We start from the raw sequence: 72,089 nt of genomic DNA on the forward strand, positions 1-72,089 counted from the left end.
AGCTCAGAAGGGTTTCATGAGTGATGGGGTCAACATCCATCTATGCTTTGTTGACGTTGAGTAGACTTACCGCTTCACTCAGTTGGTCAATTGTACACTGAGAAGAAGAAGAAACTAACTCACGTGTACAAGTAAGATCAGCAGTCAGCTTGGCGAAGCATTCTTGCAACTCGGCAGATGTGGCAGATTCAGGATTTCCCGTAGACCGTAGATGGGTCATCTCTGCAGTCAGCTTAGCAAAGTGTTGGGTTAACTCAGCTGAAGTGACATATCCTGGATTGACCACAGAGAGAGTGTTGATTTTTCCTTCAAGCGAATCCATGTGATTTACCATGAGAAGTAGCAGCTCGGTCAGCTTCGCAATTTGGTCTTGCTTGGGCTGCTGTGTTTGAACTGATGTCATAACACTTATAAGATCCTTGAGCCCCTTGATTTCATTAAGAAGTTGAGCGATGGATGAGATGTTAGATGACTCAGGATGAACAGACCCAGTAGCATCAGAAGTGTTGAACTCCTGGAGAAGGGATTGAGCAGTTTCTACGATGCGACGGCCAGATTGAGTTGCACTTAGATAAGCAAATTGACCAGCTAGATTTGACTCAGAAGCAGGTATGGAAGTTGAGCTGGATGGTGGTGGAGTTGGCTGCTTATCAGCTTGAGTTGAGTGATCAACAGTTGGTCCTTGAGGTAATTCAGTAGCAGGAGCTGAGTGTTCTTTATGAGGTGGAAATTGAGCAGGTGGATTCATGGTTTGATCTCCTTTTTTAGTAGTTATGACTTCGAGTTCTTGCTCGGTAGATTTTGGATCCTCTGGAGTCTTGGCTTGTTCCTCAATATGAGTAACAGAGGCTTGATTTTTGGCCGGTTCTTTAGGAGGAGACTCTACGGTGTGGGAGAAGTATTCAAACTGAATATCAGACAGATCGGTGATTGGGTCTAGAGGCGGAGAATCTATGAGTAGATCAATAACTGGTCCCTTGAAGGCCTTCTTCTTGAGCCTTTTGAATGACTTAGCTTTAGGAGGAGACGGGTCAGCTTGAATATCATCTGGACTTTCATGTTGTGTGAGCCTCTCCTCTTGCTGATCATCTCCTTCTTGTTCAGTATCTTTCGCTTGATGTTGCTCAACATCATCTGACTCAGTATGAACTTCTTCCACAACATCAGGCTGATTGACATCCTGTCGCCGTTCTTCCTCTTCTTCTGTTTGCTCAACTGGAGTTTTCTCCATGTCAATTCCAAGACCTTGAGCGTAGTGTGACTTGGGTGGCACAACCTAATCAATGGGATCAGCTTCAACAATATTCAAGCCAGAACTTCGACGCTTCTTCTTTAGAGGTTGTTCTGGGGTGTCATCACTTTCTTCTTCGGGCTCAACTTGCCCTTTTCTTTTCTCTGCTGACCTAGGTGTAACCTGAGGTTGGTCAGTATCAACGTTCTTGCCCTTAGCCATGGCCCGCTTCTTCTTTGGGACGACAGAGATGTCCTTTGTGCATGTTTCAAGTGCTTTCCTCTTCTTCGTTGCCTTTGGTGACTCAGCAGGGACTTCCTTCCCTTTCTTAGGTTCAACTTCTGGCTCAGCATCGTTTTCTTCCTCATCTTCCTCAGCACCTTCAATTCCCTTTAAAGGTTGGTTGAATAACAACCCAAACAGCAGAGCCGCGGTTATTTCTGTCCCCAAACTCTTAGTCTCAGTGATTGTCTCTATTTTGTGATCTTCAAGGATTTTGGTGATTAGAGAACCTAGTCTAAGTTTCTTACCTCCACGTTGAAGTGCACCAACCAGAAACACAGGCATATTGAGTGGGCTGTAGGTCAGCATGTGCCATATAAAGCACTGCTCGAAGTTGGAGGCTGACGAGGCTGAGCTGAGTTTAGGGAAGATGAAGTTGGTCAGTATGTAGTGTGCCATCTTCTGGTTTTATCCCATACAGGTACTGGGTATCTCTCCTTTGTGGTTTTTGGGTTTGCATAATCCCTTAACATGATCAAGCTTTTCCTTTGTTGTTCTAAACTCAGTCCCTTCTTCTGGCAGATTTAGCAGAGTTGCCAAGTAGGATGGTGTGATTGTTATCTTGTGGCCCTTGACATGGGTTTCCAAGTAGTCCGCATCGTCTTCATCCACAACCAGACCGGAGTAAAATTCCCTAACCAGGCGAGGATAGGTAGTTCCGGGGAGAGAGAAAAGGCCTGCCCAATCGTTTTTCTCAATCCACTCACAGAATGGTTTCTCGGCGGTGATGAAGCTGGGAGAAAACCACCGGCATTTTAGGACTTCGAGATTGTTGACTTTCTTGTGAACCTTTACCATGGTTCTAGCCTTGGGTTTTTGTTGTTTCGAGGAGCTTGTTGGGTCAGCTTGAGGCTTTTTGTTAAGAACATGGGATTTGGGATTTTCATCGGAGTGATGTTTGCCGGAATCACCACCGGAGACATTTTGAGGGTTCGACATTTTCTTTCTCAGAGATTCTTAGGAATTTTGAATTTTAGAGAGAGTGGGGTTAGAATGCCAAAAGATTCAAGTGTAAAGAGGGTTAAGTGGGAAATCTTCCACTATTTAAAGAGATTGAAATCGATCCTATTCGTTGAACTAGCCGTTTCACCTTGGGACATTCAATCGATAGAGATTCTGTCATTTATGACACATTCGGCGCATGGGTTTTCCCATTATTGCTTGAGTTATCCTGGGTGCTATTTATTACACGTGTTAGCGTTTAATGGTGCAAGTGGGTTTTAACTCAGCTTTGCTAGAATTCGAAACATTTGTGATACTGAGTACCTAGTTCTATGTAAATGAAGTTCTTCTCTTAGTAACTTAGCATGGGATAATCACTTCAACATGTGTATCTACTCAGCATAGGGTGATTACTCAGCATGTGTATCTACTCAGGATAATCACTTAACATGTATACTAACTCAGTACGTAGTAGTTACTAATTTTGAATTAACTCAGCATGGCAATCACTCAACGTTCAAATTTTCACATAGAATTTACAGAAGAGGATTAGACATACCGATAGCTTCCCTTAGTATGTTGAATTGTTCACGAGCCAATGGCTTGGTGAAGATATCTGCAAGCTGTTCATCTGTTGGCACATAGGTCAGCTTGATCTCACCTTTTAGTACGTGATCTCTGATGAAGTGGTGCCTTATGCTGACATGCTTCATCCTGCTGTGTTGGATTGGATTCTTGGACAGATCAATGGCACTTTTGTTGTCACATTTGATCTCTATTGTTTCAGTTTTTACTCCATAATCCTCAAGCTGCTGCTTAATCCATAAAACTTGTGCAACACAGCTTCCAGCAGCTAAGTACTCAGCTTCATTTGTAGACAAGGCTACTGATGACTGCTTCTTGCTGAACCAAGATACTAGACAGCTTCCAAAAAAATGACATCCTCCTGAAGTACTTTTACGTTCTAGCTTATCTCGTCCATAGTCAGCATCAGTATATCCAATGAGTGTGAAGTCATTTGAGGTTGGATACCATAAACCTGCATCAACTGAGCTTTGCAAATATTTAAAAAATTCTTTTTACAGCAACTAGGTGAGATTCCCTGGGGTCAGCTTGATATCTTGCACAATAACATACTGAGTACTGTATATCAGGTCTACTAGCCGTGAGATAAAGTAAGGAGCCTATCATACCTCGATAAAGTTTACTATCTATTGACTTACTCTTCTCATCTTTGCATAGGACAGTATCAGTACCCATTGGGGTTGATATGGGTTTGCAGTCTTCCATATCGAATTTCTTTAACATTTCTTTGGTGTACTTGGATTGACTTATGAAGATGCCATTCTTACCTTGCCTAATTTGAAGTCCAAGGAAGAAGTTGAGTTCACCCATCATGGACATCTCGAACTCAGTTTGCATCTGTTTGCTAAATTCTTTACACAAAGATTCGTCAGTAGCACCAAATATTATATCATCTACATATATTTGTGCAAGTAGGGTATGTTTACCCTTTTTCTTAATAAACAAGGTTGTGTCAGCTTTTCCCCTGACATAGTTCCTGGTCAGCAGGAAGTTGGTCAACCTCTCATACCAAGCTCTTGGAGCTTGCTTTAGGCCGTACAAGGCCTTTTTGAGTTTATAAACGTGGTTTGGAAATTTTGGATCTTCAAATCCAAGAAGTTGATTAACATATACCTCTTCGTTTATGAAACCATTAAGAAATGCACTTTTAACATCCATTTGGTATAACTTAAAGTTCATGAAACTAGCATAAGCACACAATATACGTATTGCTTCCAACCTAGCAACTGGTGCAAAAGTTTCTCCATAGTCAATACACTCTTGCTGACTATATCCTTGGGCTACAAGTCGAGCCTTGTTTCTTATTACGTTTCCGTGCTCATCTAGTTTATTTCTAAATACCCACTTGGTTCCTATAGGCTTTTGATTCCTAGGTTTAGGTACTAAATCCCATACCTCATTCCTGGTGAATTGATCAAGTTCTTCTTGCATAGCATTGATCCAATATTCATCGTGCTCAGCATCAGCAAAGTTCTTTGGCTCATGCATTGAGACGAATGCTACGTTGCTGAGGAACTTCCTAAGCTGATCTCTAGTCATCAACTTGTTGTCAGCAGCATCAAGAATAGACTTTTCTGAGTGTCCTCTTGGGATTTTTATTTCCTTAGGTAGTGTTGAGTTGTTTGGAACAGGTGTTTCTACAATCTCTACAGGAATAGACTGGTCAGCAAATGTAATTTCAACTTCTTGCTCACCTTTGGTCAGTCCTTGTATTGATGATTCAGAGGCTCCATTTTGATCAACAGAAGCTGAGTTTGGTTCATCTTTAGTGAGCTGAGTTGACTTTCCTACAGGGTCAGCTTCATCGAACTCAACATGGACAGACTCTTCTACAACCTGAGTTCGTTTATTATAGACTCTATATGCTTTACTGTTTGTTGAGTACCCTAAGAAGATTGCTTCGTCAGCTTTAGCATCAAATTTTGCAAGATTGTCCTTTGTATTGAGTATAAAGCATTTACACCCAAAGGCACGAAAGTACCCAATGTTGGGCTTTTGTCCTTTCCAAAGTTCATATGGGGTTTTCTTAAGTATAGGTCTAACTAGAGCCCTATTAAGTATGTAGCATGCTGTGTGGACAGCTTCACCCCAGAAGTACTTTGGGAGCCTGTTTTCACTTAGCATGGTTCTAAAAATTTCGACAATAGTTCTATTCTTCCTTTCAACAACCCCATTCTGTTGAGGTGTTCTAGGAGCAGAGAAATTATGGTCAATACCACTGGTTTCACAGAATTCGTCAAACTGTTGGTTTTTGAATTATCCACCATTGTCACTTCTAATATGAGCTACTTTTAGGTCTTTATCAATTTCAAGCTTTTTAATCAATGTGGTGAACATCTCAAATGTTTCATCCTTGCTACTCAGCAAGATGATCCAAGTGTACCGAGAGAAATCGTCTACAATGACTAAGGAAAATTTCTTACCTCCCAAGCTGAGTGGCTGGATAGGTCCGAAAAGATCCAAGTGTAGTAATTCCAGTGGTCTCTTGGTTGAGACAATATTTTTACTATGAAATGACTTTTTAGTTTGTTTGCCTTGCTGACAAGCTTTACACAGTTGATCTTTTTCAAATTTTAATTTGGGTAATCCCTCAACTAATTGCTTTCTAGCTAATTTGGCAAGAAGGTCCATGCTGACATGCCCAAGTCTTCTATGTCATAGCCAGGAGTTATCCTCTTTAGACACCAAGCATATGTTTTTGGAAAACTGTTTTTCTAAATTTAGCATGTACACATTTTCTACACGAGGGGCAGTTAAAATTAATTCATTTGTATTTCCCTCGAGTATTTGACACTTGGTATTATCAAATACAACCTTTCTACCACTTTTGCAAAGCTGAGCTACACTTAGTAGATTGTATTTGAGACCTTTGACTAAGGAGACAGACTCAATAGTTGGGTTACCTCCGATAGTACCTGAGTCGACTATCTTACCCTTCTTATTGTCTCCGAAGCTTACACTTCCTCCTCGTTTAAGCTCTAGTGTGATGAATTGTGTTTCATCACCTGTCATGTGTCTTGAGCATGCGCTGTCTATATACCAAAGTTTTGACTTCTCCACGCATGTCAAGCTGACCTGCATTTTAAACTATTCATCTTTAGGTACCCAATTCTTTTTGGGTCCTTTCTTGTTAGTATAAACAGGTGCAAAGTCATATTTCAGTTTGTGACGACATACTTTTATAGTGTGGCCATTTTTACCACAAAAGTCACAATAACTTACTCTTTGAGGGTGATGCTGAGTGTGGTCAGCATTGTTATGTTGAGCGTGCCAACATACCTTAGTGGTATGTCCTTTTCTTCCGTAGAAGTCACATTGGACATTCCGCTTATTGAACCAACACACATCTTTTGTGTGTCCCCTTTTCCCGCAACAGTCACACTGGGTGAACTGTTTATGCTGACTAGTACTTCAGTACTCAGCATGGGATTTATGTTTATTTGAGCCTTTTACTTGACTCTGTAGGGTTGTAACGTCCTTTCTAAGTTTCTTTGACTCAGATTGAACCTCCGTGACAAACTTATGCATTATTTGAATGTTGCTATGTAAGTCTGCATTGTCTTGGAGGAGATATCTGAGGTCACTCAACTTGACCTCTTCAATCTCGTCACACCGCCTGCTGAGTGATTTGATTTTCTTGTTACACTTTTTAGTTAGTGTATATAAATCACTCAAGGCATTTACCATTTTGTTTCTAAGCAAAAGTAGGGATGTTACCTCATTGTTGTGTTCCTCCTGGTCAGTTTCATCAGAGAGATCAGCTTGCTCAGATTGAGAGTGATCAACATCATCGGCCATGAAGCATATGTTTGCCGTTTCATTTGCATCAGCTTCAGATGATGTTGACTCATCACTGTCACTCCATGTTGCTACCATTGCCTTCTTGTTTCCCTTTTTATCCCTTTTTAGGTTTGGGCAGCTTGACTTGATGTGCCCAGTTTGGTGGCACTCAAAACATGTGACAGACTTGGAGCTGTCCTTCTTATATTTGTCACTGGACTCAGCTTTGTACCTATCACCTCTCTTGTATGGCCGTTTGCTGTTTCTGTCATTTCTTCTGAACAACTTCTTCATCTTTCTAGTAAACATAGCCATTTCCTCATCATCAGTTGACTCAGCTTCTGTGGAGTCAGCTTTCATCACTAGTGATTTCTGTTTCTTATCTTTGGACTTTTCTTTAGCTTCAAAGTTTTTCATAGAGATTTCATGGGTCAGCAAGGATCCGATCAGCTCATTATATTTGTAGGTAGTCAAGTCCTGAGCTTCTTCTACAGCTCTTTTCTTTGCTTGCCAGCTCTTAGGTAGACTTCTCAGAATTTTCTTCACCTGTTCCTCTTCAGTGAAGTTCTTTCCAAGTCTTTTGAGCTCATTTATGATGTTGGTGAATCTTGAGTTCATTTCTGAGATGTCTTCGTTCTCATTCATCTCGAACAGCTCGTAGAGTGTCATATGCTGATTGACTTTGGACTCCTGAACCTTACTTGTGCCTTCATAAGTCACTTCCAACTTCTTCCAAATCTCCTGTGCTGACTCACATCCTGAAATCTTATTGTATTCTGCAGCATCTAAAGCACAGTGAAGCATATTTATAGCAGAAGCATTATTTTGTAATTTTCTGAGGTCATCCTCTGTCCACTCAGCTTCGCTTTTAACAATTTTCTCATTGTTAACAGTTTTATATGGCACATGTGGACCTTGGACAATTGCAATCCATGCACTCATGTTTGTGGCTTGAATAAAGTTTTTCATCCTATTCTTCTAGAATGTATAATTAGATCCAAAGAATAGGGGAGGTCTAGTGATTGATAATCCCTCAGGGAGTATCTGTGTTGTTTGGTTCCCTGGAAGGAAACGAGTGCTATTCTCAGCCATTTATGGGGATCCGCTCAAGATAGTTATATCTTTGAGTAGTGAGCTTAGTCTATGATACCACTTGTTGGTCCTATGTGATTAGTTCCAAAGGGGGGTTAGGAACTAATATAACTTTTTTTCGTTTTAATTAATGTGTTGACTTAGTTATTTGGTGAGTTTGTCAACTCAGCTTTTGGTCAGCTTGGCCAGATATGTTTCAAGACAGCTTTGGCCGGATATTGACTAATGCTGTTTTACTTGTAAGTTAGATATTGACACTCTTGGAGGTCAGCTTCTAACTCAGCACTTGAAATTACTCAGAGTCAACTTTAAACAATTTTATATGCTGAGTAAACTTCACACACAACACATGCAAATATATATATTGAGAGAGGGTTAGAGATTACTCAGTATCACTTATCCTGGTTCGGCCTCTCCGCCTACGTCCAGTCCCCAGAGTCCTCTGGGCTTTTAGAATTCAATACTGAGTTCTTTAAAGGTAGAGCACAAACCGATTACAAGGCAGTTGAATATGCAAGAGTACCTTCCTCTATCCGTCTACTCAACTCCTACTAAGTGCTACAACCCAGCACCTAGATTTCTCTACCACTGAATGTTTACAACCAAACACTCAGCACAACGCTCTCAATGTTACAATTGATAAACACTTGTTCCTTTTCAAATAAAGAACACTTTAGAAGATTACAAGTAATCACTCTAGCATTTACACAAAGAATGGAAGATGGGTGTAAGATCTCTTTTTGTATCTAAGTGCTTTTGTATCTTTTCTCTCTTGTACTTTTTGTTTTTGTCAATCGGCAATGATCCAAGGATTTTGATTGTCCTTATATAGGAGAAAATCCGGAATCGGATTATTTTGAAATGATGTAGCCGTTAATGTTAAAACGACTCTTTTAGGAGACAGCCTCTGGTCAGCTTCAGAATTCTCAGGCCAATCCTTTTCCTCTGATTTCTTCAGATGCCAGGTTCGTCATTATCTTGCAGACTTGTCTTTTTGTGCCAGTTGTCCTTTACCAATAATCCATTGACCCATACATCTCGGAATGTGTCTTTTACGTATTTCAAAGGTTTCAATTATTGGCGCAGAGGGTCGGCAATCTTTGTCGTCTTGCAAGCAACTCTTTCATGCTGTCCTGAGGATTCACTCAGCTTTGTTCATTGTCTTTGGCAACTTCTATGCTGAGTTATGTTTTAGTTAGCTCATCTTCGTAAGACAGTTGTTAAGACGGCTTCTCATGCTGAGTTCTATCTCACTTAGTTCTGTTGGATTTTAAGCCTCAATCTTTTGATGCTGGGTTCGTTTCCACTCAGCTTGATCATGAGACTTCTATACTGAGTATTATTCCGCTTAGCTTGTTCTGTCATCTCATGCTGACTTTGTCCTGTTTTACTTTTATATCTATTTATATTTATACTCAACATTGAACAAACGGATTAGTACAATTAAAATAAAGCACTTAAATTTAATTGTCTCTTAATCATGGATGATTTTGTCAAATCAAAATCTTGTGGAAAGGTGTTTCAACAATGGCTAGTATCAATTACTACCATACAGTCATCGAATATACAAGTCCATGGTCCTAATCATTCCCATGATAGAATAGACTTGGGATATGGTTTTACGATTATGAATCAATGGATTCTCTATTCATATTATAGCACAAGATGTAAATGAACTAGATTAATGCCTTTATTAATGTAACACAAATAGTGCATCTATGCAAGAATAATCAAAAAGCATAATACAATATACATGAACCAATGCCTAAGAACTAGGGCACACCAACAGAAAAGTTGTTGGTGCATTACATAGACCAAAAGGCATTCTCCTATATGCAAAGGTTCCATAAGGACATGTGAAGGTTGTTTTATCTTGGTCATCCGGGTAAATATATATTTGAAAGAATCTGGAATAACCATCGAGAAAACAATAAAATGCATGACCGGCTATCCTTTCGATCATTTGATCAATGAAAGGTAGAGAAAAATGATCTTTCCTGGTTGCTTTGTTTAGGTTCCTAAAATCTATACAAACCCTCCAACCGGTGGTGGTTCGCGTAGGTATTAATTCACCTTCGTCATTCCTTACTACAGTTATGCCTCCCTTTTTAGGTACACAATGGATTGGACTAACCCATTCACTATCCAAGATAGGGTAAATGATTCCATTGTCTAGAAGTTTAGTAATCTCATTTTTTACTCCTTCCTTCATGTTCGGATTTAGGCGTCTTTGCCTATCCGCTTTAGGTGGCTTATCTTCTTCTAAGTGAATTCTGCGCATTACAATACTAGGATTAATTCCTTTTAAGTCTGAAATTTGCCATCCCATACTTCCTATCCTATTTCTAACAACTTCTTTTAATTTCTCTTCTTGATCTTTAGTTAACTTGTTAGAGATTATTATAGGAAGAGTATCGCCTTCGCCTAGGAAAGCGTACCTTAAATGGTTTGGTAACTCTTTAAGTTCTAACTTAGGGGGTTCTACAATTGAAGGCGGAACTGGTCCATCTTCTCGAATCAAAGGCTCTGGGTACTTATCTTATAATTCTTCTCCCACAATGGGTTCTATTATTTCTTCTCTTTGAACAATATCATTGACACATTCTTCGACCAAATCAAGTTTCATACAAACGAATTCTTCTATAGGATACTTCAACGATTTGTTCATATTCAACTCAATCTTCTCTTCACCTATTCTCAAAACGAATTTTCCTTCTGATACATCGACTAATGCACGTCCCGTATTCATAAACGGTCTACCAAAAATTAGTGGACAATTAACGTCATATGCAAAGTCTAATATAACGAAATCAGTAGGAAAAATAAACTTATCAACTTTAACTAAAACATCCTTAATTATACCATATGGTTTCTTAGTGGTTTGATCCGCTAATTGCAAAACCATGTTGGTACGCTTGATATCTTCTTCTAAACCTAATTTCTTAAAAATAGACAATGGCATTAAGTTGATGCTTGCTCCTAAATCACAAAGACAACTTGGGAATTCAATGTCTCCCAACTTACACGGGATGGTGAAACATCCAGGATCCTTGAGTTTAGTGGGCAAATTCCTCGACACTATTGAACTACAGTCTTCTGTTAACGATATGGATGAAATTCCTTCCCAACTGATTTTCTTAGAAATCAAATCTTTTAAAAACTTACCATAGTTAGGAATTGCGTTATCGTATCCATAAACGTTAAATTTATATGCAAATTTTTAAGTTTGTCCAAAAACGTTAAAAGTTGGTTGTCATAGTCCTTATTTCGGACTTTATGTGGAAAAAGTGGTTTGGGTACAAAAGTTTTTGTACTTGCATCTAGTAGAATCTCCGGGCATTTCCGGACCTAAGTAATTTTTTCCTGAACGAATAGTGATAACCTTTACATGCTCTTTCGGATTTTCTTCCGTATGGCTGGGAAGACTTCCCTCTTTTCAGGATGGAATTGATTTAGCAATTTGTCCTATTTGAACCTCCAAATTATGGATGCTAGACGAGTGGTTTTTAATTAATTGATCGAATTTAGTCTCGATGCGTTTAAAACCATCATCGTGGCTACTTACTTTACCACTGATAGCGTCTATAAATTTGTCGATTTTAAAAGATAAAGTGCTAATCGTATCTCTTGACTGATTTTGATAATTATTAGTACGATTTTGATTAGCACTGGTATTGTTATTGTCTTTCCAATTAAAGTTAGGATGATCCCTCCATCCAGAATTATAAGTACTAGAATAAGGATTATTAGTTTGGTTTTGCCCTTGGACAAATTTACCTGTTCAATCTCATCCATACCTTCGTAATCCACATCCGTTGGGATTGGATTACCATTAGTATCGCACGGTGCCATAAACCTTTCAATTTTGTGCGATAAGGCAGACAATTGGGCTTGTAACATCGCGACTGGATCGAGATTCACTATACCTTTAACTGGTGATGTGGTTGAGGATGATGGTTTCTCCATTGGTATGTGTCCACATTCTTCGGGCCACATACTACTATTGATTGCCATTTCCTCCAAAAGTTCTCTCGTTTGGGCGGATGTCTTCTTCATAAATAACCCTCCCCACATAGAATCTAATGAACCTCTAGTTGTAGGATTTATTCCATTATAAAATATTTTCATTAAAAGTGCATCAAGCAATTGGTGATGTGGGCATAAACGTTGAAGTTCCTTAAAACGTTCCCAAGCCTCATAAAGAGTTTCATTATCATTTTGTGTAAAAGATGTTAACTCTTTTATGACTCTTGCTGTTTTTGCTAAAGGGAAATTTTTTGATAAAAACGCTTGGGCTAATTGGTCCCAAGTTCCGAATGTTGCGGCTGGCATAGAAGTTAACCAAACTTTGGCTCTATCCTTCAAAGTGAAAGGAAAGAGTCGAAGTTTAATCGCTTCGGCTGGCACATCGGTCATTTTGAAATTTTCACAAATTTCTAAGAAATTTGTCAAATGGGTGTTTCGGTTTTCGTTAGGTAGTCCATAAAATGTCACATTGTTTTGTAACATATTAAGCAAAGCTGGCTTAATTTCAAATTGGTGTGCTACTATTTGGGTTCTAACTATGCTACTGGTTACACCGACCACTCCTGGCCTAGCGTAATCCATGAGTGTGGGTGGATCTGCCATATTTTCTGGCTGTGAATTTTGTTTTTCTTTTTGTTTCTTGTTTTTCTTTTTCTTCTTAATTGTCTTTTCAATTTCTGGATCTAATGGGTTTGGTGGAATGCCCGAACTTCGAGAACTGCGCTTGAACTTGAAATTTTTGCATGAACCGAAACTACCTTCAAAACAGAATTGAAAAATAAATATGTAAGTAAATTAAAATAAATAAAATATAAAAGTTAAAGTAAGTATGTATAAACCTAGATTCGAAATAAAACACGAAAAATCTAAATTTTTGTAAAAAAATTTGGCGTTCCCCGGCAACGGCGCCAAAAACTTGTTGAGCGATTTCCGCAAGTGCACGGTTTCGCTTGTAGTAATAAAAAGATATCGATCCAATATGGAACGTTTTTTCACAAAAACTTATTTTGATATAGTTTAAATACGTCTTTAGGTTTATTTAATAGAAAATCGTTAATTGAATTTGGGTTTTGAGATTGAATTAATAAGAATCAGATTAGAATTATAAGTCAGAATGTTAGAAATCAATTCTGTCTTGAGATTAAATTACAAGACAGAAACATTTAGCGTTTAAAAATAAGAGAAGAGTTGTACTCGTTTGCATTAAGCAAAGATACCAACTTTAAACTTTGTAAAAATTATAAGTGTGTAATAAATGTAAATTCTTTCAATTAGAAGGCTTTGAACCGTAGAGAATCCCCCTAATGTTGAGTAGATTTCTAACTTAACCAAGTTTATACTTATTTCCGATAAGCCGACCCAACGATCATATCATCCATAGATACTAACTTGTTCAAGTGTTCAACAAAGTTTCCTTGTAAAGATATGAATTAAACTCGTTTTAATGAAAACACCAGAACCTTACTTCGGATCGATTACCAAAGTAACTACATAAAAATATATTGAATTGCATGAACTTTTGTTAGATGAATTGTGAATTGATACAAGTTCACAGAAAACAAAAGGCATGGAAGCATTCAAAACGACATTCGAGTTCTAGGTCGTCAATCCTTTCCTCAAACCTCGTTAGAGTTTGTTAGGCTCCGGGGTCGAATCCGCTACTTGATCTTCTCGCTGAATCTTCGGAATAGAGATGATATTTCTTCTACCGAAATGTAAACTGGTCTTCGAACAGATCTTAATCTAAATCTAATTGCTACTGTGTTTCTAAGTAATCTAAGAACAATTTGTGTACATCAGATTGCTTTTACAAGAATGAAGTCTAACTCTGAATCGTTTTGACTCAGAATTTCTGGATAAATTCTGCACTAATCTTAATTAATCTAACTCTCTTTGAACTCTGAAATCAACTCTTTATTTATAGATGTTGAAGAGTCGTGTTTAAGGGTCGTGTCCGCTGCGAAGAGACGTTTCTATCCACCCGAACAGACACGATTCTTTGAATAAAAACATGTGAAAATGATGTTGGAAGAATCTCTGATGCTACCGAGATTAGGGAGCAGATTTTTGGTCTTCGAAACGCAAGGGAAAATGCCAGGAAAAGGCGTGTCGCGACCGAGATTAGGGAATCATGGTCGCGACACGAGATTTATTTCCCGGGTCCGGCTTTGTTCCCGTACTTCGTGTTGGTGCGCTGATTTTCCTCGTCTTTTGGCTCGTAACTTAGGGGTTTTCCTTCGTTTTTGATCTGTTTTCGTTCCTATTTGGATTTTACCAAATATTTAGGTACCTTGCATGAAAGAAACATATTCGGACGTAAAAGTACTCTAAATAGATATAAACAGCATGATTTCATAGCAAAACTGATGTAAATATTAATGATATTTTAGGTATATTTTGGGCTTAACGTTGTCATCTTCTCGATTACAACTACCTTCTCCTAATTTGGCATTAAAGATTGTTGGTGCAACTATTGGGGATGCATCAGTTGCCATCCCGTTGGAGATAATTTTCTCCATTCGATCAAGCTTCTGCCTCATTTTCTCCTCAGATTATTTAGCTCCCCTTGATACATCTCATGCAACTTATTCATTTCTTCATCATGTTTCTTTTGTATCTCTTCCTACCATTTTTCCCTTTCTTTTGCAAGTAATGCTTGCAACTCCTCAGCTTGCTTCCGTGTCCCCTCTTCTAATCCGGTAGCTTGAAGAATACTACCGGCTTCACTGCACCTACTCCTCTAACTCTGCCACTATGCTCTGGATTTCCCAATACTTCAGTTAGCACATCATTACTTCCTTTTGCTTTAAACACACCTCCAGCGTCCTCCTTTTCCAGCTTCAACTATGCAAACAATGAAGATACATTAGTTAAATATACGTTATTGCATGTTGTTGTGTATTTGAATACATGCTAACTTATAATTTTTTGAACAACCTCCTCTACTTCAGATCCTTATACTTCCTATGTTTGTCTTGCCTTGTTTTTATCCAGTATGTGTGCCTACTAATTTTTTCCACTTCGTATATTGACAAAGCTGAAGTCTGCAACATAGTATAAATGACTATAATCAATAGTCGTGTGTGTATATATATATATATATATATATATATATATATATATATATAGGTATGAAATGGGAAGTATACCATACCATTTCAACCTGAATTCCTCGGTAACCCCTGCGAGACAGCTGGTGATTATACTTGTTCTTTTGCCGTTTGGATATTTGCACTTGTCGAACTTCCTAAACAATAAAATTAGGTGTGAGAATGACTCGAATCAAAACCTAACAAATTCAGTATAAATCATATACGTAAAACAAATGGCAAACCATATGCTCATTTGTTAGCTGGTCAGATACAAACTGATGTTATTCTTCCAGCTTCAAAAACCGGTAATCATCAAGAACCTTTTGCAAAACATCAACCTTATCCTTATAAGGCATGATGTACTTGGATGTCAATAGAGACTTGAAGTTTCTCCATTTTGTGGCAGCCGAAACCAGCACCTCATTCTTCTTACTCGGTGCTATCATAAATATTTTCTAAAGAACAACATACTATTAACAACAATATAATCAAGTTAACAATAATAGAGCAAATTATGCGAGCAGGAGTATACTGTTATAGAACCCTAAAGTTTTTCTTTTTCATCATTTGGCACTTGTCTCTAGTCTTTGTACGAGATAGATATACTCATGCGTGCCAATACTCCAATATACGATTGCAACCACCCAAACTCTTTACTTATCGGATCTCCATGTTTATTATACTTAATGTCCATATGCTTCCCGTTGATTATGGTATTGGTCAGCCATCCCATTGTCACAGTCTCATGTTTCAGTAATTTCAACCCACCAGTCATATTTGTGATTTTAGGTTCATCGTCCATAATTGACGGGTCAGAGTCATGTGATGTGGTTTGATACTTACTGATGGTTGTGATTGTTGTCTCCTTATTGGCTGGTGACTCCTTAAGTTTTCTCCCATGCCCATTTTTTTTACTCTTTGGTTCGAATGACCTCTAAGCTTCCTTTATGCATTTTGCAATAAGTTGTGCAAGCTTTATTCCTACTGCTCCTTTTGTATTAGAAGGGGGTGCCATGATATTCCCGAAATTCCATAGCATGATGGATGGTTGGTGTCAATTCACATTTAGCAAAAACAATTAAAAATACAAGAGGATCAGCATGAAGAAAACTTGTAGGAACATGAAATTAAACTCAAATAAATCACATTATAACAAAGCAATTAAACATACATGCAAACAATACATCATCAGATTATAACAAACACACAATAACTCAAATAAATCACATTTATTCCAATAAGTGTACAAAGTATGAAATAAATATGAGAAATACAGGGTATTGAAGAATAACCACATAGTCAACTTAATAATACTTTCACTTATCAATCCATCTTGCTTTATCTCCTAACATATGAAATTGTACAATCAGCGTCAACGTCAGCATAACTAGACACATTCAATGGTTGTTCATCAAATATTCTGGTGTTCTCATCATCATAATAATCATCATCAACCACATTAGTTTCATCTTCGTCATCACATTTGAAATATTTATCCAAGCACATCATAACAACGGACCATTCATGATCCAATGGGTCCTCAATCTAAAATATTTGCTTTACATGGGTAGCTAACACGAATGGATCATTTAAATGTCCAATTCTATCTAGTTTGACCAAAGTGAAGCCTAGATTGTCTACTTTTAGCTGACTCAACCCAATCACACAGGAATATTGAAATCCTAAAGTGGTAGTAGTCCACCTCCCAAATCGCACTGATACAGCTATAAAAATTCATGTCCATAGTTTTAGGATTTTTATCCTTTGCGCTTACAAACTGCATTGCATCGGCAACTAGAAAAACACCACTGTTTTGAATTGATCTAGTACTGTCTCGTGCTTTTGTGTTGAAATCAATGCCATTGATATGATAACCCTGGTAGGTAGGAACATGACTATTCAGTCCAGCATCAAGCCACCTCAAGTTGTCAGAAACGACAGACTTGTTAGCTCCAATTTCATTTGAAATCTGATAAATGAAATCATTTCAAGTTAGTACACAATAAAACTTTACTTTAATAGGAGATGCATACTAAATATCAGCAATTGAATTCATATAAAACTTACCCTGTTTTTAAGCCAATCGGGAAATGTCTTATTTTGTTTATCTCTCATCCACTTAGGAATATTTTTTTGGCCGGGATAACTCAACTCTAAGAACTTCATATGCTCCATTTAATTCATAAATATTTCATAATTAAGCAATAGTTACTTATTATTAAAAAAAAATAAAGTGAACACGGTATACACGATAGTACTTATAGAAAATAAGGTTGTAAATCTTCACAGTTTTGCAAAATTGTTAAATGAGCCATATGCAGTTGTGCTGTGTCTATCATGACAATAGTAGGAGTCGATAAAGACTTGCATCCATTTACTAGTCCTTTCATATTTCTTTTGGGAAGCTCCACAGTTGCAACATCTCTATTACTCATACTATTGAACAAATTTTATGACTTCTTCAACAATGTAGCACCTTACAATGCAACCATCAGGAAATTATGGATCATGAACCATTCATTTAAACACTTTCATATACCTCTCAAAGGGGTACATCCATCTATAAAAAAACGAGCCGCACAACTCGACTTCTCTTACAAGGTGTAGGGTTAAATGAATCATTATGTCAAAAAAGGAGGGTGGGAAAAACTTTTAAAGTAGACAAAGGGTATTGATAAGGTCAGTTTGGACTTTATGAAGGACTAAAATATCGATTACTTTAGTGCAAACAAATTTAAAGAATAAGCAGAATCGAATGATGGTAATTCTAACAGGTTTGTCCAACACTGAACGCAATGCAATTGTTGGGGTTTAGTGTCCTATAGACAATTGTTCTAGGATACAAACTTAATGTAAATGAATTGTTCTTTATATCATTTGTTTTAATGAGATATATGTTTTATAACTATATAAAGGCAATCCCTTTTAAGCACTAAATAAAGTCTAATAAAAGGAAATCCGTAAGTTTATTTAAAGTGACTATAAAGTGTTCATACAAGCATGAAGTGAGATAAAACTTTATAATAAACTAATAAACTTAAAACCACCTCAAGTCAAGTGATATGTTTAGGATTGATATATCACTGTTGAGACTTGTATGTAACAATGTCTTCTGTCCGACAGAAAGCTGATTTCATAAGCTTCATATATACAGATATCTGGACAGTTACATAGATCCGATGAAAAGTTGTTCATTAGGATTGGGGATCCGATTTGAGATAACAGGATGGGTAGATTCATCCTTGTCACATGTTCATCTCATTGGTATTAATAGGTATAACTAATCCTCAGACTCAAAGGAATATTAATTGGTATTCTTGATTACGGAATGTGACGCTTTGACTCTGGTGTAACAAGATCCTTAACAGAGATGACTCTGGGGTGTGAACAGTAGACGTTGGGTATCACAGGAAGTGATTGCGGATCGTTATATATTGGATTGAGCATTTATCACTCCCGATAAATGGGAGATACATCCATGGATCGCTTATGGAAGACTCGACTCTAAATCCTTGCAAGGTGATAGCTTAAGAGTTGAAATACAGATTTCACTTAACCTATCTTTTTGAGTTGACTCGGCCTGTACAAGTAAAACGAACGTCTCGCTATATGTGACTTGACATCACCCATAGTCATAAAATTTAGTTCAAGGATGTAGTTGATAAATGATCGAATTATACTGTAACTAATACGGAAAGGTTAACGACAGAATCAACCTGTCTTCTTATAGCTCTGGGGGAATGATTACGGACTTGCTAATCACATACTCTGTACATCATTCCGTTATGCAAAGATTAAATAATTCTTTGAAAATTATTTAATAACGTTGCATACGGCTAGAAGCAATAAGAACCTAATGGGTCACACATAAGACTTGGAATCTAAAAGAGAGATAGATGTTAATTAATTGATGGAAGCCCAATTGAGCCCAATAAGGCCCATGGACCAAGGGGGGGGGTCGAAATTCATGTAGTGATATACATGAATAATTAATTTGATTTTGTTAATCCTAATTAGATTAGGATTATGAATTAAATTAATTAAGAGATAAATAAGTTAGGAGTTTTAATTAGATTAAAATACTCCTATTATTATCCAATAAGGTTATTATTATTATCCTTAATATATTAGATATATAGTGAGATAATAATTAGGAATTCTATTCCGAATTGAATTCCTATTCAGTAACCTAATTCTATCTAACTAGGGATTAGATACAAGAGATTATAAATACTCATCCCCCTTGAGATTTTCGAAATCTAACAAGATATTCCTCTATTTGAGATTTTCGAAATCCACCTAGTGAAAGAGAGAGAAAATTCGACACCCCTAGTTCGAGGACGAGATTTCTCTACGGCTTCCATTGATCAATTGATTTCATCTATTTCTTTTATCCTTGATCTTGTGTTGATTAGTTAGAGGCAATCTACTTTGGTTGCTATTCAACGGTTGATTCTAAATTAATCTTTCCGTGTTTTATTTCGTGTTTGGAAACTCGGAGAAGAGTTGTGGGCACTTCATTAACAACGGTAGATTGATCATCAAGAGGTAATTCTTCTTATCCCTCTTTATATGAAATAACGGTTAACGGATCTTGTGGTTTATGGAAATAGGTTAAATTTTTTATATTTCCGCTGTTATACCTTAGCCTAATTTCCAACAGTGGTATCAGAGCCATCGTTAAATCCGTTATTTCATATATGAAAATTTAGAAGTTTTTCAATAGGATTGTCTAAATATTTATAGTTAGGATTAATTAACAAATTGTTTGATTAATTAATTCTAAGGATAAATATTAATTAATTGTTAATTAAAATTGATTATGCGTATGTTCCTAATTATTTTGGTTGATAATCATCATAAAAAAATCTATTAGTTTTATAGTTAGATTGATAAAATCAGTTTTATTAATTCTAAGGATAAAACGGAAATCTATAGTAGTTTTTCCTATTTTCTGAAAATCGTTTTAAAACCGTTTTAGAACTGATATATATATATATATATATAATTATTATATATAAAAAAAATACGATAGTAGCCCGAGTCGCGCCTCGTGGCGCGACTGGCCGCTGTCGTGCGGCTGCTGCCTCGCGGCAGCAGCCGCGTGCGGCGCCTGGCCGCCGCTGCTGCAAGGCAGCGGCGGTTCAGCCGCGCTAGGGCTGCTGCCAATCGGCAGCAGCCCACTCTCGGGCCAGGCCCGAGATCCACTTGATTTTAAATTGTTTAAAATCGGTTTTATATTTAAATATATATATGTTTCAGAAATTGATAGTTTTCTGTTTTGATTATCGAATGAAAATTTGTTTAAAAGTTTGTTTTACCAATTTGTAAATCAAAATGTTAAATGAATTAAAATCAAAATAATTAGAACGTGCATAATTAAAGTTTTGTATAGTTATATTAATTTAAAGATTAATATAAAAGATACGAAACTATTAGAAGTAAAATTGGATGAAAGTTAATTTGATAAGTTAATGTGATTAACATAAATGTTACATAAGATAGTTATGTAATCAACCAATTAAATTTATTTAATTGAGTCTATGCATGTTTGGAGTTATGGACATATTTGGACCCTCTTTTAGTCTTTTGGTATTTTTGAAATAGGGCTTGCGAGTCCTGCCTTTCTACTATCTATTGTAATTTCTCCTCTCATCTGATTCCCTTCAATTCAATTGAAGTTTTCTTTAGTAGTATAGAAATTAATATGTAATTTCAAGGCGCCATGGAGAAGACGGAGGACCTAAAGAGAAATATGTAATAGTTAGTATTTCCTTAGGTTTGCCCTTTTATTCCGTCTCTGGCTCGACAGAATAATTTAGATGATATGTCCATAACGCAAATGTATGTGAATGTATGTGTCTGATGTATGCTAAAGCAAATCAAGACTAAGTTAGATTATGAGACCTAAAATAAAATCCCTCATCAAAAAGTTAAGTAAATAAATAAGTTATTAAAATCGGTTGCCCCTCCCTAATATTATAATTCAGCCGGCAGTGCTGAGGGCTTTTGGGTTGTTGAGCAAACTCAAGCTCGGGGTCCTTTCGGTAACACCTGAATTATCGAAAATTACTTTTCATGAATATGGGGTAATACTTAAATTAGATTATGATAATTGGATGAGCAAACTCATGTTGTCATAAACTAATGGGCAAGATGGTTGGGATTAATGTGAATAGCATATTAGTTACTAATGTGGTTAGTAACCCAATAACCTAGGAATCACATTAAAGATGTGATTGATTACATGAATCTACCTAACGAATGAGACTAGCTTGTTGAGCAAACTCAAGGTGAAATATCAGGAGTTAGGATCCTAGCTCACTAAAGGATTTGTGAAATTCTTCGAATTAATATGGAGGGCTATTAATTTGGCAAAATAGTGGGAGCAATCTAAAATAAAATAAAAGGCCTATAATTTTAGATTGATATACTTTAAGCAAATGAATGACATACGTTTACTCTTTCTCACTCCCAGGTTTAATTAAACACACTCTTAAAATCATGACTAAAACCAATCTGCAAAACATTCTTACCGATAACAAATTGAATGGTTCAAAATTCACCGACTGGTTTCGTATCCTCAAAATTGTTTTGAAGTTTGATAAGATAGGGTATGTACTTGATACAACGATACCCCCTATCCCTGTTGATGATGCTCCCATTGAGGAAATTGATGCTTACCAGAAGCACAAGGCTGATGATGATCATGCCGGATGCATCATACTTGCATCGATGACACCGGAATTACAAAGGCAACATGAGGAAATGGATGCATATTCCATCATCATGCACCTAAAGGAATTGTTTGGGAAACAAACCAGGTGCGAACGCTACGAGATATCCAAGTTGCTATATCGTTGTAGGATGCAAGAGGGCACATCTGTCATGACACATTGTGTCAAGATGATTGACTACATTACCAAACTTTCTAGTATTGGATTTGCGATGGATAACGAATTAAGCATAGACTTAATTCTTCAATCCCTCCTAGAGAGTTATTCACAGTTCATTATGAACTATCAGATGAATGACTTGCAAACCTCTCTTGAAGAGCTTGCAAATATGCTCAAGTTAGTTGAGCCCAATATGAAGAAAGACAAAGCCATACCGGCTCGTGTCATTGAGGGATCAAAGAAGAGGAAAGGGAATTATCCCAATCCTAAATATCCTAAGAAAGGTAAGAAAGCCGTACCCAACAAAACTAAGGGAAAGGAAGTGAAGAAGCCCAAAGGAGAGTGCCACTTCTGTGGTAAAGATGGGCATTGGAAAAGAAACTGTTGGTGTACCTAGCCTTCCTCAAAAGGGGAAGAAGCTGGGACTTCAACATTTGGTATGTTTTATATTGAAATTTCATAGTCTGAATCTTTTGGTACTTGATATCGGATGCAGTCTGAGGATATTCCAGGAATATCTAGAAATATTATTTCTATTAGCCGCCTTGTTGACGACGGTTTTCATATTTCAATAAAAAAACAAGAGTTGCAATTTTTATAAAGATTCGATCTTTTATTTTTCAGGAATATCACAAAATGGGATTTATGTGTTAGATGTCAAAATTCCTGTTTTTGCAATTGATACCAAAAGACATAAGCTATATAATTCAACTTACTTGTCGCATTGTCGTTTAGGCCATATAAACAAGAGACGCATGCTAAAGCTACATTCAGATGGGCTTATAGATCCAATCGATCCCGAATCATTGGAAACATGTGAATCATGTTTAAAAGGTAAAATGACAAAGACACCCTTTAGAAATAAAGGTGAGCGTGTATCAGACACTCTAGGACTCATTCATTCAGATGTATGCGGTCCTATGTCAGTCCAAGCAAGAGGAGGATTCAGATTCTTCATAAGCTTTATAGATGACCATACCCGATACGGTTACATCTACTTGATGAAGCACAAATCAGAAGCTTTTGAGAAATTCAAATGCTTCAAGAATGAAGTAGAAAATCAATTAGGAAAGAAAATAAAGACACTTCGATATGATCGAGGTGGCGAATATCTTTCAGATGATTTTCTGAATTATCTAACTAAATGTGGGATATGCTCACAATGGACACATCCCTATACACCACAACACAATGGTGTATCCGAGAGGAGAAACCGTACCCTACTAGATATGGTACGATCCATGATGAGCGTGGCCTTACTTCCAAAGACATTCTGGGGCTATGCCTTAGAAACTGCCCTCTTCACCCTAAATCGAGTACCAACTAAATCCGCTAGTTCCACACCATATGAATTGTTCGTTGGTAGGAAACCCGTGTTCTCATTCATGAGAGTATGGGGTTGTTCAGCATTTGTCAAGCGCATTGCGTCCGACAAACTAGATTCGAAATCTGATAAATGTTTCTTCATTGGATACCTTAAGGAAACTGTGGGATATTACTTCTATCATCCAGATGATCAGAAAGTGATAGTATCCAAACATGCAACCTTCTTAGAGAAAGAGTTTCTCGAAGAAACACAAAAGGGAAGCATGATTGAACTTGATGAAGTTCAAGAAGAAGAAACATCGACTGAAACAACAGAGGCGGTTGAGGTACCCAAAGGAGTCCCATTAGATGAGACTCCAGTTCCACCTATTCGTAGATCACAAAGAGTTCGTGAACTCCCAGTTAGATATGGTTTTCTAGTGGGAGATGATAATGAGGTTCCCGTGTTAGACGACGAACCCGAAAACTACGAAGAGGCTCTTACTAGTCCAGATTCTAAAGCATGGCTTGAGGCCATGGATTCTGAAATGGATTCCATGTATACTAACCAAGTGTGGACTTTGGTTGATCCACCCGAAGGGATAATACCCATTGGGTGCAGGTGGATCTTCAAAAAGAAGACAGACATGGATGGAAAGGTTAGCACCTACAAAGCTAGGTTAGTAGCGAAAGGATATCGTCAAAAGCAAGGAATTGATTATGACGAAACTTTCTCTCATGTGGCTATATCCAAATCAATCAGAATCATGCTTGCAATTGCCGCTCATTTCGATTATGAGATTTGGCAAATGGATGTGAAAACAGCTTTCCTAAACGGAAACCTGCTTGAGGATGTATATATGATGCAGCCTGAAGGTTTCATATCAAAGGATGCAAATAAAGTTTGCAAACTTCAGAGATCCATTTATGGACTCAAGCAAGCATCAAGAAGCTGGAATAAGCATTTTGACGAAACCATAAAACAATTTGGTTTCGAACAAAATTGCGAAGAAGCTTGCATTTACAAGAAAGCAAGTGGGAGCTCTATAACATTTCTCATACTATATGTGGACGATATATTATTAATGGGAAATGACATTGCTCTACTACATTCGGTAAAAGTATGGTTATCTGGTAACTTCTCAATGAAAGACCTTGGTGAAGCAGCTTATATACTTGGTATAAAGATCTACAGAGATAGATCAAGAAGACTGCTTGGTCTTTCACAGGCTACATACATTGAAAAGGTGCTAAATCGGTTTAGCATGCTTGAATCGAAACGAGGTAACTTACCCATGCTACATGGAGTAAAGTTAAACAATTATCAATGTCCTAAAACCGATGATGACAAAAGACGCATGGCTGTAGTCCCGTACGCCAGCGCAATCGGTTCGATTATGTATGCTATGCTATGCACTAGACCTGACGTAGCATTCGCGTTATCTGTAATGAGTCGTTACCAAGGGAATCCGGGAGATGAGCATTGGATTGCCGTCAAGAACATTCTTAAGTACTTGAGAAGAACTAAAGATATGTTCCTAGTGTACGGAGAAGGTGATCTGAAAATAGAAGGATTTTCAGACGTAAGTCATCTCACAGATGGGAATGATTTTAAATCCTAATCAGGATACCTGTTTACCTTGAATGGGGGCGTGGTCAGTTGGAAGAGTTCCAAGCAGGGAAGCGTAGCTTTCTCTACGACCGAGTCAGAGTATATCGCAGCTGCGGAAGCAGCAAAGGAAGCGGTTTCGATAAGAAAGTTCATTACAGAACTTGGTGTGGTGCCTGACATTGTAAATCCCATTACACTGTATTGTGATAACAATGGAGCCATTGCGCAAGCAAAGGAACCACGGTCTCATAATGCGTCCAAGCATTACCTTAAGCGATACCACATCATAAGAGAGATTGTGGATAGAGGAGATGTGAGAATAGAAAGAGTACCTACAGAGGACAACGTTGCAGATCCGTTGACAAAGCCTTTAACCCAGAGAGTACATGATCGTCATTTAACTTCTACTAGGATAAGTTTTAGAAACAATTGCCTTTAGTCCAAGTGGGAGTATGTTGGGGTTTAGTGTCCTATAGACAATTGTTCTAGGATACAAACTTAATGTAAATGAATTGTTTTTTATATCATTTGTTTTAATGAGATATATGTTTTATAACTATATAAAGGCAATCCCTTTTAAGCACTAAATAAAGTCTAATAAAAAGAAATCCGTAAGTTTATTTAAAGTGATTATAAAGTGTTCATACAAGCATGAAGTGAGACAAAACTTTATAATAAACTAATAAACTTAAAACCACCCCAAGTCAAGTGATATGTTTAGGATTGATATATCACTGTTGAGACTTGTATGTAACAATGTCTTCTGTCCGACAGAAAGCTGATCTCACAAGCTTCATATATACAGATATCTGGACAGTTACATAGATCCGATGAAAAGTTGTTCATTAGGATTGGGCATCCGATTTGAGATAACAGGATGGGTAGATTCATCCTTGTCACCTGTTCATCTCATTGGTATTAATAGGTATAACTAATCCTCAGACTCAAAGGAATATTAATTGGTATTCTGGATTACGGAATGTGACGCTTTGACTCTGGTGTAACATGATCCTTAACAGAGATGACTCTGGGGTGTGAACAGTAGACGTTGGGTATCACAGGAAGTGATTGCGGGATCGTTATATATTAGATTGAGCATTTATCACTCCCGATAAATGGGAGATACATCCATGGATCGCTTGTGGAAGACTCGACTCTAAATCCTTGCAAGGTGATAACTTAAGAGTTGAAATACAGATTTCACTTAACCTATCTTTTTGAGTTGACTCGGCCTGTACAAGTAAAATGAGCGTCTCGCTATATGTGACTTGACATCACCCATAGTCATAAGATTCAGTTCAAGGATGTAGTTGATAAAGGATCGAATTATACTGTAACTAATACAGAAAGGTTAACGACAGAATCAACCTGTCTTCTTATAGCTCTGGGGGAATGATTACGGACTTGCTAATCACATACTCTGTACATCATTCCGTTATGCAAAGATTAAATAATTCTGTGAAAATTATTTAATAACGTTGCATACGGCTAGAAGCAATAAGAACCTAATGGGTCACACATAAGACTTGGAACCTAAAAGAGAGATAGATGTTAATTAATTGATGGAAGCCCAATTGAGCCCAATAAGGCCCATGGACCAAGGGGGGGTCGAAATTCATGTAGTAATATACATGAATAATTAATTTGATTTTGTTAATCCTAATTAGGTTAGGATTATGAATTAAATTAATTAAGAGATAAATAAGTTAGGAGTTTTAATTAGATTAAAATACTCTTATTATTATCCAATAAGGTTATTATTATCATCCTTAATATATTAGATATATAGTGAGATAATAATTAGGAATTCTATTCCGAATTGAATTCCTATTCAGTAACCTAATTCTATCTAACTAGGGATTAGATACAAGAGATTATAAATACTCCCCCCCTTGAGATTTTCGAAATCTAACAAGCTATTCCCCTATTTGAGATTTTCGAAATCCACCTAGTGAAAGAGAGAGAAAATTCGACACCCCTAGTTCGAGGACGAGATTTCTCTACGGCTTCCATTGATCAATTGATTTCATCTATTTCTTTTATCCTTGATCTTGTGTTGATTAGTTAGAGGCAATCTACTTTGGTTGCTATTCAACGGTTGATTCTAAATTAATCTTCCCGTGTTTTATTTCGTGTTTGGGAACTCGGAGAAGAGTTGTGGGCACTTCATTAACAACGGTAGATTGATCATCAAGAGGTAATTCTTCTTATCCCTCTTTATATGAAATAACGGTTAACGGATCTTGTGGTTTATGGAAATAGGTTAAATTTTTTATATTTCCGCTGCTATACCTTAGCCTAATTTCCAACAGCAATAGGCAAGAGCAATTGCATTATAACATGGCAATCATGAGATTTTAAATTCCCTATTCTAGAATCTTTTAACGAAACTAGGTTCCATACATTAGAGGAAACGCGAGAGAGAGTCTTCATATTGAAAAATGAATACAATCAATCTTTTGTTCTTCCATATAAAAATTGATCTGACTCATAGGCAGCTTGTTTATCTTTTCATCAGGTGTGGGTCTCAAGTCAGTATGGATTCCTATATCAATCATATCATTTCTAGCTGCAACGCCATCCTTTGTTTTACCCGGTATGTTCAATAGTGTCCTAAAAATAGACTCCTAATAATTTCTTTTCAATATGCATTACATCTAGATTATGTCTGATTGTATAAAATTTCCAATATTCTAGTGAATTCATAAAATACAGACTTCTTCTTCCAGCATGGTCTACACTCAGGGTCATTCTTATACAGAACATATTTCTCTCCCTTCCCACTAGCTTTGGGCAAGAATTGAACTCTTTTATATAACTGCTCTCATGTTAATGGTTTAGGAGGATCATCCTTTTCTACAGTGTTATCAAAAGCTGAAGCTTGCGTTCTGTAAGGATGATTCCTTGCAGTCCACCTACGAGTCCTTATATAAGCCATCTTTTTATAATACCTCAACTTTATCGGTTTGGTCTGGTCAATATATATAGGACATGCATTGCACCCTTTAACAATGCTCCTTGATAAGTTCCCATATGAAGGAAAATCGTTAATAGTTCATAACAAGACCCCTCTCAACCTAAAGTATTCTCCTCCCACTGAATCATACACCCAATCAATTTCATCATTCCACAAGACTTTTAGGTCATCAATTAAAGGCTGCCAGTACACATCAATATCTTTTCCAGGCTGGTTGGGCCCGGATATTAACAACGTTAACATCATGTACTTTAGTTTCATGCATAGCCATAACATAAGGTTATAAACAACCATGATAACTGGCCAACATGAGTATGTGCTGCTAAGAGTGCAAAATGGGTTAAACCCATTTGAAGATAGTCCTATTCTAAGGTTCCTAGGTTCGCTACCAAATTTTGGTCACTTTGTGTCAATTATTTGCCAAGTTGGGAATCAGATGGATGTCTCATCAATCCATCTTTTTTCCTACCAGTCGAGTGCCAAGTAAGTTCCTTAGCGGTAAGTGTAGACTGAAACATTCTTCTAAACTTTGGGATTAGTGAAAAATACCATAAAGTCTTAGCTGCTACCCCTACTTTCTCTGTATTATCCCTAACCAGTTTCCACCTAGAGGCATTACAAGTTAGACATCATGTAATGCTCTCATTAACATCTCTATACAAAATGCGGTCATTAGGACATGCATCAATCTTCTCATATTTTATCCCTAAAGCATGAAGAGTTTTTTTGCTTCATTGGCAGACATTGAAATTTCATTCCTATCAGGCAAAAGGGTGTGAAACAACAATAAAATGTCGGTATAATAAGACTCGGCCAGATCATGTTTGGCTTTTAGATTAAAGGTTCGTATCAAACCATTCATCTTGGTTGATTTAGTACAATAGGGATACAAAGGCTTGTCTCCATCATGTACGAAGTGCATAAATTCAACTGACTCTACTGAGCACCCATCTTCTTCTAAATCTCCCCCTAAGTCATGGTTCATTTCAATTGTTTCAGAACCCTCACTAATATGATTTGAGCATGTAATAGAACACTCACCGTGCCATATCCAAATTGTATATGTTTTCATAATTCCATTACAGATTATATGATCCTTAATAAACTCAATACTACCACTTATGAGGTTACAATATTTGACATAAGGACAAAAAATATAGTTTGAGTTTGGAGCATTATCAGATGCAAACTTCAGAAACTCTTATAAGCCTATCCTAAACTGTAGTGATCTCCTATCAGCCACCATCCATGATTTATCCATCTTGAACAAACATAAATCTATAATCAGTTTTATTCTAACTAATAACTAACATTGAATATTCCACAATTTCGTATACAAACAATCAACAATAAACATATACATTAACAAACAACAAATAAACCCAATATGTAAATATATATGCAAGACTATAAACCTAGCATAAAATGTATATGAAAGAATCATCATATATATACAAGACGAAAACCAGTATAAAAAACCCAGCTAAACATTACAAATAAACAGATATACTAAAACGAGATTGAACCCTTATTTCAGAATGAAGATACCTAAAGTTAAGCAACCAAACTTCAAATTATAGAATGAATATGCAATGGATGAGGTCACAACTAACATGCAAATAGTATATTAATTTCAAGAACTTAACATTTAAACACAACGTAATGATTTAAATAAACCCTAATAAAAACCTTACCGAGATGGCGACTTTATGAGGCCGAAGACAATTCACAAGATGTAAATGATAATGGAGAAGATAGAGTTGTGTTTAGGGTTTACAGAGGTAAGCTTAATGAAGAAGATGAGTGAAAGAATGGGTTTATTCAGAAATGGCTTTATATATCCCTTTCTTTTTTAAGCACGCAAAATGAATATCACACTTTTTGCTCCACCGCGAAACTTATATTTGGTTGCCGCTTTTTTGATTTTCAATTAACAATGACAGTCATTTATACGTAGTGTCATCTGATGGTTAAGTAACTTTTCAATCAAAATCGCGTTTTGTTGAGTTGACAGACGACTGTCATCGTAACGTTACATGTGAATTGGACGTGTTTTCATTTAAGCTTTTAGATGATAGAATTTTAATATATTGTCACGAAAAACAATAAAATGACACGAAAACAAATGTCTGTCATATATCTTGTGTCATGTGAAAGGGAAAATGACATAGTGATTGGAGCAATCCTTTGCCTATAAATATACATGAAGTGTAGGAGAAAGATTCATTCCATAGTAGCCTGACTTTTGGGCAGATCTCTATTGTCTTTCTTTTAGCTTATTCATGTAATCTTTCTTGTTCTAGATACTATTTTCAGCTTTGAAGTTCAGTTTTCCTTTGTTTTGTAAGTTAAGATTCTTGTTTCAAAGTAAAAGTTTTCCATTTCCTATTTCCATCTTTCACTTTTTATGAGTTTCAATTAGTTTCAGTTAATTTTAGTTAAGTTCTCCCAATGACTATGAACTAACTCTCCCAACTTGGGATGAGGTTCTCTAACATCTTCTCTCATTGCTCTTCTTTCTCATTTCCTTGAGCAATTGCACAATCTTTTATTTATTTTACCTATATTGTTCACATGAAATCTTCAAATATATTAAACCGATTTAGAAAATGTCATTAAGAAGAAGCGATATAGGAGATCTAATAAAACAATATATAGAGAAATGAAAAGGCTATTTCACAGACTCATTGAAAAAGATTTGAGATCTTATTAAATAAATGGAGAGAAAATGAAAAGTCAATTTTAACGATCTCATTGAGAGGATTTGACAAATATAACCAATTTTTTTATTATTATTCACGCCTCACTACTTGCTCATGTGTAACATTCATAGAGATAAATTAAAAACTAGAACACATGTGAAACTAAAATATTTTACTAAAATCATAAAGAAACAACTAGAAATCACTCTAAGTTTCATTGAATTTGCTAATTTTAGCCACAAAGTAAGGTGATTATTCCAATTTTATAGAATTTAGTTCATAAACATATGCTTTATTCATGCTTAATTAATACCCCATTCGATCTTTAATATATGTCGTTTTAGGATTGTTAATTTGTTATTTTTTATATGAAGTTTTATATTGCCAATGCACGTTTGACCATGTTTTTTCATACTTACCCTTAATTATGGTAGGAGAGAGGTTTAATATTTATGAAAAATAATTCTAATTACATCACAAAATTAAGAAGAAATATAATTTTTGTATGGAAAGTGTCTGTTCGCAGAGTGTGGCAATGCACACACTCCCTCTCCTCATCGATGTATCAGTTTCAGATTTAATTTAATGAAGTTTTGTTTAAAAAAAGACAAGAAAACACACACACACAACTCTTCATCTGTTGGGATGCAATCAACACCATGTAAATGAAGATGACGAGGTTGGAAGGGGGTGCAACCACCTCTTAACCACCCTATAAGGGGTGGTTCTTAACAATTGGGGATGTACCGACATTGATATGTCTCTGTCTTTGAATCTAGTGTAGAGTCATGTTTTGTGAATTCTTGCTTGGATCAAAATTTCTATATGTAGCATTATATAGTTTCAAAATTGTCCCGAATTGAAAATGTTAAGACACAACTTTGTAATTTATTACATTAGGGTTATATAAAAAAATGTTACCAGCAAATTTACATTTTATCCCATTATATTATGCATCACAAACTGAGATTTCTAATATTAATATTTTTGTTGTTGTGTGACATGCATTATTTTTTTTTAAGTGCGTTTAGTTAATCAAGTGTTGTATTCATTGTCTTGCGCACACAAAAAAATAAAAGTGTTGTATTGTTATATATATATATATATATAGAAAAAGCTTAAAGTGTTATTTAGGGTCAGTTTGTTTCAGCTGCTTCTGTTTGATGTTGTTGTTAGCTGTTTGCTGTTATGAATAGGCAACATATATTAGTTGATTTTTATCTAAAAAGCAGCTGTTTCGAATTTTTACCAAACGCTTTTTGTCTCCTGTTTAGACTTGAAAGGCAAAAAGCAGTTCCGAAAAATGGAAACAAACGGGCACTTAGGTTCTGCTCAATTTTAAAATTTAACCATTTACCCCATGATTTATTATTTGATCATATTTATATTTTGAATTATCCAAATAGGTAAAATTTCATCCAATTTAGATAGATACTTGACAAACCTATTATCTCCCTAATATGTGGTGATATTTTGACACCTGAACTTGATACATGACACGCTTTAAAGTTTATTTATCACATAAATTTTTTTTAGATAAAAATAATTAATTAGATTGAAAAATAAAAACGAATTCATAACTACTCTCCAAATTAGGCAATAATCCTAGTATAGTTTGGAGGAGTATTTGGAATGGACTGAGTATTCTTGAGAAAGGAGTGAGATGGAGGGTGGGGAATGGTAGAAGTATAAAAGTATGGAAGGTGTCGAATTCACCAAAAATAAAATACCTACTCTTAGAACTAGAAAATTATAGTAAATGTGGAGTAGGGTCGAATCCACAGAGACTGGTCGAATTATAACTTTTTGAAACTAACAATTAAAAGTAAAAAGGGGGGGTTTTGGTTTGTGGAATGAATTGAATATAAAATAACAAGTAATAATTAAATAAATGAGAAATATGTATGAGAAAGATTCTAGCTAGAGGTTAGGTTCGAGTCTTGAATTGAACAAATTGATCATCGATCACAGAAAAAGATATGTTTCAGCCATTCAAATAAATTAGCTAGTTATTAAAAAGCATTAACAACTAATCTCTTCTAACAGTTTAGATAATCAGGAAACGTTCACTAATTACCTCTATTCAATCAAACAGTTCTAAACAAGCTTTAGAATTTAATTTGATTGAAAGCATTAAATATAAAAGAGATGCTAATTCTACTCAACAATCACACAAGCGGGATTATTTAAAGCATATCAATCTCAATTCACAACATAGGTTAAAAGTTTGTCCACAATCAACTATGTTATTTGCTACTTGTATCAGATGATTTAAACGATTACGTATTTAAATATTTAATTAGCAAAACGATTGCAAGTAAATAATTAAATCAAGGATTCAATTAAATCATGCAATACGAATAAGAACAGAATGGAAATCAATTACTTGAAATAGATGAAAAAGATGAAGTACAGAATGATCTCACAATTCCATTATTCAAGACCTAAATCCTCTAGCTAGAAGTTGGAATTTAGTTCACCATGGAAGAGAGAATAAAACGGCAAAGATGAAGAAGCTTGAAGAAGAATGATGTTGCTGGAAGAAAAAGATGTCGATGATGAAAGATGATGTTTCGATGTTCTCGCTTGTCTCTTAAAAACGTAAAAATCCACTCTTCCCACCTTTCCACTTTCCACGTTTTTCTCTTAGGAGAAAACAAAATAACTCCTATAAAAATCTAATAATAAAAATCCTATATAGAATTAAACTCCCATTAGGATTCTGTATTTTGAAATCCTAATAGAATTAAATCCTATAATAATGTCTTAATATATTTAAAACTAATAATAAAAATTACAAAGACTAAAAATCTTAAAATAGAAGTCTTCCAATCATAATCCAACTCCCAAATTCGTACTGGTCCTTACCCATGGGCACGGGTTAGGACGAATCAGCTTTTTAGTGCATAATTTCCTTATTCAGCATGGCCTAAGCCATGGGCATGGGTTAGGACCTGACAGATTTCTCCAATTTCACTTTAAGCTCCATAAGATTAGCATTTTATCCAATTTGAATTGAATCTCCAAAAACACCTATAAAACACAAAACAAGATAAATACGCACTAATAAAGTAAAACTAACATTAAACTAAAGAGAATTAAGATATAAAGATGTACATAAATATGGACACATCAAAGGACCATTGGGTGCCAAAACTAGATGAGTTTCGAGTGCATTCTTATCTAATTCCTGGGTTAGAGGATTTGAGGGTAGAGGATCTGTTAGAAGAAGATGGTAGGAGGTGGGATAGGGACAAATTGAGGGGTTATTTTAGTGAATCTGAAGTTTCTGCTATCTGTGATATTATTTTACCATTGAAGGATAAAGAGGATATGAGGATATGGCATTGGTCAAAGGATGGGCTTTATAATGTAAGATCTGGATATATCACTGGAATGTTGTTGAAACAAGAGGGATTTGTGAATAAGGGGTGAAAAAGGCTTTGGAATTTGGATGCACCACCAAAACTGAAGTTATTTCTATGGAAAGTGTGTGCAAAGTGTTTACCTACCCGATCTAGACTTGCCCAAAGAAGAGTCCCGTTATCTATTGAATGTCCGACGTGTGTGGAGGAGGATGAGACAAATTGTCATTTATTCACAGTTTGTTCTTTTGCAGGTGAAATTTGGAGGATTGCTGGCTTGACGATACCACAAGTTGGTAGCTTTACTTTCCCCCAGTGGTTGTTACAGGAACTTGGAAGTCAGGCATCAGAAAGATGTGAAAGAATCTGTTGTGCTTTCAAGGCAATATGGGAACACCGGAATAGGGTATTATGGAAGGAAGAGTGGTGGCCACCTGACCTGAGCTGGAGAGCGATTGTTAACGAATCTCGGGATTGGAAAGCTTTTAGATCAGCCCCGACAAAAGGAGCCGTACAGGGCAGGACCTCAATTTCGGGTCCAAACCGTTGGTTTCTACCAGCCACGAGAGTGGTTAAATGTAATATGGACGCGACAACTTTTGCTTCAGAAGGGAGATGCGGCTTGGGTGCAGTGGTAAGAGATGAATTCAATTTATTTTTATTTGGTAGCAGTTGTCTAATAAATGGCATGAAGGAACCAAAAATTGTTGAAGCTTTAGCGCTACACACATGTCTATGTTGGCTTGTAGTCAAAATTTTACCCATGTTGAGTTTGAGTCAGATGCTAAAGTAGTTGTGGATGCGGTTCTCTCTAGCCGACAAGATTACACAGAATTTGGCTTGATCATACATGATTGCAGGGACATTTTTAATGCTCAACCGGATTTTAATTTAGCGCATGTTTCTCGTTTAGCGAAAAGGACCGCTCATTTGGTAGCTAGATGGGCCTGTTCCAGTGCTAGCGATTGCTTATTTTCTGTTTTGCCTATTTGGTTGTCAAACACTATTATTGAGGATGCAAGTCATCTTTTTTAATATATTGATTCATTTGGTAAAAAAAAAATGAATTCATAAAACAAAATTTTTATAATCTAAATATCAAAATATTGTTACTTGTTAATAGAATAATTATTAAGTTTTTATTTTAAATTAGATGAAATTTTACCTATGGAATATGTTATGTCCAAGATAAATAATAAAATTTTAAATATACAGTAGCTCCAAGAAGGTTTTAGCCTTAGAAAAAAAAAAGTAGTGAATTCATGTAAATGTATCTAATCAAAAGTTTTTTTGGTACGTGAGCTAAGCTTTGGCTTTGCAACTTAATACAATCTCTTGTATAATTCCAAAGATTGGTAAATTCAAAAAGAGTAAAAGTTTAGATGTAGTTACTCATCAATAACCCCAAAAAGCAATTGCAAACAAAAAGGAAAAGTAAAAAACAAAAACTTTATTTCTGTTTTTTATTATTTTATGGATGTACTTCAGTTTAAGTTTAATTTATTACTTTAAAATAATTCTTTAATAATTTAAATTAACTTTTAAGTTTTAAGCGAAGGCTGCTTTGGAAATGTCTTCTCTTTTTTCAAAATGATATTTATGTTCACTAAAATTTTAAATCTATTACTAATATTATAATCACTGAGCTTAACAACATAAAATCACCCAATTTTAACTATATTATAAAATTAATTTTTATAATGAAAATGATATTTGAAACCACTTTAATTTTTTTAAAATTTTACTTCTAACATTATTTAAATATTATTTGTTAAAATAAAAATTATGATTTTAGCTTCTTTTCCGAAAAATCCATCCTTTTAGAACTATTTTTTATCCGGATGTATTAACATGTAAATTTAATCAAATTTAATTCTTAATATTTTTATTTTGAGATGGTGTTTGGTAATTTTAAAATCATTTATTGTAATGTGTCATAATATTAATAAAAACAAAATTAAGTATGTGAAATTGAATGGACATGGATATAATTTACTTTCTTTTTTTTCTTTGTTCTGTACCATCTCTGAGGGAATTTCATGCTTTCTGTTTCTCTCTCTAATCGACCATTATTTACTTTTATTTATTTTATTTTCAATCTTTGACTCTCTCCGTACTTTTTATTTCCAAACCAAGACTCTTCCTCTACTCCGTTTCTCTCTCTCTCTCCCTCGCTTTTCCTTCTCTTCTGTCTCCGTCCGCTTCCTCCGACTCCGTCACGGGGGCCTCTTGTTTCTTTATTCTTTTGGCTGTGCTTCTGCCAGAGGCTCTTTTCTGGAGTAAGGAATTAGAGAGGCAGCTGTTTCTTCTGTTTTCTCAGTGAACAGTTGCGATCACTAACTTTGACTTGGAAAATTCCCTAGCCTGCTCCTCAAGAGAGTTGTAGATCTGTCAAGGAGCTTGTTTTTGGCTTAGATAAGTAAACTAAGAGGTGGAACCGGGGTTTTGATGTGACGACTTTGTAGATGGTATATGATGAACGGAGCTCCGGTGAGCGATCGGAGTGGGAGGTGGCGTTTTGGTAAATATCTTCACATGGAATGGCAGATCTTGTTAGCTACGGTAATGCCGAACGTGACATCGAGCAGGTTATCTTTCCTTCTACCTCCCTCCTTCGTTTCCTTCTCTTTATCTCTACTCTTCCCCCCGCTATTTTCTTATGTTACTGAACTTGTTCTTTTTGGAAGGGGTCAAATTCCTGTTAAATTCTGCCAAAGTCATCATTATTATTATTGTTGTTGTTGCGTTGCAAAATTAGTTCTAGGTGGTAAATGTCTTAGGAGTTTTACGGCTGATTTAGTTAGTCATCTGGTTTGTCTGACGCCTGTTCGAGGAACGCGATTTCTTTTTTCCTGTTCGATTGTTCAATTTTGATATGTTTCACAATGTTCTGTTGGGTCTCATTTACGAGTTAAGACTATTTGAAAAGCTTGTTGATATAATGAATTATTTTGAATGGAATTAGTCTGTCTGATGCAGACAGTGTTATTTATCTTCTCTCAACTTTGGCGTATCTTGAATTCAATTGAACGTTTTTTTCAAATTCATGTTTTATGTTTGAATTAACTACACATTTTAGCCGTTAAGTGGGGGCTTGAAGATTTATTTGATGGGAAGATATTGCCTACCGGTAAAGAATATGCGATTGCCTAAAAACTATATTCAAATATTGGTTAACGGCTAGTTATAGAGGCAGAATACTATAAAAATACATGTGAGGTAATCTTTCCTTTTATGGAGTTAAGAGGCTCAAGATTCTGAACATGTTATCATAGACACTTAGTTCAAAGTTGGGACACTGATTTTGGTTCATACATAAATGTCTAGTCAAGATGTTCAGTTCTGCAAAGCTGCTTCATCTACTTCTGGAGTGGAATTAGACCTAATTTTTTTCTCATTGGTATATTTTTGCTGGTTCACTGCACAGGCTTCATTTAATCAAGTACATTGCAACTTTGTAAGTAATAGTCCTTTTATATCTTGTGGTATGGATTATTGTTCGGTTTTAAAAGAGGTTGCTGAGAATTTAAGAAGTGAAATAAATAAGCAAACGGTACACATGTAAATTTTACCCATTTATTATTTAATGTCAAATCTGTTGGAAGTTTCATCTTGTATGACTTTGTTAAAGCCAAATTGTATATTGAACTGAAACAAGCTTAATTCTTTCCCATTTTGTCTCTATGAGTATTTGTGCTTGTGAAGTTTACCTTATATTCCATCTAATTTTTTGCAGGCATTAATTGCTTTGAAGAAGGGTTCTCAACTTCTGAAATATGGTCGTAAGGGAAAACCTAAGTTTTGTCCGTTTAGAGTTTCTAATGTAAGCTTTCCTTTTGAGCTTTTGTTAAGAGTATTCTTGGACATCATCAAGGCTATGTTTTTATCCATTCATTTTAGGTGGAACTTCATAAATGCTACAAAATATTTCTTTTGTTGCTGTTTCTAATGTAGGAAGTTGCTGTAGCACATTAATGATAAATGAACTGCTAAATTACAGTGCGTGATTTAAACATATTAGTGATAGAGCTCTTTTCTACTTAATTCTTTCATTGACATTAGCTTCAGTAATGAGGCATGGGAGATTATATGCTTGTACGCTATATTATTGTATCCATAAACTCTTTTGGCATGTTTTTTGCTCAGTTGCATTAACCACATTTCATACTGAGAAGATATCATTATTGACAGTTGCGTGGCACATTTTTGTCAGTTGATTCAAGGTTTTATTGTGTGGTTGTTTGAGATTGGATATGTAGGATATGTTTGATATAATAATGTTGCACGTACATCATTGTGTTGGTGCAAAAAATGAAAAATTGCGAGTTTGTCTTTGTAAATGAACTCTATAACTATGGCCTAACTTTTTTTTTTTTTTTTTTAATGTTTGGTGATAACCTGGTAGATACTTTATATATAACTCTATTTGCCATGCCTGAAGCAGTTTTTTTGGGAGTTAGCCAATATGTTAATAATGTATATATATGAATTACCTTCTTGCTTATGTTCAGCTGCTTGTGAGTGCCCCTATATTACTCCTTATTAGGAGATCCCTGTATTAGTCTTAATAACCATGGACATCAGGCTATATATTTTATGATTTAGTTTGCAATGATTATATGCTTTTCTAATATCCTCGTTCCTCTTATTGGTAGTTATATTTTCCACTTTTTTTTTCTTTTTCTTGTGAGCCTGCAGTCTGGCCATCATATTGTAACTGCTCACATTTATTATATTCACAGGATGAAACAACTTTGATCTGGATATCAAGTAGCGGTGAAAGAAGTTTGAAGTTAGCTTCCGTCTCCAAAATCATTCCTGGTCAAAGAACTGTATGCTTTTTCTCTGTTTTTCACTGATTTAATACTTTCATCGTGTGTGCAAACTGCACAGACGGAAGCCACTTATGTTCCTTATATATTTTAAGCATTTATCTTCAATTTTTCTTTCAGGCTGTTTTCCAACGATACCTCCGTCCCGAAAAGGATTATTTATCTTTTTCTCTTATATACAACAACGGGAAGAGGTCACTTGATCTGGTTGGTGATACTGTTGTGTTATTGCTTTGTCGTTCCTTTGTACTCTGCTTCAATTGTGAAACACAAATGTTATTTTATTTTGCCTTCCAGATCTGCAAGGACAAAGTTGAGGCAGAGGTGTGGATTGCAGGATTAAAGGCATTAATATCATCTGGGCAAGGTGGGCGATCCAAAATTGATGGATGGAATGATGGAGGGCTCTACCTTGATGTAAACCCACCTATTCTGAACTTCTGGTTGACATTCATATGTAGTTAGTTTCTTCTTTTAATCTTTCCCACATCCAATTTGAAGTTAAGCCCTGTTTCATAATCTATAGCATTGTGCATAGACAATATGACCATCAGTGAGTCGTAAGAAATACCTGATTGTTTGGTGTGCTTTTAGCTATTTTATTTCAATTGTTATTCAAGTTCTCTTCTTGGTAAGCATTTTCTAATATGATGATAATGCTTTAGAGCAGCAGAATATGATAGCTTTAGTTTTAGCTTTTTTTTCCCATCCTCTTCTGTAGACTGTATCTGACCTATTAGGATGTGGTAAATTGATTTCAGGAAAGCAGAGAGTTGACGTCAAATAGTGCAAGTGACAGTTCCATTAGTGTTACTCGAGATATTAGTTCTCCAGATATTTCTGTCAGCTTAAATCCTAGTACTTCTCCTGGGAGTTTTCGGCCTGAGAATTCTCCAAATTCTGATAGGTCACATGTAGCATCAGACAACACAAATATGCAGGTTAAAGGATCTGGTTCAGACGCTTTTCGGGTTAGTGTTTCTAGTGCCCCGAGCACTTCCAGTCATGGTTCTGCACCAGATGATTGTGATGCTTTAGGTGATGTATACATATGGGGTGAGGTCATATATGATAATACTGTTAAGGTTGGGGCTGACAAGAATGCCAATTACTTAAGCACTAGAGCTGATGTGCTTCTCCCTAGGCCATTAGAATCTAATGTAGTTTTAGATGTGCATCATATAGCTTGTGGGGTAAGGCATGCAGCACTAGTCACAAGGCAAGGTGAAGTGTTTACTTGGGGTGAAGAATCTGGTGGACGGCTTGGCCATGGTGTTAGTAAGGATGTTATTCAACCTCGTCTCGTTGAATCTTTGGTAGTTAGCAGTGTTGATTTTGTTGCATGCGGAGAATTTCACAGTTGTGCTGTTACCATGGCTGGAGAAATATATACATGGGGAGATGGCACACATAATGCTGGACTTCTTGGTCATGGTACTGATGTCAGCCACTGGATACCTAAGCGAATTGCAGGCCCACTTGAAGGACTTCAAGTTGCTTCAGTAACTTGTGGTCCATGGCATACAGCCTTGGTAACATCAACAGGACAACTTTTTACATTTGGTGATGGAACATTTGGTGTCTTGGGCCATGGCAACAGAGAAAATGTTGCATATCCTAGAGAAGTAGACTCTCTCTCAGGGTTGAGGACAATTGCTGTTGCTTGTGGGGTTTGGCATACTGCAGCAGTTGTAGAGGTTATTGTCACACAGTCTAGTTCAAGTATTTCCTCTGGAAAATTGTTTACCTGGGGTGATGGGGACAAGAACCGACTGGGACATGGAGACAAGGAACCTCGGCTTAAACCCACATGTGTGCCAGCTTTGATTGATTACAATTTTCACAAGATTGCTTGCGGACATAGTTTAACTGTTGGCTTGACTACATCAGGGCATGTCTTTACAATGGGGAGTACTGTATATGGTCAACTTGGAAATCCTTATGCTGATGGGAAGCTACCCTGCTCGGTAGAGGATAAGCTTTCTGGAGAATCCGTCGAAGAAATTGCTTGCGGTGCATATCATGTGGCAGTTCTAACATCCAGGAATGAAGTCTACACATGGGGAAAGGGTGCCAATGGGAGGTTAGGCCATGGAGACATCGAGGACCGAAAAGCACCAACTCTGGTTGAAGGATTAAAGGACAGACATGTGAAGTTTATTGCTTGTGGTGCAAACTACACTGCAGCTATATGTCTTCATAAATGGGTATCTGGTGCTGAGCAGTCACAGTGCTCATCCTGCAGACAAGCATTTGGTTTTACTCGAAAGAGGCATAACTGTTATAATTGTGGACTTGTGCACTGCCATGCATGCAGTTCTAGAAAAGCAACAAGAGCTGCCTTAGCTCCTAACCCTGGAAAACCATATCGGGTCTGTGATTCTTGTTTTGTGAAGCTAAACAAGGTATCAGAGGCTAGTAACCATAACAGGAGGAATTCTGTCCCTCGCCTTTCAGGTGAAAATAAAGACAGGTTGGACAAGGCTGAGATAAGGTTGTCAAAGTCTTCATTGCCTACAAATATGGATTTGATTAAGCAGTTAGATAGCAAGGCAGCCAAACAAGGAAAGAAAGCTGATACATTCTCCCTTGTTCGCTCTTCTCAAGCACCCTCTCTATTGCAGCTGAAAGATGTTGTTTTGTCTAGTGCTGTTGATTTGCGTGCCAGAGTTCCAAAACCACTTCTTACACCATCTGGAGTTAGCTCCAGGTCAGTGTCACCTTTCTCAAGGAGGCCTAGCCCTCCACGTTCTGCTACGCCTGTTCCAACAACTTCAGGACTTTCATTCTCGAAAAGTATAACTGATAGTCTGAAGAAAACAAATGAGCTTTTGAATCAAGAAGTACTTAAGTTGCGCGGACAGGTATATTGACATTTGACTCAAATTTGCAAGTTATTTGCACATTAGTTTGGTCACGACTTTAGTTGAATACTTCTATATGAGCCAGTTTAGTTTGTTAGATACCATCATAACCTGTTTATATGTTCTTCCTTTATGGGTGGATGGAATTGGGTGTGCTGTTGTTAATTTTGGATGCACCTGTGTGGAGCTTGTGAAATACTTATATTTTTTTTCTTCTGTTTATGCATCTGGTCTAGGTTGAGACCCTGAGACAGAGATGTGAGTTTCAAGAACTAGAGCTTCAAAAGTCATCAAAGAAGGTACAAGAAGCCACGGCATTAGCTACGGAAGAATCTTCTAAATCTAAAGCTGCAAAAGATGTTATAAAGTCGCTCACTGCACAGGTATTTTTACATTGGTTCTTATTTTGCTATTTGCTCACCTGAATATATAATCCGGGCCACCAGATCATCAACTTTTTTTGTCAGCTGGTAAAGATTGTTTACAATTACCTCAATTTGAATCCTAGTTATTGTGATTGTAGAAGATGTTTACATCCCATTCTGATCTTTTGTGTCAACTTGTTTTTAATAGTTTTTAGTATTCATTTCTGCATTGTTAATGCAGCTGAAGGATATGGCTGAGAGGCTTCCACCTGGGGTCTATGATGCTGAGAACATCAGACCAACTTACCTGGTAAATGGTTTAGAGCCCAATGGTATTACATACAATGCTGATTCAAATGGAGAGAGGCATTCAAGATCAGATTCGATTAGCGGAGTTTCGTTGGCTTCACCAACGGCTGCTTTCTCTAATGGAGCTCACGGTCTGGCTCATTCATTCCAGGATCCAAGTCCAACCAACGGAAGAGAGGAGCATATGGATGCTAGACTGTCCAATGGTGGAGGAGTGCAGTCTGGTATTAGTGTGTCAGAGTCTGTTGAAGGGAAGGAATGTAGATCTCTTCAAGATGGCGAGAATGGTGCAAGATCAAGGGATTCAACATTAGTTGTTAGCAGTAATCAAGTTGAGGCCGAGTGGATTGAACAATATGAACCTGGTGTGTATATAACACTAGTGGCCCTGCGTGATGGTACTAGGGATCTTAAAAGAGTCCGCTTCAGGTACTTTATTTGTTTTATCATCTGATATCTTGAAAACCTACCTGTGGGTCTATACATGTTTAGTAATTCAAATGTTCAAAATGGTATGACCAATTTCTTGAAATGTGATTGTATAAATGTGCCTGCAGCCGAAGAAGATTTGGAGAGCACCAAGCAGAGACCTGGTGGTCTGAGAACCGCGAAAAAGTGTATGAGAGATACAATGTGCGAGGATCAGACAAGTCATCAGTTTCTGGGCAGGCAGCACGGAGATCCGAGGGAGCAATGTCATCCTCATCATCCCAACCTTAGCAACAAAGCAAGGGAAGGATGGATGGAAATTGCATCTCAAAGCATTTTGTAGCTATGACAAGGAGGTTCTTAAGGTTAAGCAAAACCAACTTTTCGTTCGTTTGTTTGTCCTCGTCTATTTTTAATGTTTCCCCTCCTTTTCTCCATTATTTATTTTTGTTCTTCCATTTAATTTTATGGGGTATCCACCCTTTTACAAAATCTGTTGTATTGTAGTGTATATAAAAAAGCATCAATTTAGATAATCCGGTCTAGATAGAAAGTTTTTGTTCTTTGCTTTCCAACCCTCCACACTTTCACCAGCTCCAATACTGCTTTGTCCATTGGATTTCCTTTCCATGTCTCCCAACACTCTTGAAAAAGGATTCATCTCCCAAATGAAAAAAAGAGAGTAAGCAAGAATAAGAAGCATGCATCAAATTAGAAGCAGAAGACCAGAAAAGCACAATTTCTTAATGTCTCAAAGACGGTCTCCGGTTGCTGTTATTTATAGCATTGGAGGGAGAGTGTAATGAATTGTTGGATCGATCGGCTAATTGCATCAATGGCCAACTGGCTTCTAAAATGGCTAAACCTTATGAATGGGGTTATGTGGTTCAGTGATAGATAGCAAGATCGAATTGCCTCCTGAGACTGCCGCTGATCACCCCAACTACCTGATGCACTAACCTTTTTCTTGAGTCACCATAAGGAGGTGAGATGGAAGACAGGGATGATGGAAGTAATATATTCTATTCGTTTTTTGTCATGGAAAAAACATATTTATGGAGTTGGATATTATGCATGCAAATAGAGGAACTAGATAAAATGATAAAGAAATACATCAATTGTAATTAATTATCGGATTTTGCCCCTAATTTTGTTTCACATCTTGTGCTTTGCAATTTACATGAGTTTAAAACCAATCAAATAATAATAATAATATCATCTGAAAGTGTCTGAATATATATAACGTGAACGTGACTAAAATTAAAATTTAATGATAAGTTATTTTCAATTTTTACGGTGTATTAAAGAAATCAAAGTAATAAAAGTATTAAGTAATAATTTTTTTTTTTTTTTTTTTTTGAGGTTTTCAGCTAAACAATAGAAAACATCATTTTTATTTTGAAAAATGCCAAACCTGCATTCTCTCTCTTGTACAATTGTACACTATCTGATTCTTGAAACACCCATTTTTAACATTCTGAAAAGATCAAAATTATTTTTTCACCCATTAAAAGTTGGATTCTCTCTCTTCCCCTTCTACCAACTTTATTCTTCTTCATATGCTAGCACGTTTGAGTTGGGCAATTTTAACTGATAGGGATGCTCTCTGGGTGCAGGTTTTGAAGGCTAAATATACAGGTAATCGGGTGGGTTTGGATGTTTTCCAATCCTCATCTTTGAGTTCGGCTGCATGGTGAAGCGTCGTTGCAGGAGGACTGGTTCTGATAAAGGGAGTGAACTTGCCTTTAATGATCGTAACACGCGCTTTTGGACTGACATTCGATGCGACACTATTGCTTTTGCACGTACTGATGCTACTAACGTCACCTCTACTGAATTAGGCGAATATGTAGCCTTATATTGGGATGTGGATCGGTGCTGCTGAAAATGGGAGCGACTTCAGGGTCGCCTCAATGCGTGGAACATGCTCAAAATGGCAGCCTTGGCCGTCAACTCGTCAAGTCCTGTGCGAGATCCCTGGTTCTGGCATCCAAGCGCTTTTGGAGAGAACTCAGTAGTGACAGGTTATGTGCTGCTAGGGAGTCAAGGCTCGGGTGTGGATTCGAAAATTTTGCAGGTCTGATAGGGACGTTTTATCCCTATCTTTTGGGATAATTTACGGTTTATTCTTGAGCTAAATAATTAAGTTTAGTGTTTAGTTTTATGCACATTTCAATAAATCAACGAGAAGTAATAAAATATGTACTTTCAGTTAATTTTAGTCATTTTGACTCTCGTTTCGTTATAAATAAAGTAAATAAATAAATCAAGTAATCTCGAGTTCAATGGTTGTATTTTACAGTCTCAAGGAACGCACGCAAGATGCAAGAGACAGGCAAAAAAACTTAGAAGCGACGCATCACACGCCATGTGAAATGAAGGAAATACCTTTCCAGAGTCCTACACGGCGTGTCGGAAGTCAACACGACGTGTGAGAGTTAGGGGGACAAGAATGACAGATAAACAAAGACTTTTCAGGATATGTTCCCTAGTCAACTGGCAGTCGACACGCCGTGTCAACTGTTGCCCAAATGGACATAAGATTTTGTAACAGCCGACACGCTGTGTCAAAAGTCGACACGTCGTGTCAACTGTTGTCCAAATGGACAGACACTTTTGTAACACATGACATGGCGTGCCATGCTCATGACACGGCATGTCATGCTAGTCTTAGCAAGAAAAAGTCCAATTTTTCCTGGGTCAACTAGTCAACGTGGTCAACACAGTGTGTCACCTAGTCAACACGCCATGTCATACTAATTTATGTGTTTTCTTATGTGAAACGATCAAAGACAAATGTAATTACGATTATGTGCTGAGCTTGATTTTTATATAAATAGAGTGTTTGGCACTCAATTACGTATTCAATTTCCATGTAGTAAAATTCCTTACACCTTAAGAGCTTGTTGTAATTCTCCCGTTCCCTCAACGAAGTTACGTTCCATCCTAGCTCCCCAAGCTCGAGAGTTCCACCTTCGAATTTGAAGCGACGACCTTGAGTCCGGTAAGTTAGTTCTAATGGCTGATTCTTCTTCCATTTTACGGTGTTAACTAGTTTGTACCCTTCCTATGTGCTAGATTCGGTTGTATTCCATATTTACGCTTTTCATAGTAATAATATATGATTTACGAGTTTCAGTTTCACTATACTTGTTGATGTTTATTCCTTGCTTTGATTCTCATAACTGATTATTGTGTATTTTGATTACGAACTCCGAAATCCATTAGGATTCATATAGGTGTTACCTTACCGAAATTGACAACCCAGAAACCGTAGGAATTGACGAGCCACAGAACTTACGTGCCCTATTTTCTGAATCTAATAATTAGAGTCATCTTAAAAAGGAACCACGATCTAAGAACCTCACGGGGTTGGTCAGTTTGTCATCTTTGCAAGAGTAAATTTTTACTCGTATATATTTTGAATATTGTTTATCACGTGTTGTAACTTAACACCATCCATATCATTCCATAAGGGCTTGAAGTACATGAAAATTGTCTCACCAATAGTTTAGAAGTAGTTTATAGTTGTTACCCAAACCAAGTAGTTTATAGTATTCACCGCCTAGATAACTATAAAACCGAGTAGTTTAATACTTGTGGGTATAAATCCCGTGGATTCGATACACGGACTTAACCAGATTTATTACTTGATAACGACGGGGTATACTTATCCCTTAGTTGTAGAGCCGCTGCAGTGGGGATCGCCTCAAGCGCATATTCGCTACTAGTTCGGCGCTCATCAAGTTTTTAGCTCCGTTGCCGAGGATTTATTTTTCTTGCAATATTAGACTAAAACGTTTTATTGTTAGTCTAGGCATTCTTTTTGTATAAATTGTCTATATATACAAGCACTAACATTATTCTTTTTGTGTTAATATTTGTAATTTATTTTTACTTTCTCTAGTTTATGCTCACCCGATCTCAAAGTGGCATTCTTGTTCCTATTGATCTTGAAATTGAACGTACTCTTTATAGGACCAGGAGAGAGAAAATGGCAAATGGCAACCATGAAACCAACCAATCTGAGAACAACCAACAAAAACCCAACCAACATGTGAACAACATACGCCAAAATGGGGGAGGCAACAATACGAGGACAATGATGGAGATCTTAGCTCCACATAGACCACAAAACCAAAATGGAATCGTTACCCCAACCATTCCGGCCAACATATACGAAATCAAAACAAGCATGATCCAAATGATCCAACAACTTGGACAGTTTGGATGGGAACTTCATGAAAATCCTAATGAACATCTTGATAAAAAATTTATGTGTGCCGATACTTATCGGCAAAATGGTGTTCCATCGGAGGCCGTCCGTCTAAAGTTTTTTTCTTTTTCTTTGACATGTTAAGTGTTGGAATGGTTGCGATCCTTAGAAGCGAGATCTATTATGTCTTGGGAAGAGCTCGAAAAGGAGTTTCATTCCTACTATTTTCCGCCATCCAAAACGGTTAAGTTGCGAAATGACATTACCTCTTTTCGACAACTTGAATACGAGGCCCTTCATTTAGCTTGGGCTAGATTCAGAAAATTACTCCGAAGTTGTCTGCATCACGACATCCCAAAGCATGATCTAGTAAGTACTTTTTTTTATCACGGTTTGACTCCCACTAATCGTGCAGCTGTGGATTTCACAGCAGGTGGGGACCTTTTTAGAAAGTCAGCAAATGATGCATACGAGCCTATCAATGAGTTTGCAAGAAAGAGCGTCCAATGGCAAGAAGATCAACTTGTTGAACCCCCGAGACATCAAACGTTCGTCATGGAAAACGAGCCTCCAAAAAGTTCCATGGTCGAAATGAATAAGAAATTAGATGTGTTGATGGCACAAATGAGCCTCAATAAAAATGCACAAGTCCTGATGTGCAGTCATTGTGGCGGAAATCATCATGGGAGCGATTGTCAAGCCGGTAGTCCTTTCATCGGCGATGCCGAAACGGTAAGTCATGTAGGAGGTAACCAAAGGTACAATTCGAATCCAAACTCCTACTCACACCACCACAATAACAATAATAGTGATAACGGATGGAGGCCTCGACACCAACACCCTAACTTGTCGTGTGACAATAATAATAATGTGTTGAATCCCCTATCTGATTTTAATCAAGAGGTCAGGGAGCATGGGCTAGGCCAAGCACAAAATTCTCTAGGAGGGCAAAGCATCCAACCTCCCAACAATATGCAAGACCAAACGGTAACTTCCTTACTTAAGGATATCTTAACCCGTCTTGCCGATAATAAGACTTTTTGTAGGGAGCTGGGTCACCAAGTGGCTCAATTAAATCGTCAACATCAGGAGAAACAGCTAGGGTCTCTTCCGACCAACACCAAGCAAAACCCACAGTCCAAACATAGAGAGTCCGGTCAAGCGGTGACTCTACGAAATGGTAAGGGTTTGGATCCATCGGTTTCCAACACGGACTTCCTACAATAGCCACAAACACGAGAAAGTTGAGCTACTCCGACTATAAACGTAGCATCGGTTTGAATTCCTCGAACCATTGTTTATATGTGTTATTTTTATTTTTATTTTTGTTTCTCTATTTTTTCATCTTTTATTTTTAAATCATAATTAAAAAAAATTAAAAAATGAAAAACCCCTTAATATCTAAAATTAATTTTGATATGAATCTAGTTTACACGGTGTATGGAGTCGCATATACGCCGCGTAAATTAGAAACAAAAATGAGGAGGTAGCTTCCAACTCAGCACTCTGATTGCTCAACGTCGACTTGTACAAATTATTTACTGAGAAATTTAAGCAAGCAACACATACATATACATGTATATCAAGAGAAAGGGTTAGAGATTACTCAGCAGACTTATCCTGGTTCGGCCTCACCGCCTACGTCCAGTCCCCAGAATCCCTCCGGGCTTTTTCAATCCACTACTGAGCTCTTTAAAGGTAGAGCACAAACCGTTTACAATAGAAACTGAGTATGCAAGAGTACCGTCCTCTATTCGTCTACTCAATCCTATCAACCACTGAGCACTATAACCGAGTGCTCAGATTTTCTCTACCAATGAGTACTATAACCGAGTACTCAGCTTCACTCTTCTAACCTTTACAATCGATACAAGATTGTTCTCACAAAATGAATAACACTTTAGATGAATACAATTCACTCTAGACTTTTACACAATGATTGGAATTGGGTGTAAGAACTTGCTTTTTCTATTCAGACAGCTTCTCTTTTGGCTTTTTGACTTAGTGAAGATTTTGCTTGTCTGTTTCTCTCTTGTATGTTCGACAATGATCCAAGTGATGAACTTGTCCATTTATACTGAATTCTGAAGCTTCAATGATTTGAAAATCCGATATAGCCATTGAGAAGAACGGTCTTCTTCGTCATCATGTGGTCAGCTTCCAGAATCGCAGGCCAATCCTGTCTTCTGATTTGCGCAGGAGGCAGGCTTGCCAGTTTCGTCTTCTTACGCCAGGTTCATCTTCTAGCGCTAGGTTTGTCTTCTTTCCAAATGCCAGATGGTCCATACGTCTCGAAAAGGTCCTTGAAGCGGATTTTCGAGGTTTCTGAAATGTGTCAGACTTTGTCTCACAAGTTGACGGATGATTGGACACTGACTTGATTATTACTCAGCTTGACTTAGCGGCGTCTTGAATCTTGCTCAGCTTGACTTCGCAGCTTCGCCTTCAAGCTTTCCTAAAGAAGAATTTTCATTCATAAAGCTGAGTTGCATTATACTCAACTCTGCTGTGTGACTTGCTTATGCTGACTTTGTTCTGTCTTTCTTTTAGAGACTTTAAGTTCATGTTCTTGTTAGTTAATATACTCAACATTGAACAAACATATTAGTACAATTAAATCAAAGCACTTAAATTTAATTGTTTTAATCATGGGATTTACTTAAATAATTTTGTCAAATCAAAATCATGTGGAAAGGTGTTTCAACAAACTCCCCCATTTTGATGTTGGCAAAAGTATTTAATCAAGGAACTCAGTGTTGAGCATCCCTCATGATTTATGACCTTTTTATTCTTCTGAGATTACTCCCTCGTAAGGGTTGCATCTGTTGACTTAGTTCAACTCTAAACCTTCTAAGATCTAATTGAGTGAATCTAAGACTTGAGTCACTGACTTAGTTCATTTCTAAACCTTTTAAGATTTAATCGAAAAGAGCCTAAGATCAGCTTCCGAAGAAGGTCAATACTTGGAACATTCAGACATTTACTCAGTTTTGATACACAGTTTAATTTATGTATAAGAGTTGGGTACTGGTATCAGAGTTAGATTCAAATATCAGAGTTGAGGTATACTGAGTGTATTTACTTGATAAATTTTTATGTTCACAAGTTTTAAATTGTTGTTCAATGAGTTTGTATGAGACAGATCAGCATATAAACACAGCAAGTAAGCATCGCATTGTATAAAGAAAGTTTGTAGGAAAAAGATGCTTGTATAGCTAGTCAGTTCAACAAAGATAACGCATGCCAGATACAAAATTACAAGTCACGGGCTAAGGCTATTGCTAGTTCTATTTCTTCATGTTGACTTGAATTTGGTTAGATTTGCCTTTAAGCTTGGCAGTTCTTTGTTGCTGACTTGGATTGCTCGGGACAGCAAAAGTTGAGCCAGGAGGCTTCTGCTGAGTTCCGACAGCTGGCTGTTTATCCTTAGCTTTCTCCCCCATTTTCTGCTGAGTTCCAGCAGCTTGCTTAGTTTGATCTTTCTTCCCTGTTTTGCCAGCATCATTAGTTTGAAGGGGAGGAGCATAGAACTGTCCTTGTTGAACATCACGAGTCAGTATGGATGAATAGTGTTGCATGTGACCCGTACTTTCCCTAAGACCCTTAAAGACCTGCACGCCATCGGCCATACTTGAAGCGGGGATCTTAATATTGGCACTGAGCATGCTGAGTAAATACTCAAGAGATTTCCCAATCCAAGTAATCGAATCCGTCATTCGCGCATAAGATTGATAATACATCCTGAGCAGCGCAGAATCATATGAATGACGTTGAGTATTAATGTGCCGTACATGCGCTAGTGTTGACCTGGTGCAGTGCAAAATGTCATTGGTCTTGACCTGGTCAGTGTCCATTTCTTCTTTTCTCAAGTTGAGTAGGCGTATAGCCTCACCGATTTGTTCTATGGAGCATTGAGAAAAGGAGGAGATAAGTTCATGAGCCCCGGTTAGCTCGGCGGACAGCTGGGAGAAATGCTGAGTGACCTCAGTAGAAGTTGCAGATGATGAGTTTGCAGCTGATAGGGTGTTGATTTTCCCTTCGATTGAGTTCATATGATTAACCATCATCAGCTGAAGGTCGGCCAGCTTGACTATGAATTATTGCTTGGGCTGCTGAGAGACTAGAGAAGTCATAACACTCATCAGCTCCTTCATACCTTTTAGTTCGGTCAGAAGTTGAGTGACGGAGGAAAATTGAGTTGGCTCAGTAGGAATGGACCCAGCAGCATCGGCTTGAGACTGATGTATCTCTTGAAGTAGAGTTTGAGCAGATTGGATGATTCTTCTTCCAAACTCAAAAGCATCCAAATAAGTGTAGGAGTCATCAGTGTTGTGCTCAGTGGCCGTTTTCTGGTTAACAGCAGGTGGTGGAGAATTTTGGTGCTGTCCAGAAGTAGAAGTGCCAGCTTTGTCAGCAGCTGCACTTTTATTGGTAAGGTCAGCATCAGGTGCTGACTAGTTGATGAGCTGCTCAGTGGAGGATGGAAGTGGTTGCTCGACAGTCTTATTTACTTGCTCAGGGTCAGTCTGGAGTTGAGTATAACTTTAAGGTGGAGGCAACTTAGTACTGTCTTTAGCAGGTGGAGTTTCCTTTGCCAACTCTTTATGTTGAGTAGCAGGAACATCGAGCACTTGCTCAGTGGAAGGATGAGCAGAAGTGTCGACAGAAGTTGGACCCTTAGTGGCTTATTCCTCAACTTGAGAAACAGCGGCCTGTTTTTCCTTTACTTGGTCCAGAGTTGGCTCAGTGATGGTGGTGAAGAATTGGAACTGAAGCCCAGTGAGGTCTGTGATGCGGTCCCTTAGTGGTGATTCATCCAACAAATCGATGACGTTGGGCTTTTGGGCCTTGCGTTTGAACCGCTTGGTAGTAGTGCCCTTTGGAGTTTTGGTTGGAGGAGAAGGGTCAACAGTAGGAGAGTCAGGTGACTTAGAAGAGAAATTTAGTCCTAGATCAGTGTAGAGGTTCTCTTCAACCTTGTCCTTTATAGGAGACTTAACTCCTTGCTCATCAGTCTTCTCAGCAGCAGTTGTTTTACTCGGCTCAGTAGAATGTACCTTGTCAGCTCGAACTAGTTCCTCAGTACAACCTTGTTCTTCCTCCTGATCACAAGGTGTCTTTTCCAGGTCGATCTCCTGAGCTCATAGGAAGTGAGATTCTTTGGGAATGATGAAGTCATTGGGGTTGGCTTCCAACAATGTCATCCCAGAGGTCTTCTGCCTCTTTAGGGGTTGCTCAAGAGTCTCCTCACTTTCATCAGGGTCAGCTCTCATCTATTTCTTCTCAGCTGACTCTGGCTTTTCTTACGCTGGCTCAGCAGGAGCAGCTCTCTTTCCACCAACTACCACCCTGATTTTCTTGGGAGTCTTGTTACTATCTCTGACCGATGGGGTTTGGTCAGCTTTTCTCTTTCTTTCCTGCCTAGTGCGCTCAGCAGGTTCTGCTTCAACCATAACTTTCTTTCCTTTCTTTGAAAGCTCAGCAATTGTCTCTTCAGCCACATCTTCCTCAGCAGGTTATTCTTCAACAACAGCCCCTTTTCCTTTCTTAGGCTTGATAGGCTGACTGTGGGCCAAGCCGAGTAGGATGGCCGTAGTGATCTTAGTACCTATCACACTGATTTCTTCCTTCAAGCTGACCTTGTGATCATGTAGAATCTTAGTGATGAGAGAACCCATCCTTAGGATCCCAGTGCTACGTTGGAACGCCCCAATAAGAAATACAAGCATGTTGAGCGGTTTGTAGTTCAACATGTGCCAGATGAAGCACTGTTTGAAATTTGAGGCTGAGAAGGAGGCATTGACCTTAGGAAACAGGTAATTGGTCAAAAGGTAATGTGCGTGCCTTTGAGGCTGACCCATGTTAGTACTGTAGATTTCACCGCTGTGGTTCTTGGGTTTACAGAACTCAGCTACGTACTTAACCCACTTATAATCATTTGTGCTTCGCAGTTCTGCACCTTCTGCTTTAAGCTTTAGCAGGGTAGCAAGGTAAGAGGGGGTGATGGTGATGTCCTTATTTTTAACCGTGGTGACTAAATGGTCATCGTCGTCCTCAGCGACCTTTAAATTTGCGTAGAACTCCTTCACCAGTTGTGGGTAAGTAGTTCCAAGGAGAGAGAACAGGTCAGTCCATCCATTCTTTGATATCTAATCGCAGAATGGCTTCTCAGCTTCGACGAAGCTCTTAGAAAACCATCGGGAGTGGTAGACTTTTAGGCCTTTGATACTGTTGAAGACGTTGAAGAACTTCTTTTCTTTAGGCTGTTTGTTCTTCTTCTTCTTCGAAGGAGTCGTTTGGTCAGTGTGAGGGTTTTCACCGAGGATGCTGACCTCGGGCATTGCTTGGTCATACTGACCATGAGTCTGTTTCTAAGACTCAGAAGAAGTCTCGTTATATTCCTGCTCAGCAGGAGAGGCTGGATTAATGTCTGAGCGGTCATCGTCGTATTGCTCGTCGGAGTTTTTCTGGTAATCGCTAGACATTATGTTCTTAAGGATTTGAGAAACACAACCAAGTAATCGCCCCAAAGTGACCGGTTACAAACAACAAAGAAAAAAAAGAAGATTAGGGAATTCAGAGAAAGAGAGAGCGTTTGCGAAATGATTCAAGCGTAAAGAGAAGTTAGTGGGAAATCATCCACTATTTATAATCAGAGCGCGTCGATTTGATAGGTCGGAATGGCGGTTTGGTTTTGAATCGTTCAACGGCTTTAAATTCTGACATTTATGACACGTTTGGTGCATGGGTTTCTAATCATTATGCTTACGTCATCCTAGGTGGCTACTTAAATACGCGTGCAAGCATTAATTTTCACAAGTTGTCTTACTCGGCATCTAAGATACTAAACGTTTGAAGTTCTGAGTGCTCAGTTTAGTGTAGAAGGGATTCATATCATGTGAAGTAACTCAACATTTAGTAATCACTTAATATATATAGCAACTCAGCATATAGTGACTTCATAGCATTCAGTTTTACTCAGCATATGATAGTTACTCAACATGTAATGATTACTCGGCATATTATAATCACTCAATATTCATTTAGCTCAGATATTTATTGAAGAGGATTAGACATACCGATAACTTCACTTAGTATGCTGAACTGCTCACGAGCCAATGGCTTCGTGAAGATATCTGCAAGCTGTTCACCTGTTGGAACATAGGTCAGCTTGATCTCACCCTTGAGTATATGATCTCTGATGAAGTGATGTCTTATGCTAACATGCTTCATTCTGCTGTGTTGGATTGGATTTTAGATAAGTCAATGGCACTTTTGTTGTCACATTTGACTTCAATTGTTTTGGTTTGAACTCCATAATCATCCAGCTGTTGCTTGATCCATAGGACTTGTGCAACACAGCTTCCAGCAGCAATGTACTCAGCTTCAGTTGTTGATAGGGTAACTAACGACTGCTTCTTACTGAACCAAGACACTAGACAGCTTCCAAGGAATTGACATCCTCCTGAAGTGCTTTTCCGCTCAAGCTTGTCTCGTCCATAGTCAGCGTTAGTGTATCCGATGAGTGTGAAATCATTTGTGTTTGGATACCATAAACCTGCATTCACTGAGCTTTGCAAATATCTAAGGATTCTTTTTATAGCTATGTAATGAGATTCCTTAGGGTCAGCTTGATATCTTGCGCAGTAACATACTGAGTATTGAATATCTGGCCTACTTGCCGTTAGATAAGTAGAGAGCCGATCATACCTCGATACAATTTGCTATCTACTGACTTACCTTTTTCATCAGCACAGAGCACCATGTCAGTACCCATTGGGGTAGATATTGGCTTACTATTTTCCATATCAAATTTCTTCAATATCTCCTTAGCATACTTAGTGATAAGTGTCTATTTCAGTGATAAAATACCCACTTATTATGCTTATTTGTTAGCTGGTTTGATTGTTATCACGGCTTTTATTGCTTGTGTTTGTGTATTATGCCTCTACAGGGACTTATTATGAAGAAAGGAGCTGAATTAGGGCTATTTGGAGCTAATTTGGCTAAAGATAAAATTTGGAGCTGTTTTAAAGACCTGAAGTCGAAGCTGGGAGTTAGTCTTGCCCAAGACTAAGAAGCATGAAGACAGAAATCTTTCCAAATATGTCAAGTGTGAATCTGTTCAAATTTATCACGTTTTCAGATGTCTATTAAGGAGTTTTGAGCCTACAAATCAGGGAGGAAGAAGTCAAGTAGTATTAGGAAGTTAGAATATTTATTTTTTATAATTAGCTAGTATTTATCTCCTAATTAGGGTTGGAGAACTCCTATAAATAGGAGAGTATCTATCTCTAATGGGAGTTCAGTTTTAAAATTCCGTTTTATAATCAGAATTCAATTTTCATTCTGTTTTTAGTTTTTAGGTTTAGCTTTTATTTTATTTTGTTCTCTCTTTCACAAGAGAGAAAGGTTGTTCTCCATGGCTATTTGTAGCTAAACTTCTATTTTCAGTTAAGGGTTAATTCAAAGGAGGTTTTCTTCATTATTGTGAGGCTATTGTGTTTTAATTCTTATCTTACCGCTTATTTGTTCATTGCATTTTAGGGATTTATTCTCAATTGATTATTCATTCTTCGAATGATAACTGCAGGTCGTTCTTTGAATTGGATTGTCATATGGCTGAATTGGTAAAGTTAGAGTCTTACCTAAGCGAACCAATCATAGTAGCAATCGATAATATAAATTAAGTTAGTTTTGTATTTGAAAGAATAGATTCAGATTTGACAACCTGAGATTGTCTTTCATGTGACATTAATACAAAAGTAATTGGGTTTATTTGAGTCAAATGAACAAATAACTTAGTTTCTGAATCGTCTACGCTGAGTGTCGGTTGGCTAAGGTCGGGTTCTTCTAATTCATAAGGCTGTCAATAGATTGAATCTTGACCGCTGAGGCGAGATTATTTATTGATTAGGAACTAGTTATTTGCCGTGCTTGACTAGTTTAATATTAAGGAAGAATACTCCAAACTGATCTGGTATGTGTATAAGAGTCTATTTTATCTGTTAATGATCAAGACTAATTGAATTCCTTGCCTGAGAACCCCTTGACTGAAACCTTCTTTACTATTTACATTCAATCCCAATTCTATTTCGCTGTTTTTGTTAATTTAGTCCAGCAATCTACTTAAACCCCCTTTATTTAATTTTGTTATTTTCTTGGTTATTAATTTAGTTAAATCAGTACGAATCCTTTGGGTTCGACCTTTATTTACCCTTATGCAAACCTGTTACTGAGGGTTGTGAAGTTATAATTATCTTTGGTGGATTCGACACCCGTCACTTAGTCTGACTAATGAATATGCCATTCTTGCCTTGTTTGATTTGAAGTCCAAGGAAGAAGTTGAGTTCTCCTATCATTGACATTTCAAACTCAGTTTGATCTGTTTGCTAAATTCCTTACACATAGATTCATTAGTAGCACCAAAAATGATATCATCTACATATATTTGTGCCAACAGGGTATCTTTACCCTTTTTCTTAATGAATAAGGTTGTGTCAGCTTTTCCTCTGACATAGTTCTTTGTCAGTAGAAAGCTGGTCAGCCTTTCGTACCAAGCACGTGGTGCTTGCTTCAGGCCGTACAGAGCCTTTTTGAGTTTATAAACGTGGTTTGGAAATTTTTGATCCTCAAACCCTGGAGGCTGACTAACATAAACCTCTTCATTTATAACTCCATTAAGAAATGCACTTTTAACATCCATTTGGAACAATTTAAAGTTCATAAAGCTAGCATATGCACATAAGATTCTTATTGCTTCTAATCTAGCTACGGGTGCAAAGGTCTCACCATAGTCAATACCTTCCCGCTGATTGTAACCTTGAGCTATAAGTCTGGCTTTGTTCCTGACTATGTTTCCCTGTTCATCTAGCTTATTGCGGAATACCCATTTTGTTCCTATGGTCTTTTGATTCTTTGGTTTTGGCACTAGATCCCATACTTCGTTTCTCTTGAATTGATCAAGTTCCTCTTGCATAGCGTTTATCCAGAATTCATCGTGCTCAGCTTCTGAGAAGTTTTTCGGTTCATAAACTGAAACGAACGCAACATTACTGAGATATCTCCTGATTTGATTTCTGGTCATCAGGGTGTTCTCAACAGCATCAAGAATGGACTTCTCTGAGTGTCCTCTTGGAATCTTGATCTCTTTTGGCAGTGTTGAGTTTTCAGGAGTCGGTGTTTCAACAATCTCTGCAGGCTTATATTGGTCAGCAAAGATAATTTCAGGTTCATTCTTACCTTTGGTCAGCCCTTGAGGTAGTGACTCAGTGGCTCCGTTTTGGTCTGCGAAAGCTGAGCATGGGTCATCTCCGGTAGGCTGACTTATCTCCCCTGCAGGGTCAGTTTCATCGAACTCAATATGTACAGACTCTTCTACGACCTGAGTTCGTTTATTGAACACCCTATATGCTTTACTATTTGTTGAGTACCCTAGAAAGATATCTTCATCAGCTTTAGAATCAAACTTAGCAAGGTTGTCTTTAGTATTTAAAATAAAACATTTGCAACCGAAGGCACGAAAATATCCAATGTTGGGTCTTCATCCTCTCTAAAGTTCATAAGGGGTTTTCTTAAGTACAGGTCTAACTAAGGCCCTATTGAGTATATAGCAAGCTGTGTTGACAGCTTCACACCAAAAATACTTTGGAAGCATATTCTCACTCAGCATTGTCCTAGCTATTTCAACTAAAGTTCTGTTCTTCCTTTCAACGACCCCATTCTGTTGAGGAGTTCTAGGAGCAGAAAAATTATGGTCAATACCGCTGACTTCACAGAATTCATCAAACTGTTGGTTTTTGAATTCTCCGCCGTTATCACTTCAGATGTGAGCTAATTTTAGGTCTTTGTCATTTTCAAGCTTTCTAATCAGTGTTGAGAACATCTCAAAAGCTTCATCCTTGCTACTCAGCAGGATAACCCAAGTATACCGAGAAACGTCATCTATAATGACGAAGGAAAATCTCTTACCACCCAAGCTCAGCGGCTGGACTGGTCCGAAAAGATCCAAGTGTAGTAACTCTAATGGACGCTTGGTTGAGACTACATTTTTACTTTGAAAAGACTTTTTGGTTTGTTTACCTTGCTGACAAGCATTACACAATTGATCATTCTCAAACTTGAGTTTGGGTAATCCCTCAACTAATTGCTTTCTTGCTAATTTGGCTATGAGGTCCATGCTTACATGACCAAGTCTCCTATGCCATAGCCAGGAATTATCTTCCTTTGACACTAAACATATATTCTTTGAAAACTTCTTTTCCAGGTTAAGCATAAAAACGTTTTCAACATGAGGGGCAGTTAAAATCAATTCATTTATTTTTCCCTTGAGTATCCTACACTCAGTGGCATCAAATACAACCTTTCTACCGCTATCACATAGCTGAGCTACGCTCAATAGGTTATATTTAAGACCCCTGACTAGGGAGACTGACTCAATAGTAGGATTACCACCAACGGTACCTGACCCTACTATCTTACCCTTTTTGTTGTCTCCAAAACTTACATTTCCTCCTCATTTATGCACAAGTGTGATGAACTGAGTTTCATCACCAGTCATATGCCTCGAGCATGCGCTATCAATGTACCATAGCTTTGACTTCTCCGTGCACCTCAGGCTCACCTGCAATTAAACTAGTTATCTTTAGGTACCCAATTATTTTTGGGTCCTCGTTTGTTAGAGTCAACAGGTGATGCATCATATTTCATCTTGTGATGGCATACATTTATAGTGTGGCCATCTTTTCCACAAAAGTCACAAAAAAACTACCCTTTGAGGGTGTTTCCATTTTTGGTCACCACGATTGTGCTGAGCATGCCAACATACCTTTGTGGTATGTCCTTTATTTCCACAGAAGTCACATTGGACATTCTGCTGAGTATTCCACCTTCGCTGACCAGTACCTGAGTACTCAGCTTTTGGATGGAACATCTTCTTAGCCGATGTATTCAGCTGATTCCGTATTGATGTGATATTCTTTCTCAGTTTCTTAGAATCTGATTGGACTTCAGAGACAAACCTGTGCATGATTTTTAGATTTTCATCTTGCCTAGTGTTGTCCTGAAGGAGATGTCGAAGGTCACTGAGTTTGACCTCTTCAATCTCATCACATCGCCTGCTGAGTGCTCTTATTTTCTTATTACACTTTTTGATCAGTGTATAGAGATCACTCAGGGCATTAATCATTTCATTTCTGAGCAAAGATATGGACGTTACCTCAGTTGAGTGTTCCTCATTGTCAGATTCACCAGATTGGTCAGCTTGCTCAGAATGGCACAAGTCAGCAGATTCGTCAGCCATGAAGCATATGTTTGCTGACTCGGTGGCATCAACTTCTAACAAGGTTGACTCATCACTATCACTCCATGTGGCCAATTGCCTTTCTGCTTCCCTTCTTATCTTTCTTTAAGGTGGGACAGCTTGATTTGATGTGCCCAGTTTGATGGCATTCAAAGCAGGTGACAGGCTTTGAGCTGTCCTTCTTGTATTTGATGTCGCTAGACTCAGCCTTGTGTTTATCACTTCTCTTGAATGGCCTTTTGCTGTATTTGTCGTTTTTCTTAAACAGCTTCTTCATTTTCCTAGTAAACATGGTCACCTCCTCATCATCTGATGAGTCAGCTTCTGTTGAGTCAGCTTTCATGACAAGAGATTTTTGCTTCTTGTCCTCAGTCTTTTCTTTAGCCTCAAAATTCTTCATGGAGATCTCGTGGGTCAGCAGAGATCCAATGAGCTCATCATATTTGTACGTGGTCAGGTCCTGAGCTTCTTCCACATCTGTCTTTTTAGCTTGCTAGCTCTTGGGGAGACTTCTTAAGATTTTCTTCACCTGTTCTTCTTCTGTGAAGTTCTTGCCGAGTCTCTTAAGCTCATTTATGATGTTAGTGAATCTTGCATTCATCTCTGAGATGTCTTCATTATCATTCATCTCGAACAGCTCGTATAGCCGCATATGCTGATTCACTTTGGACTCCTTGACCTTGCTAGTTCCTTCATAGGTCACCTCTAGCTTCTTCCAGATTTCTTGTGCTGACTCGCAACCTGAAATCTTATTATACTCTGCAGCATCTAACGCACAGTGAAGCATATTGATAGCCAAAGCATTATTTTGTAATTTTTTAAGGTCATCATCTGACCATTTATCCTCACTTTTGACGGACTTTACACCATCAATGGTTTCATAGGGAACAAATGGGCCTTGGACTATAGTAGCCATGCACTAATGTTTGTTGCCTGAATAAAGTTTTTCATCCTGTTCTTCCAGAATGTATAATTTGACCCGAAGAACAGTGGAGGCCGACTAATAGATAATCCTTCAGGGAGTATCTGTGTTGTTTGATTTCCTGCAAGGAAACGAGTGCTGTTCTCAGCCATTTACAGGGATCAGCTCAAGATAGTTTTATCTTCAATAGTGAGCTACTGGGCTGACTAATATAACTTTTTCGCTTAGTAATGTTGACTTAATTAAATGTTTGATGATTTAACTCAGCTTTTAGGCCAGCAAGGCTGAATGAGATGTGAGACAGCTTTAATCAGAAACTGACTAGAGCTGTTTCAATTGTGAGTTGAGAAGTAACACTTTAGGTCAGCTTCCAACTCAGCACTCTGATTGCTCAGCGTCGACTTGTACAAATTATTTACTGAGCAATTTAAGCAAGCAACACATACATATACATATATATCATGAGAAAGGGTTAGAGATTACTCAGCAGACTTATCCTGGTTCGGCCTCACCGCCTACGTCCAGTCCCCAGAATCCCTCCGGACTTTTTCAATCCACTACTGAGCTCTTTAAAGGTAGAGCACAAACCGTTTACAATAGCAACTGAGTATGCAAGAGTACCATCCTCTATTCGTCTACTCAATCCTATCAACCACTGAGCACTATAACCGAGTGCTCAGATTTTCTCTACCACTGAGTACTATAACCGAGTACTCAGCTTCACTCTTCTAACCTTTACAATTGATACAAGATTGTTCTCACAAAACGAAGAACACTTTAGATGAATACAATTCACTCTAGACTTTTACACAATGATTGGAATTGGGTGTAAGAACTTGCTTTTTCTATTCAGACAGCTTCTCTTTTGGCTTTTTGGCTTAGTGAAGATTTTGCTTGTCTGTTTCTCTCTTGTATGTTCAGCAATGATCCAAGTGATGAACTTGTCCATTTATACTGAATTCTGAAGCTTCAATGATTTGAAAATCCGATATAGCCGTTGAGAAGAACGGTCCTCTTCGTCATCATGTGGTCAGCTTCCAGAATCGCAGGCCAATCCTGTCTTCTGATTTGCACAGGAGGCAGGCTTGCCAGTTTCGTCTTCTTGCGCCAGGTTCGTCTTCTAGCGCTAGGTTTGTCTTCTTTCCAAATGCCAGATGGTCCATACGTCTCGAAAAGGTCCTTGAAGCGGATTTTCGAGGTTTCTGAAATGTGTCAGACTTTGTCTCACAAGTTGACGGATAATTGGACGCTGACTTGATTATTACTCAACTTGACTTAGCGACGTCTTGAATCTTGCTCAGCTTGACTTCGCAGCTTCACCTTCAAGTTTTCCTGAAGAAGACTTTTTATTCGTAAAGCTGAGTTGCATTATACTCAGCTCTGCTGTGTGGTTTGCTCATGCTGACTTTGTTCTGTCTTTCTTTTAGAGGCTTTAAGTTCCTGTTCTCGTTAGTTAGTATACTCAACATTGAACAAACATATTAGTACAATTAAATCAAAGCACTTAAATTTAATTGTTTTAATCATGGGATTTACTTAAATAATTTTGTCAAATCAAAATCATGTGGAAAGGTGTTTCAACAAATACAAGTTGGGTGCTCAAACTCGAGTTTCACAAATTGACTTTTAATCCCACTAAAAAGCCGACACGGTGTGTCACCTGGTCAACACGTTGTCTAATGCTAATTTATATGTTTTCTTGTGTGAAACGATCAAAGATAAATGTAATTACGATTATACCCCGAGTTTGATTATTGTATAAATATGAGTGCTTGGCACTCAATTAGGTATTCAATTTCCATGTAATAAAGTTCCTTACACTTTGAGAGCTTGTTGTATTTCTCTCGTTCCCTCTACGAAGTTACGTTCCATCCTCGCTCCCCAGGCTCGAGAGTTCTACCTCCGAATATGAAGCGACGGTCTTGAGTCCGATTAGCTAGTTCTAAGGGCTGATTCTTCTTCCATTTCACCTTGTTAACTAGTTTGTACTCCTCCTATGTGCTAGATTCAGTTGTATTCCGTATTTACACTTTTCATAGTAATAATATATGATTTACGGTTTTCAGTTTCACTATACTTGTTGATGTTTATTCCTTGCTTTGATTCTCATAACTGGTTATTGTGTATTTTGATTACGAACTCCGAAATCCATTAGGATTCATATAGGTGTTACCTTACCGGAATTGACAACCCAGAAATCGTAGGAATTGACGAGTCACGAAACTTACGGGCCCTATTTTCTGAACCTAAGAATTAAAGTCGCCTTAAGAAGGAACCAAGATCTAAGAATCTCACGGGGTTGGTCAGTTTGCATATAGTCGTCTTTGCAAGAGTAAATTGTTACTCGTATATATTTTGAAATATTATTTATCACGTGTTGTAATTTAACGCCATCCATATAATTCCATAAGGGCTTGAAGTACATGAAAATTGTCTCACCCATAGTTTAGAAGTAGTTTATAATCGTTACCCAAACCAAACTAAAGTATTCACCGCTTAGATAACATATAGAACCGAGTAGTTTAATGTTTATGGGTACAAATCTCGTGGATTCGATACCTGGACTTAACCAGATTTATTACTTGATAACGACGGGATACACTTATCCCTTAGTTGTAGAGTCGATATAGTGGGGATCGCCTCGAGCGTATATTCACTACTAGTTCGGTGCTCATTAAGGTCTTTTCGCAAGTTCAGGCTCCTACGAAAATTCAGTGCTTCCTATGGCAGGCTACGCATGGGGCTATCATGTGTAACTCCATTCCAGTTCGTCGACGATTAACAGAATATCCAGTTTATGCGTGCTGCCTATTGGAAGATAGGGTCCTTCACGTTGTTCGCGACTGCCCGGTGGAAGCCTCCGTCTGGTCGAGACTCATTCCATCCAAGATCCGTTAATCGTTATTTCATATAAAGAGGGATTAAACAAGTGTACCTTTTCTGATGATCTATCTACCATTGCAAACAAAGTGTCCACAAACTTCTTAACCGTTTTTCACGAACAATGAAAACAACAGAAAAGAAAACGGTTAGTAATCAACCAATGAACAACAATCTAAATTGATTGATTCTAAACGAATCGACACGATATAAAAAAGAGAGTAAACGAAAAGAGTAATTAGACAAGTGGAGTTTAGAAGAAATTCTTCCCTTCTATTTTGTGTTGCTTAGCCGAATTTCATATGCCAATGGGGTCTATTTATAGCCTCTAAAATTAACCCTAATCGCATTAGGTTAATACTCTTAATTAGAATCCTATTCCCAATAGATTTACTAATAGATAAATAAATACAATTATTATCTTTATCTATATCTTAATATAAATAAATAATAATCCTAATTAGATATTTATTTATGTTAGAGATTTAATTAATTAGAGATATAATCACATTAAACCTTCTAATTAATATTATCACATAATTAGATAATTTAACCTATAACTATAATCTTTCTTCAAAAAAATAAAAAAATATAACTATAATCTAATTATAATTATCAATGAAATTTTCTTTATCCCTAATATACAGGTTAAGTGAAATCTCCATTTCTACTCTTAACCCTATCCGTTTGTGAAGATTTCTAGTTAATTCTCCACAAGAGGCCATAGATATATCTCATATCTATCAGGAGTGACGAATGCTTAATTTTACATTAACTACCCTGTAATTACTTTATGTGATACTCAACACCTGCCTCACACACCCTAGAGTCCACTCTATAGTGGATCGTGTATGAATAGAGTCAAAGCACCACAGTTCATAATCCAGAATCACTAATTAATGTTTATTTGAGTTTGAGAATTCCTTATACCATTTGAGATGAAACGGGTGACATTAAATAAATCCATCAATCATGTTATCTCAAGTTGGGTTCCCAATCCTAATGAACTCCTTCACCGGATCCATGTAACTACCTAAATATTTGAATACCTAAAGCTTGTGAGATCAGTTCTCTGTTCACAATAGAGGACATTGTTACATGCAAGTCTCAACAACACTATGTTAATCCCATGAACACACTACTTGACTTGAGGTTGTTTTAAGTTTATTGGTTTATTATAAAGTTTAGTCTCATTTCATGCTTGTATGAACACTTTATGATCACTAAAATAAACTTAGGATTTCTTTTATTTAACTTAATTAGTTCTGATAAAAGATTAATGCTTTTATATAGTTAAACATACTATATCTTATAAATCAAACGATAATGAACGATTCATTTACAACTGGTTTATATCCTACAATAATTGTCTATAAGACACCAAACCCTAATAAATAGCTCATTAATTATGTTCATAAAAGACGTAATTTTGAAACCTACAAAACTAATGTTTCACAGAAAACTACACATATTTTTATTTCTTTCTTTATAAAAATTCTATTATTAAAAAATGACTTACGAGCCTTATCATGAACATTATAATCGAGTTTGTTCATGAATCTATAACCGAATTTGCTTGCGAGTTTTCGAGCCGATTTTTTCTGTGCTCAAGCTCAACTTATTTACGAATTGATCCTTAAAATCTTATTCAAACTCGACTCGTTTATAAATCGAGTTGAACACTATCGAGCTTTTATCGATCCGATCGTCGAGCCGCTCATGAGAGCTCACATCATTTACATCCATAGTTTGTGCTCTATACAGATAGTATAAATAATTTGATTAACATAGTTTGGCATGTTACTAAGTCAACTGGTCATGTCATCAAATCAACATACGACATCATTAAGTCAACATATCATGTAAGCAAAAATCAATATTTCATTGTGTAACGTCATCAAAGTGAACATGTACATCATTGAACCATCATGCCACACCATTAAAGACTAATACCATTAGATAATTATTTTTAATTTTTAATTTTATAAGTATTGAAGAGGTTCAATGTTGAACTCTTGACCTCTCACTTCTATTTGTGCAGAAGTGCCAATTGAGTTATGCCCTAATTGGTGTCAATTATTTTTTACTTGAATGTGTTATAATCGTATGTCAAGGATCCGAACAACGACTATTGCAAATATACATGAGCTCACATAGCATGAATTCAGGTAAAGTCTAATGAAAAAATGTCCACGTATCACGTCGTATGCTAGAGATACGGACAATGATCAACATACAGTCGAATGTTCTCTAACAGTGTATCTGAGATTCAGATGATGAACCAAAAATCAAACCCACAAGGCATGTATAACCTTTCCTTGATTGTGTTCACACTAGACTTCTCTCATTGGGACAAACTATCCTCCAATAGGAATATGACACCCTAAACCCCTAATACTAACTACAAAAACCTATAAATAAAATATTTTTAAAGGAATCTCACGAGTATTCTCTAAACCATTGCTTTCACTATTTTTAAGAGTGATACTACTTAGACATCAAAGTTTCTACGTCGTAAAACCGAAACATTAAGAATGTTTAAAGTGCAAAGGCCCCTAAGACATATTTACATCAGTACCGTGCAAATTCAGAAACTTTTGGAATTACTCACATTCTGATCATACGCTTGTCACGCATGTACCCCTCCTAGGGGGTACTCTTATCAAATCATAGCTTGAGTAGTTGAAGCGCGGGAATCAAATCATTGTCATAACTTTAAAAGCCGTTTGAACCCTTCTAGAGGGAGATTATGATAACATGTGAATATTATCCTCGAAGTTTCTGAGAGATATATAAATCGAATGTTGAGGAAACGGCCAACAAGGTTTCAGATATGAACTAAACGAGCGATTACTCAGATGTGTTCCGACCGTATATCAAGGATTCTGACATGAATTTTGGTAAAGGCCAATGAACGAATAACATGAATTTTGGTAAAGGCCAACGAACGAATGTTCACGTCCCGCTAAGGCGTATTTCAGAGATAAAGACAATGATCAATATATGATTGTCTGAATGTCCTCTGACAACACATCTAGGATTCAGGTGATTAACCACAAATAAAACCCACACGGCATGCATTTAAAGAAGTCCAACATGAATGTAAACTAGAAAATGTAATACACTAGAGGAGTTCTTATATTAAGCATCCGGTTATCCATGTCACTCGGATGACTCCTAGTTCATATTTGGACACGTGTATTCTGATCCAATCTAATAATTAAAATAGCGGGGCCTCTTATAATATGTGTGGATCCATATTACACGTGTCAAAATATGGATGAGAGGTCATCAAATTGATATAAAAAAAACGGGATGCTTCTAATAATTTATCCACCTATAAATCTTCTATTGGAACAAATGATCTTCCGACATGGAGTTTAAAAACCATAATATTAATTCTAATTAAATTGCATGATATATTTTACCGAGGAAAGAAACCCATGATTAGATAGTTGATGCATACGTCAGTAACTAACTGAAGAAGATTTGTTACATAAACCATTTCCATAATATGTCCGACATAACAATGACCAAATTTATGGATCATAATTCATATTAAAATTTAAGGATGAGAAATAAGAAATAATCAAACAGTTCTAGATGGAGTGCACGTGTATCATTCACCCATATAATTATTAGATTAGGTGTTGAAATTAACAAAAAGTAATACGCTCGAATGATAAAGTCAACTACTTACATAAACATGATATTATTCTTTCTTTTTTTTCTTAATACATTATTTGTCTCAACTTCTCTCTAAAAAAAAAAAACTAGTTGAGTTTCCTGAAACTTTCAAAGTGTCTCGATAGTTTCTGAACTTATATAAAATATTTTGTTAACTCTTTAAACTTATATAAAGTGTAATTAATTAATCACTCGATTGTAAAAGAGTAAGTTAAATGTAGAAAATGTATAGTACGCATCTTAAAAAAAAGTAAAACGACCAAGGTTAAAATATATGATTATAATATTAGAGAAGAAATTTTTTTTATAGTTGAACAAGTAAGAACTTCATTTTTAATATGTTTTAATCTATTTTTTGAATTAGGTATACATGCAATATATATTCCGAATTTATCTTACTTTTTACAACTGAGTGATTAGTTGATTACATTTTATGCAAGTTCAGAGAATTAGCAGGACAATCTGAAAGTTCAGAGGCCCATCAATCTTTTTGAACAAAATTAAGTTTTTTTTTTTTTTTTTTTTTTTTCAATAGAAGTGATTAACCGGTTGATCTTTGTTCATTACTCTGGATGTGGTTCTCTCAATTAAAACATTCGAAACTTTATCACACTCATTATATCACTTTGTAAACTAACTGTTTTTATTATTGTTCAAAGTTGATTAAGTGGTGAAATTTAATTTTCTTGTTTCTGAAAGTAATATCCATTGTCATCTGAATAATTAACTTAAATTTATTTTAATGTAAACATACACCATAAATCCACTCCACATTCAAATAAATGAAAATTAGAATTATTTATACATTAAATTAATTAGAATCGCTACTAACTCTATATTATTTTATATAGTTAGCAAAGAGAATAATAAAAAGATTGGTAGGTAATCCTCTCCTTGTATGACAAAATCCACTTTGAAAGTTCCCTCCATGGAAATTCAAAGTTAAGCATATATAACATTGATTTTATTTTATGTTAACAATGTTCCCACTATTCACTGAGTTTCAATCAATGGTATTCTACAATAAAAGGCTTAATGCATCGTTATCCTTTTCAACTTATCCGCAACCACCCTAGTTCGCCACTCGAGCTAAGAGAATTAATAATATCATTTAAAGTAAATCTATACTATATATAATTACGGAAGCAGAGGGAAATGAGAAGAAGTGTTTTAGAGGTCTTTTTGATGAGTTGTCAACGTAGTAAAAAATCAGATTAAAAATATTTAATTAATTAAAAATAACAAATTTATATTTATAATATATTAAATAATTACTAGCTTATTAATTAAAATAATAAAAAAAGCAAGAGTTACGGGAAGATGAAAAAACACAAAGCAAAGGAAATCCAAAAGTCACAAATAAACTTCTATATAAAGCATGATAGATAGTATTCCACCATTATATTCATTGGTCACGATAGATAGTATTATATTTCTGAAGGTAAATATTCGATTTTTTTCATATGTTGTAGTTATTTTGTTCTCAATTATGTTGTTGTTTTATTTTTATTAAACAATAGTTGTTATAGTTTCATCTTTCAGATTCATTTCTGTTGTTACTCAGGTTCTATACCTCTCGCTATCTTATCCATATTTTCTTTTTTATTTGTCTTTTTTTTTTCCAAACTGATAGCTTCAATTGAAGAAATCCGACAGAAATAGAAGATGCATGAACAACTAAAACCGGAAAACACAAAAGTGTCAAAAATTACAAGAAATTTTTATGTTTCTCAAGGTAATTATTCGATTTTTTTTTCATATTTTGTAGTTATTTTTTTATCTCAATTGTGTTGTTGTTTTCTTTTTATTAAACAATAGTTGTTGTAGTTTCATTTTTCAGAGATGAAATTCCATTTCTGTCGTTACTTCCATACCTCTCGCTACCTTATCCATGTTTTCTTTTTTGTTTGTCTTTTTTTTCAAAATGACTAAAATAAAGATTTTGTAAATTTGTATTCTTTCAATATAAATTATGTTATATTATTATTATTATTATTATCAAGAAGTTATTTTTTCCCAATTTTCTAGACAATGAGATTGTAAGCGTCTAATACGCTTGATAAGATGTTTATTCTCGAAGAATGTGGATTATGCTAGATACGAATTCAAAATCAAGGTAAATAAAAATAAATTTTGATGCTCAAAATCCTAAAAATGTACATTAATTATGAATATTAAGATAATTGCTTTTGCAACATTGGCTTATATAATTTTTAACTATTATATTATGGTTCGTACAAAATTGTTAGTATTTCAAGAGTTTTTAACAGATGAAAATGAAATATGATCATATGACAAATTATTGAAAAATATTAATTAAGAAAATATTATTATTTGAATCTCTTCAAATTCTCAAATGTTGAGCATAATGATTCTAATTAATATAATTAATTTCACATATTAATTATAAAACATTTTTTTTTAGTACTGAGTGGTTACAATTGCGATTTAATTCTATTTAACTAAAATTAATTTATGGACTTAATACTTCAGTAAGGAAAAATAAAATATTTAATTAATGGGCAAAAAATATTTTCACTCTCCTCTTTATACGCTTATGTCTCGACATTCTCTCTTTTTAAAAAAAAAAAACCCCGAGAGGAAGATGGTTCTCTCCTAATTATCTTTTTTCGTCCCTTCATTTTTTTTCCGATTCTTTTGTTTGTTTTTCTTACTTACAAAATTCAAGAATATATAATTATTAGAAAATATTAATGAAGCCAAATAAGTGATATCTGCGAGTATGGCTGATATTCTATATAGTGAAAGAATGAAGAACAAATTGATTAAATGTCTTGATGAGATATTACGAGATGAAAATAGGAGAAATCATCATCTTAAACTGATTCAATTAGATATATTGGGTTATTGTAGCAGAATGAATAATTGAATTCGAATACTTGGTGATCATGAAATTCCATCAACCAAAATAATTATCATCAAGATGAATTTATGACTAATTCTTACGAATTTTATTTTTTTTATATGTAACATATTGAATTGATAAAGTTTCCTTATATGCAACATTAGAAAAGTATTGATTGTAATAGTTTATAGAATAATATATTGATATTGTTTCCATTTTAACATAGATTGTAATTCTTTTGTATCGTAGATATAATATTTAATTTTAACTGTAGTTTAATTCAATTTTTGTTTAACCTATATTGTAATTATTTTGTATCGTAAATATAATATTTAATTTTAATTATAGTTTAATTCAATTTTTGGTTTTTTATTATATTCTAATATATTTCTTAATTAATCTGCTATTTTATTATTATTGTTTCACAGAATATTTGGAATATGAAAATGTATTAAAATTCCTAAAAAGTACAAATCATTGAATTTTGTAAAAATAAATAAATCATTCATCTTTAGTTAAAATTCTATAAAAAAAGTACTCAATTATTTTTAAAATTAATTTAATTTGAATTATCATTAAAAAATATATATTAATTTCAAATATACATAATATAAATTTTTTTCATAGCATGATATAACATTATTTAAAAGTAAATATGTCAATTTATTTATTTATCTAAATTATATAAAAGTTTCATACCCCGTGCATCGCACGGGTTTTCGACTAGTTTAAAATACTAACGAAACACTTTATAAACCATCATGAAATAAGTTTCTTAGTTTTATTCTTATTTAATGCAACAAGTTTATACTGTTTGTCTTCCTAGTATTCCATGTAATTATATAAGTTAATTATTATTTTTAAAACTATAATCTAATTATTTATAATATGCTAAAAACAAGATTATAATGATAATTCAATTAGTTTACTCATAAATTGAAAGTAATTGTTGGTATAGTAAGTTATAATTAAGTAATTCTAAGCAAATAAAGGAATTAAAGTTTGCACATGTTAAAATTAAGCCAACAATGTAGTAATTAAAATGAGGAAATACTTATAATTGTTTAAGAAAAAGTATGAAGTTGAATTTGTAATGGATGCAATAAGTTGAAGGATAAACAACTTAAGGAAATATTTGATGTATCTAAAATTAAACTGAAAAAGAAGAATTAGGCGAATACATCTATACTATATATAATAGCAGAAGCAGAGAGAAATGATGAGAAGTGTTTTAGAGGTCTTTTTTATGAGTTGTCAATGTAGTAAAAAATCAAAATTAAAAGGATTTAATTAATTAAAAATAACAGATTTATATTTATAATATATTAAACAATTACTAGCCCATTAATTAAAATAATAAAAGAAAGTAAGAGTTACATGAATATGAAAAAACACAAAGCAAAGGAAATCCAAAAGTCACAAATAAACTTCTATATAAAGCATGATAGATAATATTCCACCATTATATTAATTGGCCATGATAGAAAGTATTATGTTTCTGAAGGTAATTATTCGATTTTTTTCATATGTTGTAGTTATTTTGTTCTCAATTGTGCTATTGTTTTATTTTTATTAAACAATAGTTGTTATAGTTTCATTTTTTACGTCCATTTCTGCTGTTACCCAGGATCTATACCTCTCGCCACCTTATCCATGTTTTTTTTTTCAAACTGGTATCTCCAATTGAAGAAATACGATAGAAATAGAAGAAGCATGGACAACTAAAACCTGGAAACACAAAGGTATAAAAAATTACAAGAAATTATTATGTTTCTCAAGGTAATTATATTCGATTTTTTTATATGTTGTAGTTATTTTTGTTGTCAATTGTAGTTATTTCAGAGATGAAATTCCATTTCTGTCGTTACTCAGGTTCCATACATCTCGCTACCTTATCCATGTTTTATTTTTTTATTTGTCTTTTTTTAAATGACTAAAATAAAGATTTTGTATATTTGCATTCTTTTTTAGTATATGTTGCTAGGTGTCATCGTTTAGATTGTTAACTCTTAACTAAAATTTAGATTTTCGGCTTTATATGAAAGCTTTAATTGAAGTTAGATTAATTTTAGGGAAAATTACACAAAAATTCATTTTTTAGAAACTATTTACAACTATATTAAGTCATAATTTTGGATTATGTCAAACTAGTAAAATCGGTACTTTTAATATATTTTAAGGATTAGAATTTATAAATTAGAAGTCTATAATATATTTTTTAAAGTTTATGATTTATGAATTTGAATGTAGAATTTTTAAATTATGGTGTAAAATTATAATATATAGAAAATAATGACATATTAAGAATTAAGTTTGGTGATATGACTTAGTTGTAATTTTTTACTTAATTATGATATTCATGTAATTGACCCTTAATTTTATGCATTTTGGTATAAATAGATATAAAGTTTCACACAATAGTTGTTCATTGAATTTGGAGGCATATTGAAGAAAATATTAAAGAGGTATTGAAATATTATACTTATAATTAAGTTTATTTCAATTATAAATTATGTCATATTATTATTATT

At 36.1% G+C, this 72,089-nt stretch overlaps 1 protein-coding gene and 1 non-coding gene across 2 annotated transcripts; both read left to right on the top strand.

Annotated features, from left to right (window-relative positions):
- The first annotated feature begins 12,056 nt into the window (after positions 1 to 12,056).
- On the top strand, positions 12,057 to 12,163 carry LOC136201641 (small nucleolar RNA R71). The gene has a single exon (XR_010673987.1). It is a non-coding gene; the product is annotated as a small nucleolar RNA R71 (small nucleolar RNA).
- Positions 12,164 to 35,990: 23,827 nt separating this feature from the next.
- LOC136201122 (PH, RCC1 and FYVE domains-containing protein 1-like) lies at positions 35,991 to 43,249 on the top strand. Its single transcript, XM_065991705.1, has 9 exons — positions 35,991 to 36,475; positions 37,624 to 37,710; positions 38,630 to 38,719; positions 38,840 to 38,926; positions 39,017 to 39,136; positions 39,481 to 41,583; positions 41,820 to 41,966; positions 42,190 to 42,686; positions 42,815 to 43,249. Exons 1-9 carry the CDS (start codon positions 36,428 to 36,430, stop codon positions 42,975 to 42,977), a joined length of 3,342 nt encoding a protein of 1,113 aa, XP_065847777.1. The 5' UTR covers positions 35,991 to 36,427; the 3' UTR covers positions 42,978 to 43,249.
- The last annotated feature ends 28,840 nt before the right edge of the window (positions 43,250 to 72,089 follow it).

This window comes from Euphorbia lathyris, chromosome 7, assembly GCF_963576675.1.
Source record: "Euphorbia lathyris chromosome 7, ddEupLath1.1, whole genome shotgun sequence".
NCBI lineage: Eukaryota > Viridiplantae > Streptophyta > Magnoliopsida > Malpighiales > Euphorbiaceae > Euphorbia > Euphorbia lathyris.

Coding starts and splice junctions, on each gene's coding strand:
- LOC136201122 (XM_065991705.1), top strand. CDS start 36,428: ATGGCAGATCTTGTTAGCTACGGTAATGCCGAACGTGACATCGAGCAG. Junction 36,476..37,623: donor CCGAACGTGACATCGAGCAG/GTTATCTTTCCT, acceptor AATTTTTTGCAG/GCATTAATTGCTTTGAAGAA. Junction 38,720..38,839: donor TCATTCCTGGTCAAAGAACT/GTATGCTTTTTC, acceptor TTTTTCTTTCAG/GCTGTTTTCCAACGATACCT.